This window comes from Prosopis cineraria, unplaced genomic scaffold (assembly GCF_029017545.1).
Source record: "Prosopis cineraria cultivar Desert tree isolate PC_DT_omini unplaced genomic scaffold, ASM2901754v1 PC13, whole genome shotgun sequence".
NCBI lineage: Eukaryota > Viridiplantae > Streptophyta > Magnoliopsida > Fabales > Fabaceae > Prosopis > Prosopis cineraria.
Genome location: NW_026555344.1, coordinates 40,078,710 through 40,143,374, shown reverse-complemented (window position 1 = coordinate 40,143,374; position 64,665 = coordinate 40,078,710). Strand labels below are relative to the sequence as shown.

The following is a 64,665-nucleotide window of genomic DNA, read 5'->3' as shown; positions in this document are numbered from 1 at the left end:
TTCCTATGGTCTTAATTGTAATTGATTGTGATTGTAAAAATACATAGTTGCCCTTGACCAAGTGTGTTCATTTAATGAACAAATCACTATTTATAAAATAACAACACTCCATTTTATTTTAACAAAAAATAATTTGCATAGTGATAAGTTCAAAATAAAATAATTTTCATCAATAGAACCAAATATATTCATGTGGTGAATAAATCACCATTTACAAAATAGCAATACTTTATTCTATTTTAACAAGAAATATTTTTCATAATGACAAGTCCAAAATAAAACTATTTTTATTAACAAAATCAAGTGTATTCATGTAGTGAATAAGTTATCATTCATAAAATAATAATACTATTCCATTAATTTAACAAGAAATAATTATCATAGCTAAAAGTTCATAATAAAGACATTTTCAATGATAAAACCAAGTGTGTAAATATAGTAAACAAATCACCATTGGTAAAATTATAACACTCCATCACATTTTAATAAAAAATAATATCCTTATAATTTATCCAAAATACAGTTAGAGATAATTATGTATTTTCACAATCACAATTAATTATCATTAGGATTTCAGGGACTGTATTGTTAAATTAAAATTCATTGGTTTTCAACTGTAAGTATGTTTCTTCAGGAATTCTTGGCTGTGATTTGCCCGATATTAATTCATGGAAGCAACTCAAGCGAGGGTAATGCCTCATAAGGCCCCTGTTCTGTCTTTCCCAAGGTGTTCGTCTCATCCATACAACAGTAACATTCACAAATTCTATCCCTTCAATTGCTTCGCTTTTCAAAATAACCAGCCATACACCTCGCAAGTCGCAATGATGCCTTTCGTACTTTATTTAGCTAGACAATTTCCCATATACTACTAGGGTTGAATTTAAAAAATTTAAAATAATTATTATGAATATTATTAATACCAATGCATTTGAGATCATTAAACTTTTAATAATTTCTCTATTCGATTATTTTCTTTGTTTTTGAATATTTTATTTACATACATTTTCTCTTTGTTTGTTGAACCTATAATGTGTTATAGAGAGAGTTTGAAAAAGTTAAATATTTGATGATTTCATCATATATGGCTGAATTACGAAAACTTTTAAATATATATCCTAATCTGAATTGAATTGTTTCTGGTTAAATAATCTCTTTTTAATTGCTCTGAAACAATTAAGAGTTTCTCTAAAAAAAATCGAGCTTCTGTTTGTGGCAGCAACATGCTATGGATTGGTGGTCTTACTTATAAGATGAAATCAATTACAAATAAAATGCCATATATGAATAAAATTTTATCAAAAAATTAATTATATCTCTTTGAAAATAAGAAGTTAGAAGGCCAAAAGCATAAAGTGGTAGGTTTTTCCTTTAACTATATTCTTCTTTGTTTGTTGCCATCATTCACTCCATGAGTAAGTTAGAAAAAAACCTTATTATTTTGATATTTGTAAAATGAATTACTTGATGGAAACTACAGTTCATTAAACGCTTTTTTGTCAACCACCTGCAAACACAACTTTTTAGGAAATTAATCTTGAATACATTCAGTTTCTAAAAAAACATTATAATGGAAGACTTTTGGTTGGAAAATCAATTATGATAGTAGAAGTGGTTGGAAGGATTGAAATGAAAACATATGTCAATTCAATAGTAGAATATTAGAAAAATAGTTTTGTGGATTTCAATGAAATAATTAAGAAGTTGAATATTTAAAATTTAATCTTTCCCAATATTTGAAGTGATTGGAATTTAATTTTTACTATCAAACATTGAAATTGGTATTAAAAAAATGGTTATGCAAGTTCCAATAAGATAAATAAGAATTTGAATATTTAGAATTTAGAAATTAATTTTTTTTAATATTCAAAGTGACTGTGATTCAATTTTTACTACCAAACATTGAGACTGATATTAGGAAAATAGTTTTACAGGTTCCAATGAGATAACTGAGAATTTAGATATTCAAAATTTAATTTTTCTCAATATTCAAAGTGATTGGGGTTTAATTTTTATTGTCAAGAATTGAAATTGATATTTTACATATTTTACACACTTGACCATAAATGTTCATTAATGGAGTGATGGGAGAATGTGTGAATGGAATATGGAATAATTAACCTTAATTGGTTAGTTATAATGATTTTTTTTGCAAGAAACAGAATGAGTAATAATATAAACAAAGACAAATCTAACAGAGTTATAGTGAGAATATGGTTTTTCAAGTTTTAACTTTTGGTAATTGAATATTATTAGGTGGTTTTCATATTCATATTTTAATGGATGATTTTAAATTTAAAATGAAAGAAGCAACATAAAAAAGAAATTTGAAAGGTCGCGATTTTTTCAATCCGTGCAAGTTGAGCCAAAAAAAACTACTAAAACAAAAATCATGCCTTCTATTTTACAATTGGGTTCTTATAATCTTCATCTAATGTAGTAAAATCGATCAATTATAACTTCCAATAAGATTCCATAGTTCTTTGACTTGATTCAATTATTTTCTAAACTAGTCAAACAAAACTCACTCAATGATGACAAAACCAACCAAATAATTTTTAAAATAAAACATATGTGGAAAATAGAATGTTGATGGGTAAAGAATCAATGATGGTTTAAATAAAATATCTGTGCTGATAAGGCAAACATGAACAGCATCGGACACCTCCTTAATGTTGTGCTTAGGTTCTCACAGATTTGGATTTGGATTTGAATTTGGATTTGGGCCAAATCCCTTATTTGGGCATTTAAAAATATGTAGATTTGGATTTGACTCAAATCTAAATCTAAATCCCATCTTAATTCCTTCAGAATTTAAAATACTCTCTCACACCCTATTATTTCAAATCTCTCACCCCTCGTCTCACATCGTGATTGGTTTTTATTTGGGTTATCTCATAAAGTCATCTTGTTTTCTACTCCAATCGCGTCTCTCCCACTCAGGTACCATTCTCGTCTCTTTTGCTCAGGTGAGTCCCAATCTCTCACCCCTCGTCTCACATCACGATTGGTTTTCATCTAGGTTATCTCATAAAGTCATCCCGTTTGCTTCGCCAATCTAGTCTCTCTCACTCAGGTGAGTCCTAATTATTTTCCTAATCTCTTAAAGCTTCTTTATGTTTCATCCATATGCACATCATCACTGTCCTCTTTGTCTCTTCTTCATTTCCTCTTCTCTTACCTTATTTCTCTTAATTCCCCAAGTATGTTTTAGACTGAGCAAATCTATATATGCTGGGTGAAATGGATTTGAGATTTTACATTTTATTTGAGATTTCTCTCTTTGTTGTTTTTTATTGTTTGATCCTTAGATGAATTTCTGTTTTCTATTCTAATATTCAATGAGCTTGCTCTTGCTTTTGGATTAATCAAGACGAGTCCAGATTCTGAAATCTGGATTGTGAAAAATCTAAGATCTAGTGGGTACTGTCATAAATTTATGAAATTAGTCTCTAGGGTATACTAAAGAGATATCATAATAAGAGAAAGGATACGTTTCCATCATTTCAAAAATGGTGACTGCTCTTGCAAGAATTATTAGTAGCATGAAGATTGTTATTAGATATTGACAAGTAATTTGCTTTGAGATATTCAGAATCATACAAGACACAAGAACTACTAGCTTTGAGACATAATTTGGCAATTGAGAACTGTAGATATTAGAAATGTTCACATCCAATGTCGACTACAAAAAGGAAACTCTTCATTTTTTTATGTATCTTGTTTATTACTTTCTTTTATTTAGTGGGGAAAAAATCATTGAAGTATTTATTATTGTTGAGACTTGATATTTATATAATTAATCTAAATAGTCACAGGAACCATGATATAAGAAATGTGACTTTATGGTTGAACAATGATATAGGAATGCATCAAAATCTGCCATCTTTTTTCAATTGAAAATTAGACTGAGCTAACGTTTCTACAGTCTTGCATGTTCCTTAAGACATGTGACAGAATGAGATTGATGATATTATTGCAAGGATGAAAGATGTAACATAATTGGATAAGGCTTCTGTTTGATATTGTTATTGTTGTTTAAAGATGTAACCAGAGCACCCAAAAAGTCAGAAACTCTCTTTTAAAGTTAATATCCTTAAAAATTTCTAATGAGCCGTGCTATGTAACATTATACAGTTAGTATTTATCTTTACTGTTTTATAATGCAAACATGGGAAATTGATTAGAGATTAGTTCTTAAATTCTTCAAAAGCAAGGTGCATGTTTTGACAGAAAATTTTTACATCAGGGTTTACATTAGTTACCTTGTTTTGATGAAAAGTGACATGACCATGTCTCATGTTTATGGTTAGTTAATAAACAAATATGGACTGTGTTGTGCCTCACTGAATTATTAGAAATATTAATATAGATGGTCAAGGTTTGTGATGAATAGTTTGTTTATTGGGATTAACTTGATTTTTTTCTGCATAACTGCAATGGGATAGAGAAATAAAAATCGTTTCTTTTACATACAAAATAAATTTTGTTTCTAAAATGAGTTGAACTCGCATAAGTAAATATGAGATTACTTTTGGGTGGTGCATCATGCATGCTAAACACATGCTCTTTTGCCTCCCTGTGGGGACTCTCTTTCTTTTTGTTTTTTTTCCTTCCCTTTATATATATATATATATATATTGATATGTCCAACAAAAATTGATTCCACACGCTCCCATTATATATATTCAACTTTTGCTTTCACTAATTAATCTTCTCTATGTTTCATCACTCTCCAATATCTCTGCTATATATTCTTATCCTAGGTGATTGATGAATTTTGATATGTTTTGAGTATTATTGCTTGCTCATAGCAAGAACTGTTATTATTAAAACAAAGAAAATATTGTGTAATGGATTGAGATCAAATATTAGGATATTCATTCATTCACGGAGAGATACACTGCTAAGAGGGCTATGAATAGAGATATATAATGATTCTGTTTGTTTTTTGCATGTGGGCAAGACTTGACCTTAACCTGTGCCGGAGCATTAGCTATAGTTTTAATCCTGATTCTGTCTCTGAATTATAGCAGTTTAGAGATCAATTTGGTGCTCATCACTTGTAGTAAGAACTCTGAAATCTTATTATAATCTAGTCAGTGTTTTATTATGTATTTTGAACCATATATCAGCTGGTAGTTGCCTAATCATTATTCTTGATCCTAGATTTTCTTATCATTATTTCAACATGTCTTGGTCATTGTTTATTTACAAGACGCCAATACATATTAGAGATTATTTTTATTATTGCCTACTACTATCTCCCCTTGTCACACACTTTTAGGTCTTTAAGTTACATGTCTTGATTGGAGCAAAATGAGATGAGTCAATTTTTTAAGTTTTGGTAAGTCAAAATCAATTAACTAAATAAATGATGTTATTGAGGGAAGGAGAAAAAATAGCACAGCAATTGGGGGTTCCTTGTGATGTGTATTGACTTGAAAAGTCTCTTACAAACAAAGACTATTTTTCTTTATTAAACTTGAGCCCTATATTAACCAAAGAACTCAATTGTAAATATGAGAATTTATTAACTCAATTGTATAAAACCAACACTGTTTGTTTGGCATTTCTTATGGTGTTTTTCCTTGTTATTTCGATGGTGTTTTTGATGCCAAAGTACTTTTATGTAATTGGTAGTTTGTTCAATTTGGATCATAATCAACAAAATTTGCAAAATGGGAGAAAGCGTACCAAAGATGAAAAGAGTATGATTGAGGAGGAAGAAGAATTAGAAGATTTTTTATTTATAGTAAGTTTTATTGCAATGGTTATTAGAGTATCACAGAACTATAAGTATAGATTACGAGAAATTTCATGGGATGAAAGTGAACATGCTCACTGTAGATCTCTTTGAATGAAAATTCTAGAATGTGTAGCTACATTCAAGAAACTGTATGGCATTTTGCAATCTAAAGGAGGGTTGGCGGCTTCAAGAAATGTTACAATTAAAGAAATTGTATCATTGTTTGTGCATATTCTTGCTCATGAAATAAAGTATAGATGGATTAAGGTAGGTTTTGCACATTTTAGAGAAACGATTAGCAGATAATTTCATATGGTTCTCAAGGCTATTATGAAAATGGGCAAAATACTATATCAAAGACATCAATTCAGATGCAAATTATCAAGATAATGACAAGTGGAAATTCTTTGAGGTAATAAAAGTTTGTAATTCAATTCATATAATTGTTAATTGTTTGACAATGATATTTTTTTAGGGTGTGCTTGGTGCACTCGATGGTACCCATATTCAAATTACCGTTCCAATTGAAGATCGGGCAAGGTATCAAAATAGGAAATGTGAGTTGAGTACTAATGTTCTTGCAGTTTGTGATCCTAAGATGATATTCTCATACGTGCCACCTGGTTGGGAAGGATCTGCATCTAATTCTCGAATTTTAGGAGATGCTCTTCATAGGCATCATGGTTTAAAGATTCCAGCTAGTAAGATTTCACTAATGTTAAATAATCACTTTAAGACTGAGAAATTTGTGTCCAATACAAACTAATTATTTCAAATACTTTTGTAGATAGGTATTATCTAGTAGATATTGGGTATGCAAATAGTCCAGGCTTTTTAGCACCATATCAAGGAATAAGGTATCATCTTAATTTATGGAGAGGAAACATGCCAACAAATTATAAAGAGTTATTTAATCTTTGATACTCATCAACAAGAAATATCATTGAAAGGGCTTTTGGATTATTGAAGAAGCGATGGGCTATTTTACAAATTGCTAGCTTTTTTGATAAGCAAACTCAAGTCAAAATCATAAATATATGTTTTATTCTTCACAACTTTATAAGAGAAAAGATGTTTGAAGATGACTTACTCAGAGAAGTGGATGAAGACTTTGAAAATTCTTTGGGGGTTGAGAATGAAATTGAAGACGAGGAGAATATTAGGAGTATTCAAGCAAAACGTGAATGGACAAAATATAAAGATACTTTAACTATGCAAATGTGGAATGAATATCAAGTTGATAAAATAATATAAGTTTTTCTTATATTGGAACTGAATTGTAGTCGAAGATTTTATTTATTTATTTATTTATTTTTGTCAATTTTTGTTTTCCTTCTTTTGAATAATTACTTCTTTTTGTCTAAAATATGGGATACTTTTAATTATCTTCATAGGTATTAAGAAAAGTAGTTAAAATGATTTGTAATTTGTATAATTAAATAAGTAAAAATTATCAATATTTTTTCAAGATTAACCCTTCAATTAAAATTATCTATCTTAATTATCTTTATTTTTTATATAATATCTTTCTGCAATATAATTAATAATGACATTTGTGGAAAAAATCAATGCATCTGACCTTTTACAAAGCATCTTCAATTTTAGACCAATATTAGTTGATAAAAAATGTCATATTCCCCCATTTTTTAATATACTAGAAATTACTATGTGTATCTTTTTAATTTATAAGCAAGACTATAAATTTCAAGAAGTATTTATTATAGTTTTTTAAATTATCCCTCATAAAATTAATATTTTTTTACTAAATAAAATTGTTTCCTTAATTATAGGATAATTTAGTCTAATTTTTTTAATTTCAAACATAATTAGTGTCCTTAATTAATTAACTTTTTTAAATTGTGTGAATTGATATTTTTTCCTATATTTAAAATCACAAGGAGTATATTTTAGACTAGATAGAATAGTTAAAAGTTTAGATTCACATTATGATGGTATGAATATCATATACAAATTTTTCTTATATCGGAACTAATTTGTTATCAAAGAGGTTTGTTTTCCCCCCTTCCATACAAGCTTTTTTACATTTTGCTTTACTTGGTATTGAGAATATTTCATTTTGTCACTCGAATATTTTAATGAAGTTCTTAATATTTTGTTTTATTGTTGAATGATTAAATTTTTGAATTAATGTTGGAATTTGAAATTATTTACGCATCCAAACAAGGGATTTGAAATATATGAATTTGAAATGTGGGATTTGAAATCCAAATTTTAAATCTAAATCTCCAAATCCAAACACTACCTAAAGGCTTTTAAGGGGAGTAAATCAAAAAAATAGAGGGGACCAAATGGAGGATTATTGGAAGAACCACTGGGAATAGGGCATAGCATAAATGAAGTTAGAGAGATGGTTAAAATAAATCCTCTTGTTTTAATTGAGAATTGGCAGGAGGATTGATGAAAATAGGAAAGATAGGAGAAATGGCACAAAAATAAGTTGAATAAACCAATTGTGTAAGAGAATTAAATTAAAACCAAAGTTAATTGATTAATAGAATTGAATAAGAGTTAATCAATTGGAATCCTCCTATAAGATTTGTTAATATATATATATATATATATAAAATAAATATATTGATGATATGGACATAAAATCAGCACCTACATATCAAGAACCCATTTTTTCACATTGTAGTTAGGTTAGCTAGTTATTTCTACCCTATAAATGTAAAACCAAAGTTAATCAATTAATAGAATTGAATAAGAGTTAATCAATTAGAATCCTCCTACAAGATTTGTTAATATATATATATATATATATATAAAATAAATATATTGATGATATTGACATAAAATCAGCACCTACATATCAAGAACACCCATTTTTCCACATTTCATTTAGGTTAGCTAGTTCTTTCTACCTTATAAACTAGACACAGTCCCATGCGTTGCATGGGTTGACAAATTCAATAAAATGTAAATTCAAGTAATGATATTAGAGTTCAAAAAAAAAAAACTTGATAAGGAAGTTGAGCATTTGTTAACAAAGTTTGCTATATATGTAGCTAAAAAAAAAGTAAAAAAAAAATTAACCATTTGCAGGTTTTGCATAGAAAAAATGAAATGCCAACTTAAATTTAAAGTTGTGTAAAAGATGAATATTATTCATACAATCGTGTTGTACAAGTTGGCTAATCCTTAACATATACTCTCTTTGCCTTAAATTATAAGACATTTTTAGATAAAATCTCACGTATCAATAGAGCTTATTAAATACACTTTACAACCTTATTTTTTTAAGATAAAAATATAAATTTTTAAAAATGCCCTTCATTTAATACTCCATTAATAAAAGAATATTGAAGAAAGAGAATATATGGTAAGGATAACATTGAAAAAGTGTTATTAATAATATCTTATTTTTATCAAAGTGTCTTATATTTGAAAATGTTAAACCTTCTCTAAAAATGTCTTATAATTTGGAATGAAGTAAGTAATATATATCACCATGTGCCATGGGTTGGCTAAACACACATATGTCTATATTATAATATTACTTTATTATGACACACACATATAGTTATACTATAATACTACTAACTACAGGTTGATCTTTTGACTCTCATGATATTATATGATACACACATATAAATTTAAATAATGATAGTATATAGTCTAGACAATTACACCATAATAGGTAACACATGGTTAAGAAAATAAATGAAGTATTACCTAGATAAAGCTATTGTATTTGGCCAAAAAATGTTTAATAAGGATGTCATTCTTCACTATGTAGTTAACTCAAAAACAATTACAAAAAATCATACATTCGTACCTTAAAAGTTTTAAAAAAAATTGTAAGGTTAGAGGTAATGAGAGATTTCTTTGTGCATTATATTAATAGTATTTGACATCTAAATGAGTAAAATTAAACTAAATAGCTAATTATTAATTTATATTTCAAACAATTTCATTCCCGCATAAACTTCTAGTACGAATAACATGCATAATGCACAATATAACTTTGCCACCAATATAATCTTACCTAACTTGGCCCATAAATAAAAGTAATAAAATAATATATAGGTAGAGGCAAGGGGGTTCTTGCCCAACGCTTCCATCCAAGAAAATAAGTATATCATACATATGGAAGTGAATTTGGCTCAAGGAAAAATACATGTACAAAACCATTGTCCATAGAATAAAATTATTCTCCAAAGATAAACAACTAAATTGTAGAATCTAGAATACTGTAAAACAACTCTGTAAAGGCTTTTGACTAACTCATCCTAGAAACTTGCTCAAGCTAATTTATTTATAGGAATAAAAAAATATTAATGTAACAGAGAATAGCATAGCCACCACACTCACACAGCATCCTTTTAGTCTTTCTCATTTTTTATTTAATGGCTTACAAAAAGAAACTTGCCTATTTCTATCACCAAACAAAGCTGAAGAGGAACTTTTGTGTCACGAGTCATGATGCCAATCAAAACAATAGATAAATATTGGAAAGAACAAACTGAGAAGAAAACAAATCCAGCAATGCATCAATGGAATCGAGGTAGGAACATGCAAGAATATCAGTGTAATTTGAAGCATGTCCTGGTCAAAATAGGCAAGAGAACATGTGAGATCAGCCCATCCATTGATACAATGTAATGAGTTAAGTCCTATGTATCAAATACGAACCATGAAAGAGGGCAAAACAAGCTGATGGGACCTTTTTTAAAAAGCAAACAGAAAAATATTACTGTGCAATAGAAACTAACTGATGGATAAACTATGTAACCTTAATATATTGCATGCTATCATATTATTTATGATATAGGAAAAGCAAAAAAATCAATGCGTAGGTTACATATTTCATTGCACAATGCTCAAGGTGTCCTTCCATATCGCCATCCTTTAAAAAGACATCCTATCAATGGATATATATATATATATATATATTGCCAGTTGTAAGCATACATTAGTTTCAATTTAAATAATGACAGAAGGCAGCTCGAAATCTACTGGTGAGATGCCCCTGCTAGTACATTGCACTTCTCTGCATAAAAACAAAAACATGTTCAAAAACAATAACTTAAAAAAACAATCAAGATATAAGGGAGAAAATTCAACATAATAAACATAAATGTTAGATGGTAATACTCTAACTTACTTTGGCTGGACTCTAGTTGAATAACAAATCCCTTAAGTACAAAAAGATCTGAGCTCTTTATGGAAAGATCATCTGAACCCTCCTACAATTGATGGACACAATGAAATATACAGATAGAATAAGGAACCACACATTATGATTTATAAAACTCAACTGTTTTAATAAGGGCAGGAAACCATAAATTAACTACAAACATTCTTTCTCTTCATCTTTAACTTCGTTCAGTCTACTGCTTCCAAAGATTGTGGATATCCAGCACTAATCTCAACCTGAAAGGGAGAGAAATCATTTATAAGAAGCCATCTGATGCTCCATACAACAAATCAAGTGTTAAACTAATAAAAAGAAGTTAGAAATCAGAATAAAAAAATGAAGAGAAGAAAGGACAAGGACAATTCAGGCAAAGCTAATAAAATAGAGCTGTGATATTTGAGGGTGAAGACAAGATTCTAATGATGCCATTGTGGCTACTCAATTTGAAATTCAAATTCAAACTATTACTAATGAATTGGTCACGTGTCAGAAGGAAAGTACTATTATGAGGATGTGTGCAATGAGAGTGTCAGTGGAAGTAAGTAATAGACACAACGATAGTTTTTTAGGAGCCAAAAGGAAAATACTATTGTGTAATAGAAAATAACTTATAGATCAAGTATAAAACCTTAATGTCTTATATTCCATCAGATTATATATGATATAGGGACTAATAAAAAACAGCAAGCACATTTCATACTTCAGTGCACAATGCTCAAAGTGTCCTTTCATACTCTATATCCTAACAACCATGTCCTATCATACTTAATAAATATGAAACCTTTATCAATAGATTGAGTAGCCATAGGTGTAAAGCTAATCCTGTAAACTTATATCGATCAATCAAAAGATTATTCAAAATCTATAAATAACAAAATCACAAAAGTAATCCTGTAGACTTATATGCTTTTTAAGTACATTTGAAATCCATGTTCTAGTTTCTTCCCCCCCACACAGAGTAGCTACCACACAAATAAATAGATGATTGAAAAAGAAAAAACAGGGTAAATAACTAATGATTAAGCCTAAAAAAAGTTAAAAGAGAAAGAAAAAGAAAATAAAAGAATCCTTTGAACATGTTCTTGCTCCATGTGGTGTTAGTTATACTTAAGAAAATATAATTAAGAAAATAGCAGACAATGGTTTAATGGTAAAAGAACATATTATACAAGTTTAAATGCTTAGGATAATTAGCTCAGTGTTAGTTCAGTTGTTATTCTTCTTCTTCATCACCGCCGTGCTTGTGGGTTTACAGGGAGTCGATGCTTTAAACATATTAAGCACCACCAATCCCATCTTCATTAGTTCTAGGTCGCTGTTGTTGAGCTTAATTATTCCTTTTGCATTATTGAGCTCATGGAGAGGATTGGTGATAAAGATAAAGAAACATAACAGACAATTAAAATGATGGGTCAATTTCTCAACTATTTTAATTACGTAGAGGTAAACCTTTTTAATTATTTAGGAAAGAGGATGGTGATTTGGCTTCATATTTATCCTAAGCAAAGTCAATATATGTCATGACAAATTTAAATCCTCAATTATTCTATTACTTATATTTAAGAAAATAGCAGACAATGGTTTGATAGTAAAAGAACATTTTATAAAAGTTTAAATGATACATTTTAAACCATTGGCAGGTAAAGTGATTAGCATATAATTCAAAATAAAGGAAAATCCTCAATCTACCTACCAATCCTTTCAACATAAAATACTGTCAAAATCTTATTAGGACATAAAAATGGCTAATGACATCGATACTTGAGCATAAATACAATAAAAGGGAGTGAAGAGAGATCGAGATGACCTCTTTGGTTCCTTGCTCTAGCAATGCCAATGGAAGCAACTCCCATAGTTTGAGGTTGATTATTCTGTCTCTTTCTTCTAAAAGAATACGTATCATTTCTCCTTCTCTTCACCATAATTCAACATCAATCCTTGATCCCTACAGAATAATGTAAAAATGACATTTTGATAGTTAGAAAGCCAGACGCAGGGAATATAATAAATGGTTAAGATTTGATATCTTGGTGGCTAGATGATGAAGTTCACAAGCTGTTCCATAGATTCAAACAATCAAGATGACACCTTTCAGCTCTTTAAGATAATATATATCTTTAAAATACATAAAGCATGTATATTGGCTGAAAGTGTAGAAAAATCGAAGCAGCCCAGGAAGAAAATGGGAGAGATTAAGGATTTTCCTCATGAGTGACGACCGTTTTTTGAAACACAAAAGGCAAGAAAAAATAGACAATCATTTTCTGGCTTGTCTATGGTGTAACTAAATTTCTACTGCCGACTTCAATTTCCCGTCATGTCCACAGTAGAGTAATGGGATGAGATGTAGAAGGAAAGATGAGATTAGGTAGATAGAGAAAAGGTAGCCTATACCTACAGTAAAGGAAGAGGTGGTCAGAGGAATCAGAGGATCTGTGGCTTGGCAGAAGCAGTGGTTGGAGGCGGAAGAATTAGAGAACCTTTCCTCAAATGTGAGTTGAGTGATTGAGCTTACAGGAGAAGTGAGGATGCCGAGACAAAGCGAATGGGTAGGAAAACAAATGAGTCTGGTTTTGTGTGGTTGAGCGATTAGGCTTGTAGGAGAAGTCAAAAGCCGAGTACTATTGCCCTCTGAAAAATGATGATAATGCCGTACAAAATAGGCAAGGAAGTCTTGTAAAAAATCTTCTCCCAGATGCATGTATTAATTAAACCTCCCTTCAGCCATGTGTTGATGGTGTGAAGCTGACACTGTAGCTAAAGCTAGGTACTGTTCATAGAGCTGATGAACAGTGTTTAGTGTCTGGAGCCGTGTTTTAGGAGTGGCTTGCCTGGAATAGATTTGTTATTAAGATTGATGTGGAAAAATGGGTGTTCTTGATATGTAGGTGCTGATTTTATGTCAATATCATCAATATATTTATTTTGTGTGTGCGCGCATGCGTTTAATATGCTATTTAATGAAACAAAAACTCTTGAGATTTTATTACAACTCCCATCACCTCTCTTTGTGAATTTGTTTGAACTTATGAGGTCGATAACTTTTTTTTTTTTGAATTACAAGGTCATAGTAAAACCATACAAAAGACTAAGGTCTAGTCATATATAAAACCATGATGTTTCTACAATCATGCGGTGGCTCATCAAAAATTATAATATTAAAGATATCATATAGAGGCTGGTGAGCTAAGAGATTAGCATATCGATTAGCTTCTTTATGGACATAGTCAAAGGGGAATATCCAGTCTCTCATAACAAGATCTCTGATCTTTCTAATAATGTCATAATATGGGTGACTCTCAGAGTAGGTACGGTTAATGAGTAACAACGCCTCCATCGAATCAGAGTAAATATTGATTCTTGATACTTTCGTATTCCAGCAAAGTTTAAGTCCCTCAAATATTCTCATGAGTTCAGCTGCTGTACTAGGTTAATATCCAAAGAACTTAGAAAAACCTTTAATCCAATTGTCCTTATCATCTCTGATGATGCCTCCATAAGCTGTAGCACCATTAATGGTAATAGAACCATTTGTGTCCAGTTTAACCCATCTGAGTTTAGGTGGGCTCCATTTTCCTTCATCTGTAGAGTTGCTTTTACCCAAGCAGTTAATCTTGGATAGAAGCTTCAAGTCATTATTTATCTATTGAGTGCTGGAGAAGGCAATATTGCTATTAGGAATGTTATCTATCAAGTATAATTTTTTACATCTAGCTTTCCAAATATTCCAGCAAGCTTGTATAAAAAGCTTCTGCCAAGGCATTCCTCCTGTTTTTAAACTACTTGCTTCATTCTTTGCATTCCAGATTATCCAGTCCTGCACATTAAAGGAGAAGAAAGTGTTAAGTCTTGTAGGTTTAACTAATTTTTGCCAGACTTCTTTGGCTTCTTCACAACCTCGTAAAATATGAATTGAGGAATCAGGGGGGTTACAATCAAATGGACAGAGACGTTGATGGGGAGCATTCCTAGATATTTGCATGTGATTGGACTAAAGATGATTTGAGGCAGCTTTCCATGAAAAGTGTTTTATTTTTTTTCATATGTAGGCCACTTCCAAATTTTAGTTCATATATCAGAGTGGTGCTGATCTTTTTGGAAATCCATGGCTTTGTAAGCAGATTTAATGGAGATGTTTTCATCAGATGAGGGTCTCCAAATGAGAACATCTTCTTCACGTCGTAGGTTAGGAGATTGCACAAGTAATATTTGTTTAATTACATCAGAGTGGAGGTAATGATTTATAAGATCAACTTTGAGCTGAAATTAAAGAGTAAAAATAATTAAAAGAAGTATTCAAATACTCCCTCCGTCCTTATATAGAAGAAATCTTTTAAAAAAATTTTTATCCTTAAATATAAAGAGTTGTTAGCATATTTTTTAATGAATAAACCATTATACCCTTACTAAATTAAAAAAAAAGATAAGTATTCTCATTAATTTATTTTAAAAAAATATTTATTTTTATTTACAATAAAATGGAAATGTTGTTGCGCACTTTTAATTAGACAACTAATTTTTATTAGTTTGCATGATTTGATTAAAAATATCTGAATGGAGAGAGTAATAAAAAAGTAACATTACATCATTAATGAGTGGTAAAGAATTATAAAGGCATGAAATCCAATGGAACTCAAATGACTGGGATCTATTGATTATTGGAAGCCAGTAACCAGAAAACGGTACAAATATGGTAAGACTGTAATATTTGTTTCTGGTATATATTATTAATTAAATACAAGTGGGCCACCATTTTATGTTGCCAAGATAAAAAGGATTAGGAACAGGATAATTGATCTGTGAGAGGAGTGATCTGTTCAAAGATTGGAAGCCTTCTGGATCTATTGTACCCCCAAACCGGGAGTAATTGGTCAATTCCTTTCACAAGAGCATCATGAGGCCCCAGCCGTGCATGTGACGCTGTAAGTTTCAATTCCGACATCATGTCCTGCGCTCTTTTAACCACCTTGCCCTTGTCCGAGCCCGCGATTACTTGCTCGAGAACCCACCGGGCCTCCTCAAATCGGGCCTGCCGCATCAGACACTGCCCCACATTGCAGGCCTTGTTGGAGTCCGGCTCTATCATCTGGGCCTTTTTAAACACCACCTCCGCCATCATGTAGTTCCCCTTCTGCATGTACGCCCACCCCAAGTTTCCCTGCACCCCTCTAATTCATTAATTCGTCATCATCTTTGATTTTATTCTGATGAATAGCAAGTAGGAATGATGATGGAGTACCAGTAATCTGGCAGTTTCTTGCTTGATAGAAACTTGGAATTTCTTGCCATGAGAGCGAGCAATTTTTGTGGGCTTTCCGCTGAAGGCTTCCCCTTGGTAGATTGATCTTAATTTCCTCTTGAGCAATTCTATCTGCTCCTCTACTCTTCCGGATTTCTGTCATTCACGAGTGAATAAGCGAAGCCATTCGTGTGCTACGCATAGTAGTATAGATGGATGGAATAGCGGGATGATACCTTGTAGAGGTCAATGAGGAGGTTGTCGAGCGAGTGCTGGGAGTGCTTGGAACAAAGGGATCTGAAGGACTTGATGGCGTCGATGGCTTCTCCGGCTCTGTCCAATTGCTTCATCACCACCGCCATGTCCTTGAGAGCACTCTCCAGCTTGTCCCCCGCTTTTATCGCCTCCCAAAACAATGCTACGGCAGCTTCCGGGTCTTTCTCCACTAGCTGCATTCCACGCATATGCTCAATTCAGTGTTATTAACTTCAATTCCCATCAAGGCTTCATGAATGGAATTGAAAAGGTTTTGGGAGCGACCATGCATACCTGAGCGTGCTTGGCTCTGACATAAGGAGTATCTCCGTAAGGTACCTTGTGAATGACATGGAAGAGGTCGTCTTTTTTCCCTTTGGGGCCCTTCTTCCTGCTCTCGCTTGCTTCCTCCATGTGAGAGAGTCTGCAAGCACTGAATTCCACACCTCAGAGCCTTGCAAGCATTTATACCCCACAATCTGGATGTATGTTGTCGCAAACCCTGTCCATATTCCTTCCCCTTCCAATCGCACTCATCCTGCCGTCTGCCTCCTGTCGTGCCACATGCGGCACGATCTGATCATTTGTGTACATATGACTCGGTGCGTTTTTGTGTTCCGGATTAATCACACTGCCTCTCCCTTCATATGCTTATGCCTCTTGTCTTGCCATCGCATCTCATCTAGCAACTGCACACCCGGCATAATTTTACTTATATTTATTTATGTTGTTTTCTCAAAAAAAGTTCCGGTAATTAAATAGGATTCTAAAAACTTATTATGGTTAGGCGCGCATTCTAAAATACAAGTCAAAAAAAAATTTTATATACCAATAAAATCTTTAACTCTTTATTTTCATAAAAATATACTTTCTTCATTTCAAATTATAAGATAATTTAAGATAAAATTATGCATACCAACAAAGCTCAATAATAATGCTTTATAAACTTATTTTTTCAAAAACTAAACTTAAAAATATCTTTTATTTAATATAACTTTAAATCTTTAGGCCAAAAAAAATATAACTTTAAGTCTATAATTATTTTAATTCTCTCTCTACGTAAAGGGTAATATTGAAAAAAGTATTAATGAAATTTTATTTTTATTAAATTATCTTATGGTCCTTTCATTCCTCATTTCAAATTATAAGATAATTTGATATAAAATTGCACAAACCAATAAAATACAATAATGACATTTTACTAACTTACTTTTTCTAAACAAAACTATATAATCTTTTTAAAATATCCCTATATATTTAATCATTAAGATACAGTATTATTTTAATTTTCTCTCCATTTGAAGGGTAATATTAAAAAATTATGATTAATGAAACAATTATTTTTTCCAAATTTTTTTATAATTTAATATGAAGGGGATATATTGTTTTACCTTTTTACCTTTAGTCACATTTATCAATGTACTTCTTGATAAGTGAGAAAAAAATTTACACAAAAATTTAGGTTAATTACAATAAGTAAAAAAGAAAAAAATTTACATGTATTAAGTTGCTCATGATTTAAATAAGATTAATTGAGGAAAATGTTAATATTTTGGACTCAAGTCGCTTTTTTATTCCTAGTTGAATCAATTTTTGTTAGTTACACTGCATTACTTTATGATTATAATTGCACTCTATTGGTGATCTGATCATGTGCAGTGACTTTGAAGTGGGTAATCATAAACATACATTTTATTCAATGTTGGAGGAGAGAGATATGCATAAAAGACTTCTCGTATGTAAAGCACACAATTATATTTATCAAAATGTAATTTTTTATTTTATATTTATTCAAATAAAAAAATTATAATAATTTTTAATAAATTTATTAATCACTAATTTAAATAATACAAATTTAATTTAAACAGTTAAATTAAATATTTTTTATTTTTATAAATTAATTATCTAGATATATTCTTGAAAGTTCAGATATAATATTAAAATTTTTAGATAATTATTAAAAAAAATTATTTGATAAATACAATATAAAAAATAAAGATAATATCCTGGCATTCTTATAAAAAAATATTTTTATGAAAAAATTACAAGTTAAAAATTTAAAATTGGAACCGTTCAGAGCAAATTTGAATAGTTACTTTATAAAAATTATTAAAATTTTAATATTAAATTTAAACAATATAAATTAAATATAAACTGTTCATACTAATAATAAAAACAGGTTTATTAAAAATATAAAATATAATTGTGTGTTTTACAAATAAAAGGTCTTTTTATGCACCACTCTTTTCACTCATAAAACGCATGATAATGATTACCTACTAACAAGCGACTTCACGTTATCAGAATCCCTCTACTATTGGTGGATTTGCGCACCCTATTTCGCTATTTCTGTACGGGAAAGAGAAGTTACAACAAAATCTGAGGGACGTTATATAATTTTTCATTATCGCTGATCAAGGGACCTTCACTAAACTTTTCTCTATAATTAAATTGACACTCCATATCGAAGTCAAAGTGTCATTCCCCCATCTTTTTTGGATAATGAATCCTTCGATTGAATTCCAGGCCATTATTTTCTTTTTCCTATGTATATGTGCTTTTATTCAGCTATGCTGCTTGAATTTTTTTTGAATTTTGAAGAACACATACAAAATTTTATTTGAATTTGTGATGAAAATGATAAAATTATTCTCATTTAAATAAAAATATAAATAATTTATTCATTTTCATGTTGTTTGTTGTTCATTTAGTTACAGAATATTATTCATTTCCTACTTTATTTATTTATAGTCATGCTTTCACTTAATTTTATTTTAGGGCCATAAATAAATAAAGTAAAAAAATAAATAACATTCAATAATTAAATAACAATATATAGTATAAAATAAACAAATCGTCTTATCGTGAAACCAACATTTGGAATAAAATATAGTGAAATTAGAGCTATAAATAAGTGAAGTAAGAAAAGAAATAACATTTCGTAAATAAATAAATAATATATAATATAGAAACAAATAAGTTATTTATGTTATTTTTTTAAATGAGGACAATTTTGTCATTTCTCTCACAAATTTGATAGAAATTTCGCACGAGTCTTTCAATAAAATTTTAGAAATTCAGGGGTTCTCTTTTTCATTATCTTTGATCAAGGATCCCTCACTGAAATTTTCCCTTAATTATAAGCTTGAAAAATCAATTGGAGATTATAATAAGATTATAATATAGCAGTAAATTGTACTTTTCTGTCTCAAATTATGAGATAATTTTAAATAAATCTTATATACTAATAAATTTTATTAAATACACTTAAAAATTTTATTTTTTCAGAACAAAAATATAAAATTTTAAAATTATCCTTTATTTAATATATTAAAAAGAGAGGGAAACAAAAATTAAATAAAGAGAGAAATAATAATATTGAAATAAACCTACTTAATGAAACATTAACCTTTTTAAAGTGTCTTATATATTAAGATGATGAATCTTTTTTAAAAATATTTTATAATTTGAGATGGATGGAGTAGAAGATAAATGTTAAATTTCTGAAAATTTGTATTAATTGATTTTTAAAAAAAACCTTTAAAATCTTATTAATGTGAAAATTCTGCAACTCAGATTTCAAGTAATGATTGAGGACTTTGAGTATTTTATTAAAATTTTGAAATATTTTTATTCTGAGCTATAATTAAATTAATTTACATATAATAAAAAAAATCATGGCGAATGAAAGCGACGTGAGATAGTTGTGGGGACAAACAGAAGTGAACCTGGTACAGAATCCGGGTTAGATTCGCTAGGATGCCTTGTCCGCACGAATGAACCTGCCGTGGGGAAGCATCATTCTTTCTTTCCTTTTAAATTTGCACCTTTATAAAATTTAAAAAAAAAATAAAGGTGCCGAAATGTATAAAGGAGGATGACGATGAAATTTTAAAACTGAAGATTTATAATAGTTAAATTCTGATAAAATTTGCATAAAAAATAAGTTATAAATATTAATTCAAATAGTTAGAAATAAAAATTCTAACTGCAAATTAAAAGTTATATTTAAAATTTAAATTTTCTTATTTGTATTTAGAACTTTTAAATTTATGACTTCTGAATTAATATTTATAACTAATTTTTTTAAAAAAAATTATCAGAATCTAACTATCATAAATTCATTATTTTGGCACCTTAATGTAAATATAATTGAGCTTTTGCTCATTTGAAAAAAATCAAGTGTTAAATATCTTGCATTTCAAAATTTGCTGGAATGGCTCAATTGTACATGCATGAAGACATTACTTTTCTACGGACATTGGAAAACTTCAACTTCAATTGGAATATAGAAGATTATATTTTTTTTTTTACAGGAACAGTTTGCTTCTCATACAACCTCTGTTCTACCATAGGATTTTGCTTATTCAAATATTTCCATGTTAGGCTTGTAGCTGGACTTTCGAAAACACCATGGTTTTTGCAGCCTTTGCAAAGAGACATTGGTGTCTTATTAACATCCTTTGGTGTTTTAATTTTTGTTATTTAATTTCAAGTTGCCCTTTACCAGAAAGAAAAGAAAATCTATTATTTTAATCACATTATAAAAATATTTATAAATACACAAAAATTTAGTTGAAATTTGAATAGTTTTAAATTAACTTGTGTTTATTATATTAAGTGCCAAAATATAACTAAGGGTTAAAGTATATACCTTTAATCTTTTAACTTTACATAATATTTCATTTTTATATTTTAATTTTATAACGTGTTTTTTTAGTTCTTTAACATCAACCCCATTAGTTTCATGCCAAAAAAAAAAAAATTATGTTAAACTTTTAAATTCTAGCAAAATATTCTCAAATATTAACATATTAAGTTTATTTATTAAAAAACAACAATGATTAACACAAAAAATAATTATATGAAACTAATAGTGTTATGTTAAGGGATTGAAAAAAATGCTTTATAAAATTAAGGGACCAAATTAAAATATTATATAAAGTTATATGACTAAAAAGAATATTTTAACCTATAATTAAAAATATCTACTTAGTGCTTAGTATGAAAGTTATGGTTTCAATGGACATTAATTTATTGCTTTAAATATTTTTGGTTAAAATCTCCTAACTCCTCGAAACTGAGTTAAATGCATATAACACCGTAACATTCAAAACTTGATTATTAACAGAACAGTTAATTCACACCAACTAAACTTTCTCACTTCCTTTCTGTATCCTCCTCCGGCATCACCTTCCGCTGCAGAGAGAGAGAGTTGTTTGTACATAATAGGAATCCAAAGGCCATTTTGGCGGCTGAGGGTTTGGTAAAGCATTTTAAATGGTTATAAAATAACAAATCCCGTCAAAAGAGGAACAAAATTGAAGGCCTATTTCATCTGGAGCATCCATTTATCCTCTAAATTAAATCTCATATACGTGGGCAATGATTGTCACCCATTTAACGCTTCTGTTAGGAAAATGAATCTTTATGCGTAAAAAATTGAAGATTAGCGAGGCTATCAATCAAGTATTAAATGTTCAGAGTGTCATGCGCATTTGAAAAATCAAACTCACAATAAACTACAATTCAACGAACTTTATGACAAATTGAGGTGTTAACATGATATGTATCTGATTATCTGCATGATAATAGTTATATTGATTGGGTAGCGGTAACATCTTTTTCTTGGATCAATAGTTACTTTGCTTTGTGTTTGTGTTTTACGCTTTTTTATTTCAGGATGGACAGTCATATAAGCACTTAACATCATTGCCCTTGAAACAATAGTTTGTGGCGTTGCATTCACCACTAGGTCGTGTCCTAGGTTCAATTTTTTGCAACATCCAAACCCAAAATACAGCCAAATCATTACACAATTGCAGTCTTTGCATTGGTCTCTCTTCATATGGCATCAAAATAAATTGCACCCGAGCCGTGTAGCATATACGGCTCAGATTTGCCATCATGAAAGGGTAGACATTGTGGTACATGGTAGAAAAGATCATATATAGAAACTTAAGATAAATACAAATATGGTGTAGGAAACCATAAAGTTGAAATGAATTGCAGCAAACATCAGAACTAGATGCTTTCCAGCTAAAAAAACAGATGCGCAAAACCTTGCCCATATCAACTTAATCACTAGGAAACATAAACTACTGCTTAATACTGCAGGATCATGAGCCAAATCACACTATCAACAAGGTATTCTCATAACAATTCATGTACTGGGCAAGAATTTAGAAGGAACGGAATGAAAATTCAACATCATGCCTGGTTGCCACCACTCCTTGAAGAACGTCCTCCCATCCGCCCCCGACCACGGCTATAACCCCTACCTCCACCTCTGCCTCTTTCGTAACCAGCACCTGTGAAAACCTCATGTGTATCATCGCTAATAAGACAGAACAAACATATATACATATTGATCCCTCAAATGCAGTTTTCCATATTTTTTTGCTGGGGGGTGGGAGGGGGGTTTCTTCGGGACTGATAGAGGGGTGACTTAGTTAACTAAAAACAAATGCAGGGAATTAAGAAAGCATACCCTAGTCAAACACTTTCTGTGTGTGTGTGTGTGTATTTTTTTTTTTTTTGGGGGGGGGGTGTGCCAGACCAAGAGAAAGCAGGTTCCTTTCCACGGAACGTCAATGCTCTGAATTTAGAAATATAGGATATTTGGTCAAGATAAGCTTACCACGATAACTCCCCCAACCTCTTCCTCTCCCACCACCACGGCCCCGATTTGAATACCCACCATTATCTGCCAAGAAATGACATGAAAACCAAGATATATAACAGGCAACAAAACAAATAGGAACGAAATTTCATGTCGCATTCCATACCTTGATAATTTCCATATCCACCCTGGTAATACCCATACCCGCCCTGATAATTTCCGTAACTACCTTGATAATTCCCACCTTGATAGCCATATCCACCCCTCCCCCATCCTCTTCCTCTCCCTCTTCCCCGACCCCGGCCTCGACCAAATGAGTCTGAAGAAAAGGATGCAAGATGTGTTTTTAAGACATTACCGGTACAAGAAAATTTAATGCTCAACTATTTTAGCAATTCTAATAGGTCACCTTCATTTATAGCATTATATGGACCACGTGATGGTTTTGGTTGCTGCTGCTGATAATTGAATTGTGGCTTTGATTGTTCCACATTATACGGAGCCTGATACCTGTGGAGAAAGCCAGAGTCAACATCATAACAATGTCAAATCCATGTATCCATAAGCTTATAAGGCAAGCTTGAAAATTAGACCCAGCAGCCCATTATAGCAGGAAATGTGTTGCAATTTCAAGAGACATGAATTTGGTGACTATTACTCTACATAACCTTTCATAAAAATTCCTTAATTAATAAGGACATAACACCTTACTTTATAAAACGACTTTTTAAAAGGACGTGACTTTCAAAAAAAAAAAATCTCTTCATTTTGAAAATATTCCAACAAAATGCATATACTATCTCTTCTTTGTGATAATATAGCAGCAAATTCTGAGTGAAAAGGAGCATAATTGGGTATATTATATAACAAGTCCTTGAACTACCTACCCTGGAGAGTTTTTGTTTAACTCTCTAGTTGACAAGGTGATTGAGATCATAGAGACATGGCGAGTCATCTCCACACTGCATCAAACACTAAAATTTAACAACCACTAATATAAAATTAAGGGAAAAAATTGCATTCACTCTGATGTCTAAAGCTTTAAACTCAACATCAATAATTATATCTTACGGTACAAGACCCTCTTCAATGGGTTCCCACACATCTGTTATGCTCACTGAGCTGATTGCAGTATCTTGATGCAGCCGGGGAATCCTCTTCTGTTTTAAGAGAGAAATATGACCAGTGTAAGAACAATATGAATCCTAAATTATCCAGTATTTTGAGGATTTTGACATGTTTTATTTTCTAACAACAATTTGGGTTGGTGGCCTGGCAACTTCCCATACATTTGCTCATTACTGCATGCCTGCCACAAGATATAGACACCCATGCCGTTCCATGTATTTTTCTTAATACAACATCTACTATCTGATTCCACCAGATCAAATTGAAGAATTTCGGACTCAATTAGGATAAACGCTCCCAACATGATTTTTACCGTTCAATGTGACTTTTGCATGCTTTTACATGCTCTACCCTCTTATTTGGCCACACACGCTTTTCTCTCTTGAATGGAGATAATATGAGAAGGAAGGGGAAAGACGAGGGAATCTTAAGAAGAATTCAAACCTTTAAAATCTCAGCAATGGCAACTGTCTTGCTGATTGCCTGTCCCATTGCCTTCAAAACAATCTCCCTCACATGTTTTTCCTGGGGTGCAAGATTCAATAATAACAAGTAGGCAATTACTAACAACTAGGTAGACTACAAAAGCCATATCACATCACTCCAAAAAAATAAAACACAAAAAAATATATCATTAGAAACAAGGCTTTTTTTTTTTGAGAATGAAATAAGCTTATTTCAATCTAATGCATAATTGACAGTCAATGAAAACTTCCATCGATTAAAATCAATTAATACCAAGCTACATTCCAAAGAAATGTCATCAGCATATTATGAATGATATCATGCGAAACCAAGAAATTTTTTTTCCAAAGGTACAAGCACATATGAACATGAACCCAAAAACAAAACTGTTGTCCCTCTAAAATAAAGCTGCTTCAATTCTGTTGATAGTTCACTTAGTAAAAATTTAACTGCAATTAAAAAGAAGATACTAGCAGTTCTAAAAAAAATTGTTAACCAATGAAAAAACAAAATATCCCCCCCTTTCTTCTTTTGGAGGAGGGGAGGCGCAAAAGCAGAGGAGTTAAAAGTCAAGACCATTTACTATTTACGAAATTGCCTACTTGTTGTAAGCATTATCGCATCATGACTAGATAAGACAGAACATGCTGCTCTAAGAGCCTGTTCCATTTATTCCCCCTTGGTTCCTTACCCCCTGCATAGGCCTTTTCTCAAGATAAGTAAAGAAAAAGCAACAGTCCTCACCAATTCAAACACATGCATAAACAATAAGGCACATGTGGAACATAATGTTTTTTTTTCACATGATATCTTCTCTTTCTCTCATTATGTAATCATCGCATGGATTTCCAATGATATTCCCATGAAAAGATCCAACTAGATTAATTGGTTTGGAAGATAGCCTGCGATGACTAATAGATGTTCATTCTCTACAAATATAAACACAAGTTGAATACTATAGGCAAAGAACAGCTGCTGTAAAGAGAAATATCGTTCATTTCCATGATCCTAAAGTTTCTCAGTCAGTTAGGGCTTAGGGGCTGGAAGAATAAATAAAAACTAAAATGCAAAACTTGAGTGTCATATAGCATGCGTCTCACATACTTCTCAAGCAGGATTGCCAAACCTGATTACATAAGAGCTCCGATCTATTACTACCAAATTAAAATGCTCCAATGTTAGGAAAATTAGAATAAGGCATTGGTTAACAAGATATCCAAAGATTCAATTGTTGACAGAGAACAATGATATTGCACAATCTATGTAGCCAACCTCATTTAGGGGGATAAGCCTTAGGAAAATTAGAATGTTCCAATACCCATGCATCACTTTCCTTCTGTTGATAAGATTTTGAATTGTACATCAAACTCTTTTAACCAATTTTGAAATTTCCATCTACTCCATTCCTTATTTATCTCCGGCATTCACTTATTCAATAGTTCACATAATTCAATTGTTCAAACATCTGCTAATTTACTTAATCCCATAATTAGATATTTTATACTGGGGTTTCCTTCTCCTTTTTCTTTCTTCTCCTTTGTAGCAGGATAAAAAAAAGGATGGCATGATGGCAAATCTAGCTCCTTGTACCCCACAAGAAGCATGTAGTTTACGCGTAAGAAGTGTATGCTACACTAAAGTTGCTTCACCTCGGTATTGCTGGATACAGTTCAGGTGCTAGTCACTCCAACTTGCATCTTAGGCACTCAACTATGCTGCAAGGATTTCATATAGCTATTGAAACTTAAAAGCACTTTGCACATTTTGACATGATGCAATACCTTTCCATGAAAGAACGACAGCCAGGAATGTCTCATCACAGATTGGGAAAGGAATTGCTTTGGATCTTAATTGAGATCGTGAAGGTAAGAAGTAGGATGGTCCCCATGAATCAGGCATTTTGCTGCAAAAGGTTGCCTAACTTTGAAAAAATGAGAATGCACAGGCAGGTAGTCAGATGGGAATAAAAACCGCATCTACAAATCTACAAGTCTCAGGTACCAGGTTTGACGGTTTCCAAATGTTTTATTAATTGGGAAGAAAGGTAAGAAGTCAATCATGTATAGATTCAATCAGTCCATTGATTAGAATTCACTCAGATGAATTTCATCGGCACATTGGTCAAAACCAATAGACAAGTCTGCTAGCGATGTAAGCCGGAAAAAAAAAATCTTAAACACGAGTGGAAAAGGTACTGCCCAAAAATAAAAAGAATCACAGGAAGTAATCACGAAAGTAGGATTGGAAGCTTATATCAATTCACTAGTCAAGAAAGCCACTGGAATGTAGATTGATTGAATCAACATACAATCCAAAAAAGGAAGGAAATGAAATCCAAAAGCACATAGAAAAGCAAAAGAGATTAACCTAAAGCAAAAGGAAAGGAAAAAGAGTAAATGATACCTGGAGAAGAGAGGTGGCATAGCTGATGTAGTTTCTGATAGCGCCTTGGGTGGTGATTCGGATCTCGTTCTCGTTTATCGGCGATTCGGGTTTTGGTTTCTCGACCTTCTGGTACCTATCCATGGCTTCCGGAATCGGAAGAGAGAGAGAGAGGTGAAAACCCTAACCTTAAAACCCTAGTCGATGGCAAAGTAGAGGGCTCTAAAACCTCTCCGCGCTTTGTATAGTTTGTCAAGAGCCTTTGATGGGAACCAATTTTTAAAATGGCACATCTGAATCTGTGAATTAGAATTTGTTGTTGCAGCGCGTGCAGTTCACCAATCGCTCAGATGTGGCTGCCTGCATGATTCTTATCTGCATAAACAGATACTCCCTCCCTGCCTATTTTTAATTTAATTACGTAAATCAATAAAAATTAATTATTTAATTAAAAATACAATAATATTTTAATTTTTTTAATTATTATAAATAAAAATAAATTTTTTAAATAAATTAATGAAAGTACTTATTTTTTTTCTTTTCAATTTAATAAGAATATAATTATTCATTCATAAAAAAATATATTAATAATATCTTATATTTAAAGATAAAATAAGATTCTAGTTTTATATATAGTGACAGAGTCTTTTCAATTTAATAAGAATATAATTATTCATTCATAAAAAAATATATTAATAATATCTTATATTTAAAGATAAAATAAAATTTTAGTTTTATATATAGTGACGGAGAGAATAGATACTATCTAGTTAAGAATATTAATTTACATGAATTTAATTTTCTGAGTCAGCCTCCCCCTCCCCACACGTCTTTGTTTTAAAATATTGTTTCAATTAATATTGTTTCAATTTTTTTTACCAACGTTTCAATTTTTTTAAAAAATAATAGTTGTAAAACTCTCATATTCTTTTTTTTTTATTTTACTCAATTTTCAATGCCATGTTCTCCATTTTCACCTTTGGAAAACTACCTCTCTTGATTATATAAGGTCATCCTTACTAATTCATCATTAATTCTAAAAGTAAAGTAATCATAGGATTAATCCAAATGAATTACCAAGTCAATAAAATTTACATACATGAGATCTTAAGTTTTTCAAATCTTTACAACACTTACACATACTTTCATGAATCATAAATTAGAGTAAAAGATTGAAAAATAGCTTCATTATATATATATATATATATATATATAAGTAAGTTTAATGGCTGAGATGTCACATGTTTATTTTTATGTTTGCTGTAATTCTATATTTTAGGTTGCCTTTCATGTGGTTCTGTACTCCAGAGTTGGGTATGGAGTTAAATTTAGAATGATTTATTGTTTTTTAAGAAATATAAAATATATTGTTTAGGTTTGAAATTAGATGTGGAATAAATTATTAATTTTTAGATTAAATAAAAATTTATTTTTACCTATCTGAAATTTAAATCTGATTATATTTAAATTCAAATTAATATCTATTTATTTAATAATCTTATCCAACTTAAATATATGACAAAAATCTAGGTTCATAATTTCAAGTATATATATAGAGATATATATTGGGATATAAATCATGAAAATAAATATTTAATATATATCATCTTATTTTTTTAAAAAATCACATCTTAATTTTCCCTCTCAAATTAGCCTTATTCAACTATAAATTATTAGGTTAAGCTAATAGCACATTTTATATCTTCATGTTCGACTCACTCCTCTAATTAATCGCATTAAGTTCATTTTCCTTTCAACTATTATTCATACTATCCATAGTTTCTACATATGAGATACATGCCATTCATGCCATCAACACAATAAAAAAGGAGTGGCGCATTGTAGTTAGGGTGATTGATGTTTTGATATTTGATAGGTAGAAGTACATTCGAAGAATCTAATGGTGTTAAATTGGACTTTTAGGATGTAGGATTAAGTATTTATGTATTTTATATTTTTTTTATAATTTGGATCTCATTAATTACGTATAATATATAATACTTATCCTAGCTATGAAACAACATTGCTATAAGGTGATTGAATCTCTGCAGTTATTTGAAAATTTTTTATGAAATGTTTTGGAGATAAGTTGCATCCCTTTAAAATATATGAAATTTCAAAATTTGAGGTCTCCTTGTGCTCTAGATTGTAACAAACAATGGATCATCCTTATAAAATTAGCTTCATGTTCTCTACTATTATAAAGTTATATCCTGAGATAGGTTTTATCCATCATTTTGAATTCAATTTTATTAATATTTCATACATTATCAATAGGGAGACAACGAATGACAATTACTTAGTTGGTATGTATTTAATTTTTTTCTTAATTTATTTTTTGAAAACTCTATTTAACATATTTAAGATAATACCCTATCTTAGTTTTTTCTTATCTTTTTGAAAATTTTAACTATGAATTGTCTAATATTATTTAATATATAAAGATTGTTGTACATATATTAAATAATCTTATTTTATATAACGAGTTCTCGAATATCTTATTTAATATACGAAATTAGTTTAAGATAATTAGAAAATAAAGTGATGATAATTTTATTTAGTATGACAGGTTTTTGAAAATAATAAAGTGTTTATTTAATATGTATGACTCACCTATCAAATATAATAAAGTAATTAGCTATTTAATTAGAAAATTCTATTTAATAATTACTTTAATAATTAGAGTAATTATTGAATATAACGAGTTAAAATAATCTATTCTTATTTATCTCAATCTTAAATTGTCTACTTTTTTTTTTACAGATGTAATTTGAAGGTTATCTGAAATTGGAGAGTTGGAGGAGCCTATTAAAAGGATGAAAAAAAGCAAAAATAAATAGAAATAAGCCTAGAAGATACAAAATAATATGGCACAAATTTCATCAATTAATATTTTTGAAATCTTATTTTTTTACGTTTCAATTTTCAATATCTATGACCAAACTTAATTTGATATTATTCTTATCATCATAAGAAGAATAAGATGAGTTGTACTCTATGGGAGCCTTTGCAAATGATATACTAAACTTGACAACACTAAAAAAATGTACTCTAGATATTTTGTTTTGATTTATTGTAATTACTTAAAATCAATATATTACTAAAAATTATTCCACTAAAATACCCCTTATGAACAGTAATGGCTCTATTTTGGGCTCCACAACTCACATGTTGGCTAGATTCTCTATTCCATGACTCGGCTTGAAAGGTACAGGAGAGGCATTCTTTTTAAATAAAGCTTGTCTTAAAAAAATATGATTTTAAAAAAAAATTGATAACAGTGACAGATGCTACCCCCTTTCTCCTTCTCCTAAAAAAATCCCTAACCCTTCTGCTATCCAATTCCTTTTTCTTCATTCTTTCTTCGTTCCTTTGCCATCCCTCAGCTCATTCCTCCCCTACTCGTCTTCCCTTTCTCTATATTTTTTCCTATGCCTCCCATGCTCTTGATTTTTCCCTTCATATTCTCACCTATGTCTGGATCTACAGCTTCTTCTTAAGGTATAATTTTTATTTATTTATTTGTCTTTTTGCTGTTCAAATTAAATTCTACTTCTGTTTTGAGTAGGAAGATTTGTTGGTTAAGGTGGCTCAACTATCCTAACCCAACGTCAAACATGGTTGTTTCTCTAAAGAGAAAGATGATCTCATCATTCAACTTCATAATCTATTTGGCTACGGGTTCAGTTCACTTCACTTCTTATTCTTCTTACAAAATTTGTTCAATTAGATTTAGATGATTGATAGACATATGGCATTTATTTTTGTGTAATTTAAGTTCTTTCTTATACAGTTGTTGCATTCAATATAGCTATGAAGGTTGATTTCATTTTGCAGATCAATAGAAAAATGAGGAGGAAGGGGTAATAAAAACTTTGGATAAACTAATTCATTATTACCAAATTGTTGTTGCTAGTCATGCAGCCTCCCATTTTTGCAAACAACCTTTTGTTTCATTGGGTTCTATTGTGTGATGCCCAAAATGGTGGTAGAAATGTTGCCTAATTTGCATAGTAAGTTTGTGTGGTTAGGATGTCCTCTTTTCCTAAAGGCTTTGGTTTGATTAATTTGTTTCTGATATGGCCCTTTAACTTTTTAATTTCTGAATTCTAAATTATGATCAAACCTTCTTATATGATTAATACTTTTATAATATGATGAGAAATATCCAAACTCTGCTTGATCATCTAAATGGTTTGTGTATGTGTTCAATTGTGGTTTTATCATATTTCATATTAATATAATATCTGAAGAATCTTTCCTATTGGTAACTAATGAAATTGATTATCAATGACATAGATATTATAATCAAATTTTAAATTCTATGGATAATGAATAATAAAATGTTCCTTGAAATATTTTTCTCGGTTTGATAATAGTATAATAGAAATTGGGTAGGTAAAAATGTCATGGCATACAATGGTCAATCATATAATCGTTTCTTTACACTTATAACTATGCTTTATTATAACTCATGTTGTATACAAAGTGATGAAATATGAGAATAACATATTTTTAAGAAACCTAGACTAGTAGCTTATTATTATTGTATGTAGCTTGTAAGAAACCTATCTAGGAAGAAGTAAGTTACTTTTATGTTATTTTAATACTTTTACAAAGAAGGAAATCCAAACATTAGCTTTATCTAGCCAAGTTATTAAGGTTTCCTTAATAGGTAAGAAGGTTTAGTTTAAATAGATTAGGCTTTGCTCTTATAAGAAGATTTTTGATGAATGAATGAGTATTATGTGTAAAATCTAATAGCTCTCTCTCTCTCTCTCTCTCTCTACGTATGTCTTCCTCTATTGCTCCCCCACTATTATGTTCTTCATTTTCTTCATTTCTCCCTCCTTATTTCTGATTTCTCTCTACTCTTCCTTTATCCAGCACCGTGCAGGTATGTGTAAGTGTGTTACATCAGTTTGGCATTAAAGCTTGTGTTTCTACCATCCTTGGTTGTTTTCATTGCTTGAAAGCCTCTAAAATCCCGTTTCACACTGTCTACCTAGAAACCTCCATTTCCCAACATTATATTGTAAAAATATCACCACCATCATGTTCAAGAGGAGGAATTTAGTTAGAACCCAAATTTTCACCTCCATCCTCCATCACACACTCCTTCATGTACTAGTAAAGTGATCTGCGTGTGGTCGTCACATGCCCTATGTGCTGGTGCCAGTCCTTGTGTGTGACTTCACGTGTCAACATGTACAGTGCCTAAAATCTAATTTTTTTTTGCATTTTGGGTGTATTCGAGGAGTTTTCTACAGTTTTGATTCAAGTTGAGTGTAACATCCTAAAAATTTTAAGACTCAAATTTATTTAAAAAAAATAAATAAAAATAAAATAAAATATCTATAATTAAATTAAAATTTAGAATAATTTAATAGAGGCCCAGAATTTGAATTTTACTAAGCAAAAGTTTGGTTTTATTTGATTTTTAACTATGGGAAAAATTACCAAAGTTGACCCGGGGTTTTGTGCAATAATAAAAAATGTTGGGCCCTTTCTTGTAATTTTCCCCAAAATTTTTGACCAGCATTTTAAGGAGCAAACAGATGCAGAAAACGCAGAAAATGAACAAGGGAAGCAAACGCACAAACGGGAGAGAGAGAGAGAGGAAGAAGAGAAGAGAAAGGGAGGGAGTTAGGCTTGGATCTAGGAGTCTTTGCGACCGTTGCGAGCTCGGCTACACGATAGGTAAACTCCCTACTTCAATCCTCTTCTCTTTCTCTTGATTTTCTTCAATTTTTGGAAGAGAAAATTTTTGGATTTTGATCCCAAAGGCTTTATTCTTGTAAGCTTTTATTTCTTTGGATCCTAGGGAGCATGTTTTGAGTTTCTATATAGTGATATAATATTTTGAGTGGATAATTGGATGAAAAGAGGTGTTTTGGGCACAAAATAAATCCTGAGAAATTGGGTTTTTGCTCTTCAATGGTTTAAGCTTATTGATTTAGTTATAATTTTGCTATTTGAGCCCAATAAGATTTAAATTAAGGTTTGGTTTTCATTATAAGGGCTAATGGTGAAAGTTGGTGACACTAAGTGAAAGTTTTTAATTGATTAAAAAAATTATATAAATTGAAAATTAGCCTAGTGATGGCTAATAAATGGTTTTGGTGGTTAAGTGATACTATGTGAATGGTTGGTTTAATATATGGACCATTAGGGTGGATTATGACTCATTGACCTAAGTTGTGTGGTATAAGTTATAGTCTTCATTAATGCTATTTATCATGATAAGTGATGTGGATCACTTATATGTTGTAGAAAATTGTTGGTGGAACTTATTGAGAAGTAAGGAACAAGCCGAGCCCTATTTTGTACAAGGGGAACCCTTTTAGTACCAAAGGGTTGAGGTAACAGGGGAATTTATATTTCTTATTACTTTGTTTTAGCTATTTTTGAATAAATATTACTAGTTATCATGCATTACATGTTTTAAAAGATTAAATGTGCTTTATAAGGGGTTATGGGGTACTACTTTGATTATAGTGCAAATATGTTTTCTAATTGTTTAATAACAATGTTTTTATGGAAATGAGATTTATAAATATTATACTACTTTAGAGTGTTGAATGGTCAATACTCAGGAAAGGTAGACAAGAGTAAAAGGCATGATCTCGGTGGGAGTTCACCAATGAGAAGGTGTGGATTTTTGATATTCTATGGCACACTGTCAGTACTCAGTGTTGTCTTACGTATTGTGGGCTCAGTGCACTAAAGTGGTTAGTGTATTGAGTGTTCGACACCTCTCAGTGGGGGAGGGAATCCGACATATGAAGTGTGAGGTTGAGTGCCTAGGCCAAGATAGCCCTCACATGGAGAGTAAGTCGGGCTGGCTCTGGGAGGGAGTTAGCTTTGACTGCTCAGGATTCACGTCGAAGGGGCATAGGCGGTTCGGTGGATTAGATCATACCTTAGATTATGTTTTGTGCCTGTGGAGGTACAAGTAGGTATAAGGTTTACCTGCGAGTTAAAGAGTGCCAGGGGGCATTCTGTTGGTCATGAAAGGCCATATCGGCCTAGGTCATGCATTCATGCATTTTAAATGGTTAAATTATATACTATGTTGAATTTATTATTCGTTTATTTGATTATGGCTTACTTTGTAATAATCAATGTAAATTTCGCTGTTACTGAGACTGTGGTTGTCTCACCCCTTTCTTTTCAATATTCTAGGTCCAGACGAAGGATCCAGTGGTGGACGGGGAAAGGAGCAAAGCTAGGGGTTTGCTTGTGATTTGTAAAGAACTGCAACCCCTTTCTTTTGAGCAAATATATTGTAATGTATTTAAGATTAGGGTGCCAGTAAGATATGATTATGTGTGTGTGTGTGAATATGTGTGGATTGTGTGCTTGTGTATGAATTTTTGTCTGTTTGCAGACTTGTGGCTAGGAAACTTGGTTATGGTGTGTGGTTTTGATGGATTTACTTAGTAGACCAAGTTTCTATTACAAGCAGATCTTTATTTTGATATATATGTGATTTTATAAGCAAATGCAAAGTGGTTGCATTGCAAATGGTGTGCTATGGGCAAACATACAGCTTGGATAGAGAGAGTGGGTGCGTGGGCCCCACAAGGAGCTCTGAGCCAAGTGAAAATGTTTAGCATATGTATTTATATAAATACATGGTATTTGGATTGATTTGTGACCACTCTTGTATGATTCGTGCATTTTGGGGGTTTAGGGTCCATTTTGGGAAATGGCATCCGGGTGGTCAAATTTTGATGTATGGGGGTTTTCCATCATTTGAATGTTCTATCAAGTGTTTTTAATCTTATTTGATGTGTCCAAAGTGTTTCTACAGGTTTGTGACCATTAGGATGGGATTTGGACAATTTTGAAAATGGTTTTTACCAAAAAGCTACACTTTTGCATCCGGGTGTCCAAATCTTAATCCGACCGTTGGATTTCTCTAAAATTTGGGTCACAAGTAAAACCTTTTATAAGCTTCATGTGGATTTTGGAATCACTCCGATCGGAGGTCAGATGATGAAATGGTGCACTCCGGAAGTTGATCCGGAAGTGCTGTCATAACAGCTTTTTAGCTGTCATGACAGCAAAAATAATCAAATTTTTAACATGTCTAATTTTAAATCTGACCGTTGGATCTTTTTGAAATTTGGTATACTTATAGTACCCTTTGAATGTGACGTGTGAGCTTTAAAATCACTTTGATCGGAGGTCGGATGGCGGAACGACGCCTCCTAGAAGTTGACTCGGGAGGGTTGTCATGACAGCAATTTAAATGCTGTCATGACAGTATCTTTTTATTTCTCTTTCGTCTAACTTGCTTCCATGCGCTATAGTTAGAACCTATAATTTTTTTTAAGGTTTTAAATGTTTACTTTGCAATCGTATATTTGCTTAGTGATTTAAATGGTTTGTTTCCTAAGTTGGTTTTAGGATTAACTCCTTAACCACACTTAGTTTATTTAAATTGTGTGATTTTTGGATAACACTCGGGGCAAGTGTTACATTGAGAGTCCCAAATCATCATTCACAGTAATTTAGGGTAAAAGTACAACTTTTAGGCTTTTAAAACCTCATTAGTAAGGCCGTTGACCTCTTATTTGTCTGACTTATATGGATTTTTAGGAAAAGGTAGTTCTTCCTTTTATATTTGGTCTGAAATCTTTTGTTTGATCCTTTAGAGCATGCAATTTAATTTTTAAAGTGTCTTTAATTTAATATTCTTAAAAAAGTTAAAAAAATTTAAAAAATATTGATCATTATTATTGTTAATTTGTAACTCTTAGCAGCATTGTTCCCAACTTAGGACATACTTACCTCACAAACAATTCGACACTATACCCATCTTAAGAAATTAGCCACCAATTAAATAATATATTTGAAGAAACCTAGGCTAGTAGCTTATTATCATTATATATTACTTGTAAGAAACTTACCTAGGAAGAAGTAAGTTACTTTTGTGTTATTTTAATATCTTTAGAAAGGTTAAGGTGCATTTTTACAATTATAGTATTTTCTAAGAAGCACCCAACACCCTGATATTTTTGTTAGAGCAATTTTGTCCTTAAAGTTAATAAAATAGAGCATTTTTGCTCTTTCTATCAAATTTTCAACCTTGACCTCAAACATTGACTGTTAGAAAATTTGATGAAAAGGGTAAAAATGCTCTTGTTTAATAACTTTAAGGGAAAAATTGCTCTAACAAAAATGTTACCGTGTTGGGTGCTCCTCGAAAAATACTTCAGGAAAAAAAAAGTACCTTTACCCCTTTTATAAAGAAGGAAATCTAAACATTAGCTTTATCTAGCTAAGTTATTAAAGTTTCCTTAATAAGTAGGAAAGTTTAGTTTAAATAGATTAGGCTTTATTCTTGTAAGAACACACTTGATGAATGAAAAATTGTGAATGAATATTCAAATAACTTCCTCATCTCTCTATGTCTTTCTCACTGTCTCTCCCTTTCTTCTTCTTTCCCTATCTGCTCTTTCCCTCTATTTAGATTTGTGCAAGTATGTTTGAGTATGTGTTATATCAGTTTTGTATCGGAGCTTGTATTCCTATAATCCTTGGGTATTTCCATCACTAGAAAACGCTAAAACTTGTAAGAAAAAAAATCTCTAAAAACCCTAACTCACGCTGCCTTGCCTAGAAGTAAACTTTTTGACATTAGATCCTAAAACCACAACCATCACTGTACTCGAAAAGAAGAATTCGATCAGAGCCCAAAATCTCACCTGCATCGTCAGCCGCACGTGCCTCCATGTGCCGTGGAATTTTACATGTGGTATTCACGTGCCCATATGCCAGTAACAGTCCTTGCGCGTGACTTCACACACCATCCTTCTAGAAGCCTCTTGAACATGTTTTTCTACACTTTATGAGGTGTTTAACAAGGTTTTCTTTATTCTGATCAATTTGGTTGAGATAAATGATCATTTAAAGCTTAGTTTGGGGAAAAAAGTTTCATATTTAAGGCTCAAAAGCTATATTGGTAAGCAGATGATCCTCTCAAAACCTATTAGTTCATTGTTTTTTCTATTTTTTTTACATGGTTCGTTTTGTTCAGACCTATCTTATGTGGAATACATCATTTGTGAGAGTTTAGTTTGTGTTTATTATGTCTCAAATCACTACTAGTTTCCATAAGGAATCTTGTAAGGCTGGTAAGGAAGATGGGAAAAGAAAAAAAATCAAAAGTTCAAGGAATACATGGATAGAAAGGTTGATGAAATCTTAAGAGCTTTTAAGTATGTAAGTGAACCACGTGCTATGGGAAAAACTTTGTGAAGACCTAGAAGGGATTGTTCTTTTGTGGCATTAGAAAATACTGTCCTTATAAAAAAGGCTTCACTTATGTTAGTTACACAAAAAAAGGATGCTAACAACACTAGTGGTCTCGAAATTGGAAGCTTAGTTATGGAAGAAGTCAAGGCAATAATTGAGGCTAGCACAGTTATTATTAAGAAACAAGAGAATGATGCTGATTTAGAAGAAAAATCGATGAAATATGAAAACATAAGTCTTGAATTGAAGCAAGGTTTGAAATTAGTGGCCAAAGATCTTGAATCACAAGCCTTAGTGGTTTATCAAGTTAGGGATCTTGACAAGAGGAGTATTCAACTTTGTCAAATTCCTACTTCCAATCATCCATGTGCTACACCATTTACTGGAAAAGAAGTTGTGGTTATCAAAGATTATATTGTTTTCCTATTTGATAACAACCTTACAACTACCTTGTTCATCGAGAATGTTTTCCAAATCACTATGATCACATTGCTTACTCTCCATATAGTCTCATTTTCTACTATCTTGTATGTTAGAAAGGGTCTCCAGATTAGTTGCTACTAGGAAGAATTCCCTTTATCATGCTCTAGTGGAGTTACATCAACTTTTTTTTACTGCTCCAAAGGAGGGTTCTATCAAGCAAGGGAGAATGATGAAATATGAGAATAACATATTTGAAGAAACCTAGGCTAGTAGCTTATTATCATTGTATGTTGCTTGTAAGAAACCTATCTAGGAAGAAGTAAGTTACTTTTATGTCATTTTAATACTTTTACAAAGAAGGAAATCTAAACATTAGCTTTATCTAGCCAAGTTATTAATGTTTCCTTAATAGGTAGGAAGGTTTAGTTTAAATAGATTAGGATTTGCTTTTGTAAGAAGATTTTTGATGAATGAATGAGTATTATGTGTAAAATCTAATAGCTCTCTCTCTCTCTCTACGTCTATCTCCCTCCATTACTCCCCCCACTATTATGTTCTTCATTTTCTTCATTTCTCCTTTTGTATTTCTAATTTCTCTCTACTCTTTCCCTCTGTTCAGCACCATGCAAGTGTGTGTGAGTATGTGTTACATCATAAAGTATACTAAGTTGTTCACCTGCAGCTCCTACTTTATTCCAGCCACTTTTTTTTAACTCATTTGTCAAAATCCCATATGCATTAAAGATGACCATGAATGTGCTAAAGTTTAGATCAAATTTGTATCCATATAATAATAAGTATGATTTAACTAAATTTTTTTATCACACAACCCAATGCAACTTTACTGAAAATGTTCTTTATTATCAATGCGAGGTCCAATTGTCCAAGTCAATTTTAATGTATATTTAGGCCTTTACAAGGACATGAGTCGAATTTCATAATTAAATTTCTTATATAAAATTAGGGACGATGACAGTGCATCTAAATTTGAATTTCATTTACTGTTTTAGTCTTAATTTGGAGTCATTAGTTAATTATGTTATGTCAAGCCATTTTTCTTATGGCACCTTTATATATATATATATATATATATATGCTTAATATACTTCTAACATGGATTTCCTGATCTGCTCAGACAGGTTCTGCAACACTTACTAATTGTCTAAATCTTTAGAGGTTTTTGTTCTTTATGGATCATATACTCAAAAATTATATATGCAATGGTCAAATGGGAAGAAATGGCTTTTTTTAATGAGGTGTTCAATCATAGCAACTATGATAAGATTTCTATAACGTAAACTCTTTGTCTTTTTTAAACATATTTTGGTTCTTTCTAGGTGGATTTTACTGATTAGATTATTTCAATTAATGATAGGATTGCTGCTAGAGTTAATGAAGGAAACTTTAGACATTAAGATCCTAAATGATTTGTTACTAGATGATTTAAATAATCCAATAAAGTCTATTATTGATTTGAATTTCTTAAATTTCCTTAGTAATGTCTATAATTATTCATATTTCAGAGATAGGGCTATTTTAACCCTTTTGTTAATTGTGATTGAAGAAGTAAATAAGTACATGTTGTCCATGATCCTCAAAAAGGATGTTTTATACTTGAGTTTTGATAGTATTGTGAAAGATGATAGGGACATGAATTCATTTGATGACTTACACTCTATAGATTTTCTAAATTTAATTATAATGTTAGGCCTCCTAAATCATGAAATAACGCTGAAAGTTAGTGCCTTAATTATTTTAATGCAGAATATTGACAAGTCTATAGGGCTGTGCAATGGTATATGTCTCATAGTTACACAATTAGAAAACATGTTATTGAGGCTCAAGAAATATTTGAGTCAACTATAAAGACAAAAGTATATATACCACACATTGTTATGTATTGAATCGATTCCAAGTTTCCATTTGCTATAAGAAGGATGCAATTTTCCATTATATTAGCCTTTACAATGACCTTTAATATGAGCTAGGGCTAGAGCTTATGTAATGTTAGTTTGTACTTGTCTCATCCTATTTTCAAGCATAGCCAGTTATATGTTGTTGTTTCTTGTGTTCGAAGCTTGAAGATTTTAAAAGTATTAGTTCTTGATAAGGATGATCGATCCACAGACCACAGATAGAACTTCTAATATTGTTTATAAGGAAATCTTTGATAATTTAATCTAATTAATTATGAATTTTTATTAATTTGCTTTTCATTGTATCCATTCACACCATATTCATTTATCTTTTACATTTATTTAACTCTAATATGTGTAAAATAATATTAGAAAAGGAAAAATTAAAATGATATTTTCATAAAAATAATCTAACTTTAAATATAATGTACTCAAAATTTAAAACATTTTCAACTTGAGTGAAATATAAAAAACCTAAAATTTTTTTGAACTCGAATATTTTTTAATTTAGATTTAGTGGGTTCAAAACTATTAGGATAATGCAGGCAAATTTTTAAATTTTTCACATCTTCCTTGTAATTTTTCCTAAGTTGAGTAGGGACACTTGCCCCCCCTCAACTATGCCTAGGTCTGCCACTGGGTACTTTACTAGTTTCAAAATAATATAATAGAGGTTTGCTGTGACATGTCACTTGTGCGCCATGGCACATCATTCTCTATATCATACACTATGACGCATTACACAAATCATGACAGCACAAGTGCTATCAAATGACAATTTTGGAGTAAATTTTCGATGTGCCCCATTTCTTCCTTTGAAGTTCAATTAAGATGATCTAAATGTCTATAAAAAGCTCTTTCAAAGTACTAGCTAATGGTAGTATATTCACTCACATCTCATTAAAAAGTATGACGCTCATTTACAAATTTACTCTTTTCAAAGTCAAAAACAAATTTAGGGTGTCTAATTTCATTACTAAGCACCAAAGCTATCATGAATCCCTTAAATTATACTTAAATAACTAAAAAGGACCATTGTAATATGCAACAACAATTCAACATCCTATATCACAATTTTAATGCTCAACCCTTTAATCACAAAAATATAAGGGAAAGCTAATTCATAATAAAATATTATAATTCTCCTTTACAATCATCTACATCATAAATATCATACTTGTATTGGTATTTTAGTCCTGTTTAAACATTAGAATTTAACATACAAACAATATAGGGCCTAAAATTCTCAAATTAACTCACATCATCAAATAGTGCAAGTAATTAAAACAATACAACTCCTAGTTGGCAATTTCAATAAAATCATACACATAAATCTCAAAATAATTGAGGCTTACAAGTTAGGATAGTAGAATCCTATACCTCAAGCTATTTCCCTATGTCTTGACTAGATGATCTAACACCTGTAATATTAAAAAGAGTAGAGTAAGTATAATCACTCAATAATTAAGATTAATCTAGCCATACAAATGCTTGTAAATCAATTATAGTAATGCAAATGACATTAACATATTATCACATATCCACAAATTTATCACAACAATAATCATTTCATCAATCTTAGTCATAATACATATAACTATGTGACTTGATAATAAGAATATGAGAGGGTCACAATACTAACAACCATGTGCCCTCAATATAAAATGTAAGATCACAATAATACCAATCATGGTTAATATAATATGCATGATCAATGCCATCTTTGTACCCTATTAATACCTTCGACATGAAACCGTTGGGTAATTTATGGATTTTATCCTTATAATCAGACTATTCAAGCCTCTCACTTGTAAGGAGCCACCCAACTAAGGCTACTATACTTACTTATGAGTCACAATTTCCCCTAACACTAATAACTATGGATGTTGTGCCCTTAAACTAGCCTCCTCATGAATTGGTGAAAACTAGTTAGGTTCAAGTCCCTCGATAAACAAGTGATACAAATAAAATAAGATGCAAGCTATTGAGCTCTAAATGGCGGCCTTATGACGTGGATTTTTCCAATATCTACTCGTCTCCTTATAGACAAACTCCTGCCTCATATGGTATTGCAATGTAATCCATGCTTATTTTAGCACATACATATACTCAACAAGTTCTTTGCAATCTATTTATCAAATATTAAACTCATAGCATGCTTAATCAAACTCATCAAATCCATTCAAGACATGTACATAGCATACTCATTCCTTATACTTATACACTCCCCATCATATTCCAACAAAGCATCAAACCTAATCTCACACCATCAAATTCATTTTTACAATAAACACTTGAACATTTATTCTATGCCATAATTGCATCTTTTAATATGTTAAAAGATGTATACTTACCTTCACATCAATTTATACATGTCTATAATCAATTAATAAGGAAATGTATAAACTAAATTTCCTCTTATTACCTCAAATCTTTGAGAGGTCAAAGGTTTATCTCTTAATAACTAATACTTCCAATGATTCAAGTAGCTCAATTGGTGGCAAGAAATGATTAATTTATAATTAATCATATCAATTGTCATTAATATCCCTACTAGGATAATTTTCACTATTTACTTAACACTTTTACAACTATTAAAATTCCAATTACTTATATACAAGTATACTCATAAGGTTTATTGTCTCCTTTTAGCTCACATTAGTATCATTAAGCTCTCAAACCATCATTAATACCATTCTCAACTCATCCAACAACCTTAATAAATGCTATTTTTGGCTATTAAGGGCTTCCACTAACCAAATACTCCTAAAGCCATTAGTGTTAAGTTTAAATAATCAAAACAATTTTCATTAACTCTATTTAAGTTAACAAGTTCAAATCCATAATCATTATGGATCAAAAATCACCATCCTAATACAAACCCTAGCTCCAATCTTCAAGAAAATAGAAGGGGAAAAGAAGGAAGGAGTTTAGGAATCTTACTATTAACCTCTAAAATTTCATATTATTTTATCACATTTTCCTTATATTCTAATCTATTTTGGCTCAATTATATATGTTTTTATTGCCCAAATTAGGAAAATATGCATTTCGTTTTGGGTTTGTATTCTTGGCTTTGATTTGATATTTTTGACCTAATTTCATGTCATTTTGGTTGAAGTTCTAATTAGAAGCATTTCTGGAGCTTTGTAGATGTTTTTGGAAGGCTTTTGGATGAAGAAATCAAGCACCAAATAAATAATTTTTGTTAGCTATAAAAACAGTGCAAAACTACCAAAGTCATCCCAAAGTCGTGACTTTCATACACGACTTTCACCACTGTTAGAAAAATGATGCATTTCATTTATTAGAAATTAGTTGGCTAGGACATATATATGCTAAGAGCCTGACTTAGAACACATTCTTCAGACTTTTAGACACATTTAGAGCTTAGGTATGCTAGGGTTTGGGCATTGAAAATGCTTAAAGCAAGAGAATGGAGTTTGAAAACATTTGGAGCTCTTTTTCTTTGGTTTTTCTATTCCTCTTCCCTTTCCTATCTTGTATTCTAAAATGAGTCCAATTATTTTGTATATTTGTAGCTTGTGAATGATTATGAGTAGCTAAACTTTTTATTCTAGGATTATTTAGAACCCTTCTATGGATTAACATTATGTTCCTCATCTCTTTTTATGATTAATGATATATATGTGTTTATTTTACCCTTTTTTTTAATGCTTCTAAGTAATTGGCCACCATTTAGATGTTGGGTTTACTAAATTGATATTTGAGAGGGCTAGGTTGAGTGTAGAACTTGGATAATATTGTGTAAAAACTTGATATTTGCATGTTGAATGGATGGTTTTTCTAGTAAGATATAGATATACTTGCTAGCCTTACATAACCACATTAAGGTTGATATTTAAAATTGAGTTTTATTAATTGTAACAAGAGATTGAACAATTAATTTAACTAAATACTTATGCATGACTTGAGAAAGTTTGTCCAAGTATTTTTAGAACCTTAGGTTAATACTTATTTTTATTAAAAGCATTTGAGAGGAGGTAATTTTGGTGTTATGAAATATAAGGGGGATAAATAATCTTATGTCTCAATTTATGTTTCAAGTTTGTGAATCAATTACTTTTCCTTATTTTCTAGTGTTAGTTTTATTTACAAAATCATTTTCACCTAACTATGTATGGCTTAACTTGATTAAATTTACTTACTTTTCTGTTTGATCATTATTTTTGAATAAATCCTCAAGGGAACAATACTTACTTTCATTGTATTACTTACTACGACCCGTACACTTACGGTGAGCAACACTTACCTTTAATGTTTGATGGCTTAGAAATGCTCCTAAATCTTTAATTGTGCAAGCTGTAGTAGAGAAAATCCCTACCTCTTTATTTCTTTCTCCTTTCTGAATTCTAACGCAATCTTATGATTGTAAAATTTCAATCATACATCATGGCTCATGGCACGAAGAGACTCTTCTTCATTAGTTGCCACATGTGTGTCGCAGCTGGTGCATGTCGTAGCATGTGGCACAGACTCATACTCCTATGATTTTCTCCCCTTTTTAAGGTCCAGGAAACTTAGATTCAAACCTAAATCTAAGGCTAAAACCACAATCCAAGACATTTTTAGACCTCTTTGGCCTCTTACCATATTAATTTACTAAATTACCCTAATTTAGCTTAGTTAATTAGGCTTAGATTTTTTAGGATGTTACAAATAATGCTTCTACTCTTTTTTTTCTATTTAACCAAAGTATACATAGTTTTCTAGAAATTTCATTAGGAAAATTACTTTAAGGTTATACTCAAGACAATTAATTACTCCCAAGTCCAGACTGAACCCAGGAGTAATTAACTGTCTTCTATGGGACATGTGTGATTAGACCTAAAATTAATTAATTATCTTGAATGCAACTTGTATGTCATTCTCCTAATTTCATTTCATTCAGAATATAGAATCTTGAGTACTCCTTTTAGTTTTTTATTATAAGATACTTTTAAGTTTTAACTACTTTACTAGAGTAAAAAAAATAATAGTTAATTAAGGAGACTAGCTTAGAATTTATGACACCCCAAGGATTCGAGAATAGGAGAAGCCATGATTTAGAATGAGATTGGTGATCTTTGGCCGGGTTACGCCTCATGATTGGTAAGGTTGGGTAGTCAATTCACACAAACAAGGCTCTATTTGAATTGTAGCCCACTATTTCAATTGAAAGATATCAAGAGGATATAAGGGTGGTTCAATCATATAAATTATCCGATGTGTCACATAATTGTTAAGATTGTGGCAAGTGTGATTATTGAATTGCCATTTCTACATGGTTGTTATTATTGTGGTAATGAGCACTATGATGTGATTGTAAAATGTATGGTGATTTTACATGTATGCAATATGAATTATGCTTATGTAATTGTAATTCTTGTGTATTTATGTTTAGTGTCAATTAATATGCAATTGCATGAGATAAACATACTTTGGTATTAAGTGGTCGTACTCACCCCTCTCTCTTAACATTTTATAGGCTTTAGCTCGAGTATGGATAAGGGAAAAGTTTCAAAGGCTTAGGAATTTGATGTTCCCACTGTAAAGCCTCCCAACTTAATTTATTTTTGTGTAATTGTAAGATATTGCCAGATAAAAATGCATTTTAAGTACACTTGCACTATAGAGATTTTTATAATTTGATTGTTGTATTTTAGGCTTGAAATGTTGTATGTAAATTTGATTACTTCTAATAGGGAAAAATATTAATGAAAGTGCAGGGGAAGTTGTGATATTTTTAAAGCTGAATCAATTTGAAATTATGCCATGATGAAAAAAAATGAGATATTATTATCATTATGTGCATGTGGTAAGTTGAACATGTTATCCTAAGTTCAATAAATATGGTCTAGCTGTTAGATGTAGTTTTTGGCACATATGCTAAGTTTTTGGATACCCTTATGATGTGAAGAGCATGAAAATTGTAGAAAATGCATTTGGGATCCAACACTTATGTGTGTGAAATTATTTAGAAGTAAAATGCATGCCGTTAACTAGTTTATATAAAATGCTTTTTGTAAATACCTAAATTATCTCAATTGGACATTAAAGGAAGAAATACGATGCACCAAAAGTTGCCCCCAATGTTATTATATGACAGCACAATATTGTCAAATTCTATGCAGCGTGCCGAGGCGCATGGCTCCTATGCTATGCCACACGACACAAAGAAGAACAAGCTACAGTGCGTTCTTTTGTTTTTATTCCCATTTGATGTTTTTCAACTAGTTTCAAGTTTTTTTGACTACCAAATGATATCTCATGCTTCTGTATTCATTTATAATTAGTTTTTGACTTAATAAGTCATTTTCAATTGTTTTTAGTAAAATTTATACTTGGGAACCCAATTATTGAAAGAAACACTTTTAGTTTTTGAATTACTTTTAAATGGTTAATTATGGTCAGGTAATCCTCTTAGGTTGATACCAATGATTACTGGTGATGTGTTTGATTTAAAAGTAAATTAATAAGGGTGACCTTATAATTTGCATGATGACCATAAAGGTTTATTTTCAAAAAATTATGTAAATGCCTCCCTCAATTACTTTTGAATTAAGGAGTTGACGGTTGAAATTCGTGATATGTGTGATTTTGGTATGTTATGGTGTGTTGCATTAGTTGTCTAGAGTCTATTTATTGTGGTATGGGTGTTAGGTTGAGCTTTTGGCACTTAAGTTGGCATTTGGACACCCGGGTTGTGTTAAGTGTGAAAATGTAAATGGTTGGCATTTAGGTGTTCAGCCTTTTGATATAAAATAATTTGGAAATGAGGTCAATACTATTAGTTAGTTCTTGAATGAGCTTTCTATAGTTAACTATATCACCTCAGTTGGACAGCTTCTGCTGTCATTTTCTCCATTTTCGTCCCTACGTTGATAAGGGTCGTCATCCTTGGAAGCTGTTCTTGCTTCAGTTGACCTGACAGATGTTGCTTTGGTCCAAACTCTCTTGTCTGTCGCTAGCGAGCTCGTCTATTACTTCTCGAGGCGTTCGTAGGAAGTATTTTTATTTTATTTTATGTCTAGATCAGATTTATATTTGTTTGGATTTCAAACATGGAGTTCTAAGAAAATCTATATAACTTGATCCGAGATCGACGAGTAAACCAAGTGAAGCGAGTCTGATTTAAACTTGATCTTGTCAGCTGAATATGTGAGCGGATAGTAAATGTGAATTAGAATTGCGAAGAAATATAAAGTGGAACCTAGAGTGTAGTAACTCTTTATCTCTAATAGCAAATAGCTATTGGAGGCTTGTTATTGGAGATAGAAGCATGAGGATTTGTTTATACTCTACAATCTTCCATTTTTAACAGCATTAGATTTGATTGTGGTGACTTCTTCAGTTTTTCCTTACCTTTTCACATTATCCTCCCTCCCTTTCCTTCTCTCGTGTGTGTGTGTGTGTTTGAGGTAGAAAGAGGCTCATGCCCAGCCATGGTTATCGCTGAAGTTGAAGATGCACTTGGTCTTCTTCTTCCACGTTCTTCCACTATGATGTCAACTCCTAAGATGATGGAGAAGGGAAAGGGTGGGTCAAACTAAACGTAGAGGGTGCAAATAGGGAAAATCCAAGCTTATTGGAGACCATAATTTCTTTTAAAGATGTTTGATATATGAAAACCCAGTTCTTACCATAATTTCATTTGAGAAGAAAGCATACGTGTCAGGCCGATTGCTTAAAGGCCATAATTTTGATGTAATCAAAATAGTAGTTACTCATATGCCTTCAACCTGATATGCAGGATCCAATGCGATGCACTCAAGAAGTGAACTAAAAAGTTAAGGTTCAAGAGTTGGCGAATGATGAGACTGAGATACCCACCATCACCAGAGAACAAGCACAAGGAATGGATACATGGGGTTGAGATAGAACACAACAGAGACAGTAAAGAAAGGAAATCATCATGAAGCGTGGAGTAGAGTTGGGCAACCATATTCTGATAGATAGAAAGTAATCCATGACCTATAGAAAAGACAATGGATTGAGATATTAGAAGTTCCATATTTGCATAACTTGAAAGTAACAAAATGAAACATGTAATGGGATAGGAAGTGTGTAGTAAGGAGTGACAAACCAAGGGCAATGGAAGGAAGGAAGGAACGGACTGCAGAAGACTGCAGGATATTAAATGCAACAGAGGAGGAGATGCGGAAGCAACCAGAGACCATTTTCATTTGTGAATGAGTGATTGAATGGGGGATCAAGGGGTATTAAAAAGATTCCTTTTGAATTCAAAAAAAAGGAGAGAAGCTGCTGAAGTGAAATTGAGAGAATGAAAAAGAGTGGTTCTGATTTTGAAGAAGAGGAGGGAAGGAGGAAAAATTAATCAACCGATGTCATGGAGCTCAGAGCGAGCTGTTACTATTAATCTAAGCTGGTACTATTCATCTCACAGTGAAATGTGAGAAGAGCCATTTAGAAAGACCAGCTAGTGGCGGTGGTGGTGGTGGTACTGATGATGATTAATATTAATGAATTTTTGTTAAAAATTAACTTTATCCTTAAAAATAACTAACAAGAGAGGGTTGGAGATATGGTTCCCAGACTAACGAACATAAATGCCGAAATGTTACGAGTCAAAAAGAAATTACAACATTCGGAGATCCGAATAACGAACCTTTCACTTAGATGAACAGATCTCCAGCCTTGGAAAAAAAAACAAAAAAAACCCGGGGGGGGGTGGTCCTGAATAAATTCAACCAACCCATTACTGATTGGACCATAAAAGCGAGCTATGGGTGTTTGTAACCTGTTCTGTGATTAATAAAACTGTCTTGTTTCGGCCATGCCAAGATATCCTTGATGAACTCAGAAAACTGATCGGAAGGGTTTGCCATATTGCTTTTAATTTCACGCATGGCGAATTTATTAGCCGTGCTGATGCCTTGGCAAAATTAGCTCAAATTAGGAATAATCATTCTTGGACATTTGATCAATCACCACTTTCCTATAGAAGAGTCGGTGAAAAATGAAAATAATGTTTTGCTGAATCTTGTATAATTCTATTTTGGATGTTAGTTATCATTTCCACTCGGATCGATGATTGAGATTATATCGTAACAAGAAAAGTAAGGAACCCTCCAATGAGCGTTCATAGCAATACAATCTGCACGAGGCCCATCCCAGTGAGAGTGACATTTCTTAAGTCTTGAAAGAGCAGCCACAGGAAGGCGGATGTCTCGTATGATCGGCCAAAATAAAATTCATTCTCAACGCAAGAAAGGGTAGAAAAGAATCAACAAACTTAAAACTTCTAAACAAGGTAACAAGGTCACACACCCAATGCAAACGACAAACCTGTTAAGAGGTACATATTTCAAGTATCACTGACACTAAGTTGAGTTTTAACTTTTTAAGTATATTACTGAGATAAATTCTCTAAATGGGATTAAGTTTATTGTTCTTGCATTAACATAAAGATAAGTGGCCCCTGATCCTGCACGAGGCTACGACCTTCCCTATGGTGATTGGCAGCGATGTTCTTTTTATTACTCAATGGCTAATTTGTTTTGGTCCAAACAAGGTCCCTCACTCGGACAAAGTGGTCCATTAATCTGCCAGAACCCATGCGCGCTTCAATTCACCGGATCATACGTTCGATTGCATCTTCAATTTATGAAGCGAAGAATCCATACACAGAACAGAACGTCTAATTTTATCATATAAAAGAGCTGAGCGGCCCCGTCATACATCAATTTGCTTGATACGAAAAACGTGAGGATACACAATGTTTCTACATACAATGAAGAGATTCACAACATTACAAGAGTTCAAAGCAGAACCCTCACCTAGCTAAACTTGCCGAGTTGCTTGGAAAGAAAGAAAAGAACCGGTAATACTGTAACATAATAGTACAACATAGTAATATACAAATAATATAATTCACTTGTCACAGTCAAATTACATTTACATACTATTTATTTGCCACACAGACCAGGCAACGCGCCTGCTGTTTCATCCACTATTATTGTTGAAAGAGAGCTTCTGGTCATGTGAGAAGAGAATGATGAATTTGAACAAGGTTGGTATAGCAGCCATATAAATATATTCTTGAACAAATGGTTATCCCAACCCATGCTTTAGCGTTTACGCAAGGAATCGCTTCATATTTTTTATCTGCTGAATGCACTGAAATCAAAAGTTAATTACGAATCAACAATAGAAAGGTAAGACTCTTCAATCAATTATACAATTTACAGAAAAGTAGAAAACAGAAGATAGAGAAAACACACTTCATGTCTCTAGCCTTCTAATAGAAGAACAAAGATTCAACAGCTACAACACTGGAACCAATATGAAGACATGAATCATGTCTCTGACTCCTCAGGCTCTCTATCAACGGCAGCAATTCCTATGACTTCCAGTATTAAAGAGATACCAACATTTTCAAGATGATTGTTTAGTTAATAATTTAATTTTAATTACAGGGGCGAGAAAGAAAGTTAGATGCAGACACAACTATAGAACCTTGCAGTTAATTATAAACTTTAGACTACTCTGTAAATACATAGCAATCATAAGTGCACAGATGCCAAACATAAACATGCACTCCTTTAGATATTTTATCAAAGATGCCTGTGCTGCCAAATATACTTAACATGGATTTAGTGGCATCAATATTGTTGACACACAACCAGCAAAACATGATGAAAGATGAAATAGATAACATGTTGCCTAAGATTAAAACTTTTTTGCCCCAATAGTGTCCCATGTTTTCTGAGCATTATTTTCTCATGGGGAAAAAAATGCACAGGCATATTCTGTGTAAAATGAAAATACACACACACACACGCAGACAAAACTTAATTGTGCGGGCAACAAAAAACTGCTTAAATTTCATATGCTATCAATTGTTACAAATGTCAACATGGACCTCAAAACATATGTTTTCCTCCAAAAGAACTCATGAAAGTACATAGATTATTTAATTACCAATATGGGACTGACACAATATAATATTTTACAAAAAATTCAATTTGAAAAGGACCTTAAATCTCATTCCACAAGTGAAACAAGTCCATTAGCAATGTGCCGTCTCTTGATGAAAGTTTTGCCAAGAAAGCAATATCTTCAGAAATCCTACTTCTGGTTGCACCGGTCCAACCAATAACATCCTTCTAGAACACTACTAGTCCCATAAGAAAACATAAACTTGACAATATCTTCTACAGCTAACATCAACAATGACTCTCATCCGACTAAGTGAAATATCTTCTTTGACTAGTGACAATAATTTTTCCCTCCACCTATGACACATCAACCTCTATTTAAAGAGGAAGCCAGATAAGTTTCTTATATCTATTTGATTAGCTGAAACACTTAGCTTTATCTCTTAAGTTGCAGTATGTGATATTAACATAAAATATGATACGCACAAGACCCATGAGGTACCCATCACTTAAGATAGTACGATTAGAAGAGCAGAGTAGTTCATCATCACAATAAACACAAAGCTTAAACTAATCTAAATAAAAAAAAATAGATTCAGATTAAACAACTAATTCAGATAAAAAAGAGAGATGAAATAATCTTCACAAAATACATAATGATAGTGATACTATAGGTGGGATTGTTAACATACGGTGGTCCCTGGTAGGGAATGAACAATCAGGCAGACTGTAGAAGGGCAGGATGTCCTCGTTCACCCAAGATACTATGCAGTGAAACAGTTGAACAAAAGCTAGTGACCTTGTGGAACTTGTTCACAGGTAGTGGCAAATGGGGCACTCTTCTCCAACTGCACCTGACCGACTTACTATCAATCTCACAAAGACAAGCTGGATATACCCTGTGATAATCTTCATTGAAAACATATACAAAATCCCCCAACCCCACGCATTTCAGACTTGCAAAATTGTCGTCCTCATCACTATCAAACAAGCTGTAAAGTAAATTATGGGGCATCACTGAAATCTCACTTAACTCCATCGTCTTCGTATCAACCTTCCACAAATGAAAGGACGGTCCAAGAGGTGCGTTACGAATACCAGCCAAAACAAGCACTTCCCTGCACGCAATTAAGAACGAGAAAACAACCCCAGGCGGCCTAAGCGTCTGAACCTCGCTCCAAACACGTTCACGCAAATGAAATGAGGAAATAAAGCACGAAGATATCCCAAGCACGTAAAATCGGCCTCCAAACAACGCCGATGACAACGACGACGACGAATTGCCAGATCTAAAATCCGCCGGCAAAGGAGGACCAAGCTCCCAAGAGTCCGAACGAGGATCGTAAATTTCCAAATCCAATCGCTCCTCAATATCAACCAAATTCCCGATAAACTTCACCCCGCCGACGACAATAAACTTAGGGGAGGAATCACTGCCATCACTGAAAACACCCAAAAGAGGGTTAGTCCGGGGAAAATGGAGCGGAGGAGTGGCACGCCAATGAGGATTAAGGGTTCGAGAATAGCAGAATTTGGGAGCAGTAAGGAAGAAAAAGCCATTAGTTCCCATGAAGGAAGTGATGGATGGTTGTTGGGGTTGGAGGGAGGAGAAGGCGGGAAGGCGAAGCCAGCGATTGGAGACGGGATCGAAGGCAAAGGACTGATTGTTCTTGGAGGAGATGTTGTGGAAACCGTAGAGGAAGAACCAGGGTTGGTTATGGTGCGAGCGAGAGTGGGTGACGGAGGAAAAAGTAGGGGAGGAGATAATGGAGTACCAGAGCTTGCAGACAGTAGAGGCGCGAATGAGAGTGGGGATAGGAAGAAAGGAGAGGATGAGCTCGATGAGGTCTGAGCTCAGGTGAGTGAACTCTGTCATCCGAGTGATGAGAGGAGAGAGAGAGAGAGATTTTTTCGTTGGGAAGATGATGGAATTAGGCGTGAACGGAAGATTAGGTCGATAGATGAGGGAGAGCACAGAACCGGAAGAGAGAGAGAGAGAGCGATGGCCTGGCTTCATTTATTTATGAGGCACCAGGGATCATTGACATGGCATGTAGTAGCTGGCAAGACAGGATTCAGATCCACATCTCCATGATCTTTCTCAAATACTTTGTCTAAAATTACTAAATTATCCAAAACCCCTCTCCTCATCCCTCCACCTAAACTTCCCGGGGATGGTTTCTTTCTACTGCCTTTTTCTTTCCCTACTTAGTCACTATAAATTTAAATCATTTAAATTAAATATATATTTTTAAAAATTATTAAATTTGAATTATCAAAATCAACTTAAGATTTCAAATCTATAGTGATCCTTCTTTTGCTCTCCTTTTCAAAGTTGGAAAATTAATTTTAAACTTTTATGGCTCGTTTGGTATAGTAGAATTAGGAGGAGAGAAGTGAAAATGGAAATAAAATCCTATGAATAAGATGTTTGGCATGCTAGATCCCATTTCTTTAAGGAAATTATTTCCATAAAAAATAATGGAACTCAAATCCTTTCCCATGCCCCATGGAATTGGGTTCCTCCTCTCACTTCCTTCCTTGTTTGCCATTTTTTTCCCTTTAAGTTTCTCCTCTCACTTGCAATGGTGCTTCAATCTCCTACAAATCCCTTGCTAGTGAAAGACTTTGATGGAGGCAACAGTGACACCTCTGCCATCAAAGTTGATGCCCATCGACTATGGAACAAGCTCATTGCCTAAATCATACTCATCTATCTCATTCTCAATGTCATCAAAATGACAATTAGCATAGCGATTGACATTATCAAGTTGGTCCTTTAGTTTTGGGCCATTGAAAATGAGGAAGGTGATAACAATTGTTGTTAATTGAGCCTGTATTAGGAGAAATAGACCAAGAAATCAAAGAAACCCACAAACCCAATCTCTTTTGAAGAACCTATCTTTCTTTTATTGCTGCTTGTTCCAATGAGTTGCTTCTCGACCATTTGACTTTCTCTTGCCATAGCTTCCCTTTTGGTCTCTTATCTTTCTGGACTTGATTTACTTCTTCTTCAAATCTCTTTCTCCTTCATCTTCTTTGATTTGCTTCAATTCTTTTGTGGCTTTTTGGTCTTTGATTTTTTGTCTGGAATAATGCAATTTTCTTTAGGATTAATTGTTATCGAGTTTTGGATTGATAATTTTCTGGAATGGTAGTTGTTAGATGAAGCTTCTTGGATTTTTTTTAAATTTTAGGGGTATTTTAGTCTTTTTTAAAATATAAAAAATAATATTAAATAAAATTTTTATCACATTTTCATCTACGTAACAAATATACTTTTAAACCTTACTTCCACCTCCTTTTCTGCTTTTACTTTCATTTTCATTTTCACTTTTCTTTTTACCAAAATCATTTCTCCATACTAAATAGGGCATTAGGAGTTGACTTCTCACCTTTGAGTCTTCCCTCCACTACCCCTCTTTTGCACCACATGGCAAGATTTGGATGGTTCAAATTAAGCATGGAAGCTCCAATTTTTTATATTTTTAAAAATAAAATTTTATAATAATTATAAAATTTTTAATAATTTTATTCATCACCAATTTGGACAATACATATTTAATTTGGCCATTCTAATCTAATACTCCCTCCATCCCAAATTATAAAACACTTTTAGATAAAATTTCACATACAAATGAACCCCATTGAATACACTTAACAACCTTATCTTTTCAAAATAAAAATATAAATTTTTTAAAATACCCATCATTTAATATAATGAAAAAAGAAGTGATGGAAATTAATTATAGAGAGAGAAAGGGTAATATTGAAATTGGAGCATTTAATGAAACCTCAATCTATTCAAAGTGTTTTATAATTTAGGATGGAGAAATTTTTTCAAAAGTACCTTATAATTTTAGACAAAGGGAGTATTAAATTTGAATTATCCCCATTAAATTTGAATTGCCAAATTGGTGATCCAGCAAAATTATTAAATTTTTAATAATTTTTAATGTAATAAATATATATATATATATATAGTAAAATAAAAAGGATTAAAAAGTAAAAAAAACTCATGAACTTTTTCTATAGGTGTTCCTAATATCCTTAAGTGAATGATGTTGCAAGAATGCCTATAATGTCGATGAAGTGGGTGCAATTGTGCAAAAGTACCTAAAGTCATTAAATTTGACTAACTTTTGTTAACATTGACCGTTAAAAAGAAGAAGCAAATATGAGATGAAAAATACTCATAAACTTTTCATCTATAAGTTCTTGGTATTTTTAAGTCAATAATGGTGCATGAATACCCATTAACTTTATAAAAGATATCATATAACTAAGTTTGGTCCTAACAATTTGGGTTTTTGGGCTTATTCCAGCTAACTCTAATACTTGAATTCTAAAATACTATTTTATTTTACTTTATTTAGTCAATTTCAATTTTATATTAAATAATGAATATTTTTCAATTTCTAATCTAATTTTAGTTTTATTTTATTAATAATAAAAAAAATCAAGTATTCGAGCCAAACCCATTCTGATTTGAGTTTGGCCCAGATTTTTTTAAGCATATTCAGGCTGGCACTTTAAGCTTGACCCAAATTACTAGATGTGACCTTTCCCAATCGATTAAAATAATTTGATGTTGGCTATGAAGTTCTAATAATAGAACTTAATGGATTGGGAAATGTCATATTTTATAAAATTAATGGGTACCATGTACGATTATTAACTTTAGGATACCATAAGCTCATAGAGAAAAAGTTTATATATATTTTTACACCTTATGTTTGCTTTCTTTTTTCTCTGCATAGTTAGTAGATTGAGGTCTTGTTTGTTAACAAAATTAGCTAGACAAATCACTCCACAAACAAAGAATAGCTATACACTACCACTCATAGAATTAAGAAAAAGCTCTTAGTCTGTCAATCCTTATTTTTCCTTTTTTATTGGTCAATGTTAACGAACGTTAGTTAAATTTAACAGTTTGCGCACTCTTGCACCCACTTCATCAATATCATGAGCACTCTTGCACCATTCTTCACTTAAAGATATAGGGTGACCCTAGTGAAAAAAATTCATGCATATTTTTACTCTTTAATTTAAACAGGATTAAAAATGAATATCTATAAAAAAAAATTCATAAAGTATTAGATTAGATCTAAATAGTCTAGATCTTGCCATGTGATACAAGAAAGGGTAGTGGGGTAGTAGAAGGAAGCCTCAAAGGAGCATAATATCACAAAGTGACAGCACATTAGCTTATTTTCACATTGTCATAACACTAATAGGGACACAATACAGACAACCATGTGTCCTCTTTATCACTATACATGATTACACCTTCTTTATATCTTTCTTATGCCTTTGGCATGAAATTATGGGCTATAACACACTGGGATCATTTATAAGATGAGACTATTCTAGTCATTCACACGTGAGGGGTTACGTAATGCTCTCACTAACATTACCATTTAACATTCCACACAATCTACCAAATAATTTAAAATCATTTTCTTTGAAAGGTTGGAATCCTAATATAAAGCATTTGAAACAAAATCTTTGAAATACACATGTTATAAAACATTACACAACAGAAGCATCACATTTAAACATGTAAGAGTCCATAAGGAAACATTTCTCAAACAACAAAACTCAGCCAAAACAAGGATAGTTAGAGCCGATAATTCAGGCGGGTCGGGCTCAATTCAAGCCAGGCTTAAAGTATCCTACTTCTTATAAAAAGCCCATATAGCCAAGCCCAACCTAACACCTTTGGGCTTCAGGCTTATTTGGGCTAGCCCGAATATCCAAAACTTTTTAAAAGTATTTTTTTCTTTATTTTTTAAACCAATTTTAATTTTTAAATAATTCTATTAAGCGTAAAATATTATTTTAATTTTAAAAGAATAAAATAAAAAATAACTTATTAACTTTATACTCAGGTAACTCTGTTATTATTTTGTTATATTATGTATAATTTATTCATGAATGTTTCCTTTACTTGAAAATTAATGTCTTAATTTTTTAAATATTACTCTTATCATAGTCATATATAAATATTTTATATATTTTAATTAAATTATATTATTTTAATTATGATTAAGTTGATCTCAATTCAATCATAATTAGATTACTAACTTAAAATTATTATCTTGATTAGTTTAAAGTTTTTAATAACTTTTAGGTAAATTGTATTTTTCATTTTCATGAATATAAAAAAAATTACCATCATTATATTATATAAAAAAATTATTTAATTATGTATAAAATATTATTTTTTAAAATTATTTTTCTTTAACTTTTTATATTGTTTAACTCTTATATATAAGGGATTCTTACTCTAGTTTACTCTTAATTTTTAACCAAATCTAGTATGGACAATAACCAAGTAATTACTCAAGAATATTATTCTATTTATTATGTTTATCTAGTAGTAGAGTCGGGAATTCGTTCATGCCTAAATTTTATTTTTAAAATTATTTTTAATTTAAAATTAATTATCTTAATTTAAAAAAATATAAAATTATTTTTTTATATGCAAATGATTTATAGGACTCAAAATTTTTTTTAAAAAAAATTAGGTCTTAAAATATTAAAATCAATATTAAAATATATTTTAAATATTATTTTGAGATATTTTATTAATTAAAAATAATAAAAATATGAAATATAACTATTTTTAATTGTTTTAAAAAAATAATTACATTAAAAAACTTATATATATATATATATATATAGTATTTTGGTATAAAATGATATAAAACTTAAAAAATTAATTAATATTTATCATGTTTTATATATTTTTTAAAAATTTATTTTTTTATTCGGGTATTCGGGCTAAGTTTGAACCCAATCAGGCTTGGCCTGAATTTTCTCAGGCCTATTCGAGCAGCTCGAATAAGCCTAAACAATAAAAAATTAATATTTTTTGGGCTTGGCTCTAAATTTTTCGGGTGGGTTCGAACTGCCTCGTCGGGCTTGACCTAAATTACTGACTCTAAGGGCAGTGTACCATGAAATATGGTACAGAGGCACTGACTCACATTCTATGCCGTGCGTTGCAGCATATTAACACATGCACTGTGGCACACACATTAGATTCTGCTGTCAAATAGTTATTTTTGAAGTGAACTTTAGACGTTCGCCGTTTTGAATTCGATGTTCAATTGGGATGATTCAAGAGCTTACATAAAGCTTGTTTTGAAATCTACCAATGATACTAGTTTCGTTTAAATATGATATCTTATTCAAAAGTTAGACACCCAAGTGTATTTTGACTAATTTAAATCAAAATTCACCACTTGTGCATCAACATTTGAAACCACAAGTCATTGGCCATTTCTAAGGTTTTAACCATATCCCAATAAATAATTTACACCTAATTGAACAATTATATACACAATATCACACATATATACACCACTAGCCAATTAACTACCCATCACACACACTTGGATATATTTCACAATTTCTCACTTAAGTTCACATAGATAGCCAAAATTTGCATGTATCATACATTCAATACATATACACGTATATGTAATAAGTCACTAGTCTACACTGTCATATTCACCTCAACCACGCACATATACATGTATTGGGTTAAGATACCAAAATCAAATCCATATTTACTTTCACAATCTCATGCACTATAATGTTATTCTTATGGCAACTCATATACAATACATAACTTATATAATACTAGTTCATTACATCAATTCTCATAATGGGCTATAACGAGAAATCTCTAGTATTGGCTCAAATCCTTTCCCTTCGCACCACTATTATCAAAACTTAAAAAATATAAATAACCATAGGTAAGATCAAAATCTTAGTAACTAAAATAGATCATTTAATGAACACAAATAATCATATAAAAGTAAACAAAATTAAGGTAATAGTTTTCATCTCAATAATAAACATAATTTTCCTCTTTCTAAATATCTTCACACAATCACAATCATTAGTATGATTATCTATCCACCAATCCTCTAAAGCTCCTCGACTTAAAACCATAGACTTTAATAGATCAACCGTATATGGACTTAAGTACATTTGTAGTAATAGAATCACCCAACCAAAGATATTTTACACCACATCTAGATTATGATTTTCTTTATCACACACGCTAGTGATAGAGGTATTGTTGACTCTTAACTGTACCCTTATGGATACTAGAGAGTTGCCAGACTGTCCAGATGTCCTATGACAACAGTCCTAATATAATGTTGCATCGAATATTCTATGGTACCAGCCCCAATATAATGTTGCACTGGATGTCCCATGATGCTACCCTGACTATATGAATTTAATCACTCACATCTCCACACACACATCCATATATATCTTGGGTGAATTCTCACCCCCTATAATTATACTTTTAACACACATAAATCACTACTTTCATATTCTCCATTATATATAAATTAATTACAATTTGAAACCCAATAGTAGTTTACCAAACATTACAAAATCATATTACATGCCAAAATCGTTTGTATTGCAAAACTATGCATAGAACTCATAAATATTAAAATCATAATAAACGTATTTACATCTACATAGTTATACTACTTAATAAACATAACAAACTATATAGTTACCTTAATCTTTCTATTCTAAAGAAAGGTTACCTATGTTTCACAATCTTAATCCAAGTTCCTTCTCGCTATTCAACACGTCACACACAAAAATCTATACAAAATTAATAACCAAAGTCAATCATCTTATTGATTAAAAGTGTCAATTATAGCAATTAAATATCTAAACACTATTGCTTCCCTTACTTAAACCTATTTCTACCTTCTACTCCCACTCATCACCCAATACAACTCATTCCGAGCTTCATCTATTTTCCTTCTTCTAAATCAATCAATTTAAACCTACAACTTTAAAGTTTTATCATTCAAACTAAGTGAAAATAGGGTAGAATAGGAGGTTGAGGTAGTACAAGACTTACCCGATAAGTAATAGGTTGAAAATATCGTCCTTACTCTCGAAAATTTATGCCCTAGCATGGCTCCCTTCCTTCTCCCATGCTCGTGCTTCTTTTTCCTCTTTTTCTTTTCTATTTTATCAAAATTCTACACCATGCATCGTGGCGCATGTAGCACTAGCCTTGGCATGTGGCATGTGAGGAAACTCCTCACCATGCTCACACACTCTGATTTATGATGCAGTTCTTTCATTCCTATCTATCCATACAACATCCCAAAGAATCAAAATAACATTCTACCATCTAAAACCCTAATCCCATATTAAATTACTCATTCACCCCTTTAATAAGCATTAATATAAGAATTAGTAATTCAGGATGTTACAGGTTACCCAATCAAGTCTACCTAACTCACTTGTGGGTCACGGTTTTCTCTAAATCTCATGTTGTGGGGTGTCATCCTCCCTAAACTAGCTTTCTCATCAAACAAGTGAAAAAGCAGTTAGGTTCGAGTCCTTCATAAAACAAGTGAGACAGTTTCTCATCAAATAAGTGGGACGATAAATATAAACAAATTTAGGCAAACCATCAAGTTTTGATGGAAGCCTTACCATGTATATTTCAACTCACTACTCCTTTTCCTAGGCGAACTCTCACCTCTCATGATTATGCAATGTATAAAAATGCAATATTCCTTATATTCAATATATAGGCATGCTCAACATTATCATTATACTCACATCACATTTGATTATCATTTAGACACATAATAACACTTCATTAGATTCCATATCTTAATACATGATTGAACTCTACAAAAGCAACCTCTCACTGAACTCCACTTACAAGTATTCATTGAACTCCACATATTACATATACATTGAACTCCAAAAACATTATTTCATAAAACTCCACACAATCATATCATTGAACTCCGAAAACATTATTTCATAAAACTTCACATAAATTATATCATTGAACTCCACAATTCATAACATTTGATTTTCAAATATTTTATGCCATACTTACATTTAAATAATTTCACATATCTCAATTGTAATGTTTAAATCAATAAATCAATCAACACATAAAATTACAAGAAAGATTTCTCTTAGTTACCTTAAACCTTTGAGAGGTTTAAGATTTACCCCTCAATTACTCACTTCCACAGCTTTCACAAAGCTTGAATGGTGCCAAATGTGCTCACTTTACATTTAACCATAATATTAATCATCAATATCCCTTTATTGATAATTTTCACTATTTATCTCTACACTTCGACACTCTTAAAATTCAATCTTTTCGCATGCAAATGTACATATAAGGTTTATTAGCTTCTTCTAACTCTCATTAACTTAATTGAACTTCCAACTAGCTATTAATGGCTTCACATTACACCAACCACCCCATTAATTGTGAAATTTCATGTATTTATGGCTTCTAACTACCAAAAATGCATAGAGCCATAAATGCTAGGTTTAAATAACCTAAACAACTCTCATTCATTTTATTTAAGTCAATGGGTTCGAATCCATAACCTTTATAGACAGAAAATCATCCTTTTCAACTAAATCCTAACTTTCATATTCAAGAAAAATGGAAGAGGAAGGAAGATAAATACTTAGAAAACTTACTTCTAGTATTTAAAAGCTCCAAATGCCTCCCAAAAGGCGTCCTAATACTTTCACTAGCAGAGCTCCCCACATTTTCTTCATTTTCTCTTCCTTCTCTGTGTTTCAAAGTATGATATTCTCTTATTTTTGCAAATTTTTGATCGTGCGCCACGTCGCCTGTACCATGTGCTGCTACATGTGGTACAGAGAGACCTACTTTATGCCCTGATGACCCGTTTGATGTGGCATAAAGCCATTCCATTTTGTTTTTCCCTACTTTTTGACATTTAGGTGGCTCGACTTTGCTTTGGACCTATTCCTAAAGCTAAAATCACAATCCATAACACTTGTTAGCTCTTTGTAATCACACGTCGCATTAATTTACTTAATTAACTTGTTTATTCAACTAATTAAGGGTCAAATCCTCCAAGATGGTATAGAAGTCAACTATCCTGTCCCGGTCTTTGCCTATACTCTAGTTTCGATTGACCCTGGTAGTACTATGCCAGTCAATATCAGAGGTTAGTCCTCAAATGGTGTCAACGATTTGGTCCTGGTAAAAGTCGACCATTTGGTCCTAGTCGTTGTCGACAATATGGTCCTAGTAGAATCTGCCATTCAATCATGATAGGTGTTGGAGGTCCAGTTCAGGTAGAAGTCGGCCATTTAGACTACCGATTTTGACCAGGATAAGACCATTGACGTTGTCCAAGTTGCTTTTGAATTCAAACATAGAATTGAAAATTTGGAACTTTACTTAAAATCCAAACAAAGGATTTATATATTATAATTTGAAATTTTTTATATCTCCAAACAAAGAATTTAGAATCTATAAATTTTAAATGTGAGATTTTAAATATGAGATTTTAAATATAAATTTTCAACCCAAATTCATTCATCCAAACATAACCTTAACTTTATGTAGAGGGAAGCTAACCAATGTGCTCAATTGTTAGCTCAAGTTTCTCATAGTCTTAATCTCAATTTTTTTGACGTATCATCAATCCCCACTAATGTGTTTTAGGTGATGAATGATGGAAAAAAAAGCATATATCTTATATTTACTTCAGCTTTCGTGGTTTTTTGATTAATGAAGATTTCAGTATTATTAAAAAAATGTGCTCCTCTTTATTTATGCTTATAATATTAATACTTTATTTTAAAAAAAAAGTGGGCTAACTTTCCAACATATACATTGTTAAGCAAGTACCTTAAAAATAATGCTCATAAGTTTAGGAGATTTTCTAATCTCCCCCTAAATATATCATGCCTTTTTTTTTTTTTGGGTAATCTCTCTTTTTAGATTAGTTTGCGTGGACTGTTTTTCAATTTTTTATTAAATAAACAAATACTGCATTTTTCTATTTATTTCCATGTTAATTTAGTCAGGCTAGTCATGGGGTCAAATTATGTTGTCTGTAGTATGATTATCATTAGGTATTCGTTTAAAAATGAGGCCATGTAGAGTGATTTTGACCACATGCTATGCAATAATTCAAGGACTACATTGTAAATTACACACAGACAGAGGTACCTCTTGCTAATCAAAGAAAGGGCAAAAATTATGGAAGAATGACATGTAAGACCCTCTTAAGAGAATTTATGACAAGAAGGACTCATCAAAATTGCATTGAATATTTTTTTGTGAAAACACATATATATTGTTAAAAACTGAACCTTAATCTATTAAATTTTTAAGAAAATCTTAATAAAAAAATACAAGTTAATGTTCAGTTTTTAACAAAAATGTACATGTGTTTTCACAAAATAATATTCAATACAAAACTAATAGGCTCTTATTGTGATAAATTTTTTTGAGAGTCTTAAATGTCCTTTTGTCAAAAATTATTTTGTAGGGCGGGGAATGGCAAAAATAGATAGGCTCGATAAATTATTAAATGTTTAAATTATTAAATATTCATTAATATTTTGTTGGTGTATATTATATATATTAATAAATTTTGTTTATAAAATTTTGTATATTTAAAATTTTACCCCTCACTTAGCCTTTTTTCAAAGAAAATAAGAACACATTAATTACAAATTTTAAGAAAATAAGAAAATCACAAATTGCAAATACAAAAAATTAATTGCAAAGAAATCTTAGAAATTTAGGTTACCAAGAAGTTTTAAAAGACAGCATTATTTAAAAGTGTGTGAAAAGTCGATCATATTTTTAGAAAGACAAATAATGTGTAGGTTGATTATCTCATTAATGTCTATACCAACAATTTATATGTCTATATTTTTAATACCTTATCGCCTGGTTGTTGTAATTTTTTATACGCGAACATGACTCATCTTGTCAATTAGCACAGTTTATTCATAACCTTCAATTAAGAAAAAAGAAAAAGCGCGCCAAAAGACATCTTAATCGTTTAACTAAGGTTAACTCAACTTCAATTATTTTGATCGATTGTTGGGGTCCATTCTACTAACTATCATTGCTGGTGACGATCACGTGACTTTTTAATTAAAATAATACTATTTTAATATTTAAATATTATTTCTTTTCTTTTCTTTTTTTCGGTTTTCAGTCCTCTCTCTCTCTCTTTTTTGTCTCAGTTTCGCTCCCCTCACTCTCCTCTGACCTTTTAATAAAAGGACATCAAATCGTTACATGATCCATTTAAAATTTTTTCCCTATGTTTAAAAGTTATTTCTTGAATTTTCCCAATTCTTCCTTCACCATTTTTCAGATTTTTCAGAATCTTTTTTTCCTATGGCTTTTCCACCTATAGTTTTTTAATTTTTCTGTTATTTGATGATTTACACGTCTCTTAGCAAAATTTGTGAATCACATTGTGGAATTCACCACATACTCTTTTGATAGTTTTTAATATTCTACAATATAATCTTCAAGATTAATAATTTTTAACTTATAAGTCATACGATAAAATTATGAAAAAAAAAGTGATTGAATATAGGTTGAGATTGAACATTAATTTTTTTGTGATAATCAGTATAGCTTCATGCTGGTAGGACAGCTATAGAAGCAATTTATCTACTAAGGGCATTAATGAAAAAGTATTTAAGCAAAAATAAAGATTTACACATTGTTTTTATTAATTAAAAAAAAAGCTTATGATCATGTATCAATAGAACTACTTTGGAAAGTCTTGGAAAAAAGAAAGTACGGGTTGGATATATTAGAGCTATACAAGATATGCAAAAGGTAACAACTAGTATAAGAATATCTGGAGGTGAAACAAATGACTTTCATATAAGGATTGAACTATATCAAGGATCATCTTTGAGTCCTTATTTATTTGACCTGGTCCTATATATTGTGAGTGAGTATATTCAAAAGGAAATCTCTAATTGCATGCTTTTTGTGAATGATATAATTTTTATTGTGAAGACAATAGAAGAGATTAATTGTAAATTTGAATTATGGATGAGGATATTGGAGTCAAAAGGTTTTTGCCTAAATAGAGGTAAGATGGATATTTGCAATGTAATTTTGAAAAGAGGTCAGCCAGTAGTAATTTGAAAGTAAAATTAAGAGATCAAATTATACCTTAAGTAGAAAAGTTTAAATATTTAAAAACTATTATTTAACATGACATAGATTATACACATATGATATAAGATGAGTGGTTTAATTAAAGAAAGATTAAGTGAGTTATTTCTGATCATAATATACTTAATAAACTTAAAGAAA

General features: G+C 31.5%; 3 protein-coding genes and 2 long non-coding RNA genes across 9 annotated transcripts; 1 reads left to right on the top strand and 4 right to left on the bottom strand.

The window, feature by feature from the left end:
- Positions 1-9,837: 9,837 nt before the first annotated feature.
- LOC129291668 (uncharacterized) lies at positions 9,838-13,761 on the bottom strand. 2 transcript variants are annotated; one of them, XR_008588741.1, is made up of 5 exons: positions 13,302-13,761; positions 12,715-12,852; positions 11,069-11,143; positions 10,875-10,956; positions 9,838-10,760 (listed from the first exon to the last, which is right to left on the bottom strand). It is a non-coding gene; the product is annotated as an uncharacterized LOC129291668 (long non-coding RNA). The 2 variants fall into 2 exon arrangements; XR_008588740.1 differs by lacking the exons at positions 12,715-12,852; positions 13,302-13,761 and having other exon boundaries at positions 9,839-10,760; positions 11,069-12,706.
- A 1,773-nt stretch (positions 13,762-15,534) lies between these two features.
- Positions 15,535-16,927, bottom strand: LOC129291863 (protein SULFUR DEFICIENCY-INDUCED 1-like). The gene is made up of 4 exons (XM_054929417.1): positions 16,696-16,927; positions 16,383-16,595; positions 16,147-16,302; positions 15,535-16,065 (listed from the first exon to the last, which is right to left on the bottom strand). The coding sequence occupies exons 1-4, from the start codon at positions 16,813-16,815 to the stop codon at positions 15,685-15,687; spliced, it is 870 nt and encodes a 289-aa protein (XP_054785392.1). The 5' UTR covers positions 16,816-16,927; the 3' UTR covers positions 15,535-15,684.
- A 5,406-nt stretch (positions 16,928-22,333) lies between these two features.
- Positions 22,334-27,273, bottom strand: LOC129291664 (glycine-rich RNA-binding protein 10). The gene is made up of 8 exons (XM_054929143.1): positions 27,020-27,273; positions 24,596-24,676; positions 24,095-24,183; positions 23,911-23,985; positions 23,433-23,533; positions 23,190-23,342; positions 23,042-23,107; positions 22,334-22,712 (listed from the first exon to the last, which is right to left on the bottom strand). The coding sequence occupies exons 1-8, from the start codon at positions 27,140-27,142 to the stop codon at positions 22,612-22,614; spliced, it is 789 nt and encodes a 262-aa protein (XP_054785118.1). The 5' UTR covers positions 27,143-27,273; the 3' UTR covers positions 22,334-22,611.
- Positions 27,274-30,284: 3,011 nt separating this feature from the next.
- On the top strand, positions 30,285-34,436 carry LOC129291530 (uncharacterized). Of its 3 annotated transcripts, none has more exons than XR_008588701.1 (4): positions 30,285-30,499; positions 32,557-32,698; positions 33,272-33,360; positions 34,184-34,436. It is a non-coding gene; the product is annotated as an uncharacterized LOC129291530 (long non-coding RNA). The 3 variants fall into 3 exon arrangements; XR_008588699.1 differs by having other exon boundaries at positions 32,538-32,698; XR_008588700.1 differs by having other exon boundaries at positions 31,886-32,698.
- Positions 34,437-49,247: 14,811 nt separating this feature from the next.
- Positions 49,248-52,559, bottom strand: LOC129291545 (F-box/kelch-repeat protein At3g24760). Of its 2 annotated transcripts, XR_008588702.1 has the most exons (3): positions 51,197-52,559; positions 49,848-49,972; positions 49,248-49,743 (listed from the first exon to the last, which is right to left on the bottom strand). XR_008588702.1 is itself a non-coding variant. In XM_054928974.1 (2 exons), the coding sequence occupies exon 1, from the start codon at positions 52,519-52,521 to the stop codon at positions 51,223-51,225; it is 1,299 nt and encodes a 432-aa protein (XP_054784949.1). In that variant the 5' UTR covers positions 52,522-52,559; the 3' UTR covers positions 49,248-49,743; positions 51,197-51,222. The 2 variants fall into 2 exon arrangements, 1 of the variants encoding a protein (XP_054784949.1); XM_054928974.1 differs by lacking the exon at positions 49,848-49,972.
- Positions 52,560-64,665: the final 12,106 nt, after the last annotated feature.

Coding starts and splice junctions, on each gene's coding strand:
- LOC129291863 (XM_054929417.1), bottom strand. CDS start 16,815: ATGGAGGAAGCAAGCGAGAGCAGGAAGAAGGGCCCCAAAGGGAAAAAA. Junction 16,596..16,695: donor TCAGAGCCAAGCACGCTCAG/GTATGCATGGTC, acceptor CGTGGAATGCAG/CTAGTGGAGAAAGACCCGGA. Junction 16,303..16,382: donor TCCTCATTGACCTCTACAAG/GTATCATCCCGC, acceptor CGTGAATGACAG/AAATCCGGAAGAGTAGAGGA.
- LOC129291664 (XM_054929143.1), bottom strand. CDS start 27,142: ATGGATAGGTACCAGAAGGTCGAGAAACCAAAACCCGAATCGCCGATA. Junction 23,343..23,432: donor ATATAATGCTATAAATGAAG/GTGACCTATTAG, acceptor CCTTTTCTTCAG/ACTCATTTGGTCGAGGCCGG. Junction 22,713..23,041: donor AGGTTGGGGGAGTTATCGTG/GTAAGCTTATCT, acceptor AGGTTTTCACAG/GTGCTGGTTACGAAAGAGGC.
- LOC129291545 (XM_054928974.1), bottom strand. CDS start 52,521: ATGAAGCCAGGCCATCGCTCTCTCTCTCTCTCTTCCGGTTCTGTGCTC.